The sequence below is a fragment of the Pezoporus flaviventris genome, unplaced genomic scaffold (assembly GCF_033815535.1).
Source record: "Pezoporus flaviventris isolate CSIRO_AGI_PZ_B2104156 unplaced genomic scaffold, CSIRO_AGI_Pfla_v1 ptg000257l, whole genome shotgun sequence".
In the NCBI taxonomy this organism is placed as follows: domain Eukaryota; kingdom Metazoa; phylum Chordata; class Aves; order Psittaciformes; family Psittacidae; genus Pezoporus; species Pezoporus flaviventris.
In genome coordinates, this window is record NW_026892804.1 from 7,679 (window position 1) to 71,950 (window position 64,272).

The window sequence follows — 64,272 nt, forward strand, 5'->3', positions numbered from 1 at the left end:
CGCTGGGACAAGGGGATGCTGGTGTGGGGATGTGGGGTGCTGGGGACCCTGGGGCAGGGGGATGCTGGAGCAGAGGGCTGCTGGGACATGAGGATACCGGAACGGGGGGATGCTGGGCCATGAGGCTATGGGCCGGGGGGACGCCGGGGCAGGGGGCTATGGGACACGTGGCTGTGGGGCGCAGGGTGATGCGGGGCAGGGGCCGTGGGGCGCAGGGGTCCCAGCCGGTGCCGGTGTGGCAGCGATCCAGCCTGGACTCGGCCATCGCCGAGGCTGAGGAACGCGGGGAGCTGGCCCTCAAGGATGCCAGGGCCAAGCTGGAGGAGCTGGAGGCAGCCCTGCAGAAGGCCAAGCAGGACATGGCCCGGCAGCTCCGTGAGTACCAGGAGCTCATGAACGTCAAACTGGCCCTGGACATCGAGATCGCGACCTACAGGAAGCTGCTGGAGGGAGAGGAGAGCAGGTGAGGCCCCAGGGACCCACATCCTGCATCCCACGAGCATCCTGCGTCCCATGGGCATCCCATGTGCCAGGGGCATCCCCCATTGCACACCCTGCATCCCACATCCCAGGGGCATCCGCATCCCACACCCTGCATCCTGTGGGTATCCCACATCCCATGGGTATCCCGTGGGCATCCCATGTCCCATTGGCATCCACATCGTGTGGGCATCCCACATCCCGCATCTTATGGGCATCCCATGGGCGGCCTCTATCCTACATCCCATGAGCATCCTGTGGGCGTCCCATTTCCCGTTGGTATCCGCATCCCATGGCCATCGCTCTTCCCACACCCTGCATCCTGTGGGCATCCCATGGGCATCCCCAGTCCCCATCCCACACCCTGCATCCTGCAGGCATCCCATGTCCCATGGTGTCCCACATCCCACATCCTGCACTCTGCACTCCTCATCCCTTGGGTATCCCATGGGCATCCTGTGTTCTGTGGGCATCCCACATCCAGTGGGCATCCCACATCCCATGGGCATCCCATATCCCGTGGGCATCCCATGTCCCATGGGCGTCCCACATCCCACATCCCACACCCTGCATCCTGTGGGCATCCCATGTCCATCACATGCAGGTGTTATATCCCCCCCGTCACACAAGGGTGTCATGTCCCATCCCACATGTGTCCCATGTCCCCCCCATGTATCCCATATCCCCCCCATGTATCCCATCCCCCCCATGTATCCCATATCCCCCCGCCATATAACCCATAACCCCCCCATGTATCCCATATCCCCCCCCATGTATCCCATCCCCCCCCATGTATCCCATATCCCCCCGCCATACATCCCATAACCCCATGTACCCCATGTCCCCCCCATGTATCCCATATCCCCCCGCCATGTATCCCATATCCTCCCCATGTATCCCATATCGCCCCCCCCATATATCCCATAACCCCCCCATGTACCCCATGTCCCCCCCCATGTACCCCATATCCCCCCCATATATCCCATATCCCCCCCATATATCCCATAACCCCCCCATGTACCCCATGTCCACAGGTTGGAGGTGGGGGTGCAGAACCTCAGCATCCACACCAAGCCCTCGGGATACCCAGGTAAGGTCCATGTCCTGGTGCCCGCCCCCCCCAGTGTCCCTGGTGCCACCCCCCCCCATGTCCTGGTGCCCCCCCCCCCAAATGTCCTGGTGCCCCCCCCCCCCCAATGTCCTGGTGCCCCCCCCATGTCCCCCCCCTTGCTCACGGGGTCCCTCTCCCCCCAGGCAGCCTCGGGGGGGGCTTTGGGGTCTCCTCAGGGGGGGGCCCGTGCTTGTCCCTGCCTCTGCCCCCCCCCTCGCCCGCGGAGCCGGCGCCCCCCCCCCGCGCCCGCGCCATCGTCATCAAGAAGATCGAGACCCGCGACGGGAAACTGGTGTCCGAGAGCGCGGACGTGCTCAGTGCATGAGGACCCCCCATGGACCCCCCCATAGACCCCTATGGACCCCCCATGGACCCCCCATGGACCCCCCCATAGACCCCTATGGAGCCCCCCATGGACCCCCCCATAGACCCCTATGGAGCCCCCCATAGACCCCTATGGAGCCCCCCATGGACCCCCCCATAGACCCCTATGGACCCCCCATGGACCCCCCATGGACCCCCCCATAGACCCCTATGGAGCCCCCCATGGACCCCCCCATAGACCCCTATGGAGCCCCCCATAGACCCCTATGGAGCCCCCCATGGACCCCCCCATAGACCCCTATGGACCCCCCATGGACCCCCCCATAGACCCCTATGGAGCCCCCATGGACCCCCCCATAGACCCCTATGGAGCCCCCCATGGACCCCCCCATAGACCCCCCTATGGAGCCCCCCATAGACCCCTATGGAGCCCCCCATGGACCCCTATGGACCCCCCATGGACCCCCCCATAGACCCCTATGGACCCCCCATGGACCCCCCCATAGACCCCTATGGACCCCCCATGGACCCCCCCATAGACCCCTATGGAGCCCCCCATAGACCCCTATGGACCCCCCATGGACCCCCCCATAGACCCCCCCATGGACCCCTATGGACCCCCATGGACCCCCCCGTAGTCCCCTATTGGACCCCCATGGACCCCCCATAGACCCCCCCATAGACCCCTATGGAGCCCACCATGGACCCCTATGGACCCCCATGGACCCCCCATAGACCCCTATTGGACCCCCATGGACCCCCCCATGGGCCCCCCATAGACCCCCCTCCATGGACCCCAATGGATCCCCCCATGGACCCCCCATGGACCCCCCCCATGGACCCCTATGGTTCCCCTTATAGACCCCTATGGACCCTCCCCATGGACCCCTATGGACCCTCCCCATGGACCCCTATGCACCCCTATGGAAACCCTCATAGAACCCTAAGGACCCCCCATGGATCCTTATGGCCCCCCCCCAAGGACCCTCCCCATAGACCCCCTCATGGACCCCCTCATGGACCCCTATGGACCACCCCATGGACACCCCAATGGACCCCCATAGACCCCTATGGACACCCATGGATCCCTATGGACCCCCCATGGACCCCCATGGACCTCCCCTGGAGTCCCCCCTTGGACACCATGGACCACCCCATAGACCCCCATGAACTGCCCTGGGAACCCCCATGGACCCCTCTATGGACACCCCATGGACCCCCATGGACACCACGTAGACACCTCCAGAACCTCCCATGGACCCCCCCCACATCCGTCCTGCCCCCCCCGGTGTCCCCATGGGAGCTGTGGGGTGGGAACTGGGGGCCTTGAGTGCTGCAATAAAGCCTTGGAGATGAAGAGGGAGCTGGTTTGGTGCTGGGACGCTGCTGCGGGCTGGGTCTGTCTTGGGGTGCTGGGGGCCCTATTGGGGTGCTGGGGGCCCTATTGGGGTGCTGGGGGCCCTATTGGGGTGCTGGGGGCCCTATTGGGGTGCTGGGGGCCCTATTGGGGTGCTGGGGTCCATCCATGGTGCTGGGGTCGCTATGGGGGTGTGAGGATCCATCCAGAGGTAGCTGGGTCTCTCCTGGGGTGCCAAGACCAATCCTGAGGATCCATCCTAGGGTGCAGGAGCCCCCTTGGGGACCAAGGACCACTTGGATGCTAGGATCCACCCCCAGGGTGCCAGGGACCATTTTGGGGTGCCAGGCTCCATCTGGAGGTACCAAGTCCCCTCCTGATGTCCCACACGCCAGGATTCCCACCTGGCTGCCAGGACCCATCCTGGAGTGCTGGGGTCTCTCTTGAGGTGCCAGGACCCATCTTGCATCCATCCTGGATCCATCCTGTATCCATCATCCATCCATCCATCCATCCATCCATCCATCATCCATCCATCCATCATCCATCCATCCATCCATCCATCCATCCATCCATCCATCCATCATCCATCCATCCATCCATCCATCCATCCATCCATCCACCATCCATCCATCCATCATCCATCCATCCATCATCCATCCATCCATCCATCCATCCATCATCCATCCATCCATCCATCATCCATCCATCATCCATCCATCCATCCATCATCCATCCATCCATTCATCCATCCATCATCCATCCATCCATCCATCCATCCATCCATCCATCCATCATCCATCCATCCATCCATCCATCCATCCATCCATCCATCCATCCATCCATCCATCCATCCATCCATCCATCCATCCATCATCCATCCATCCATCCATCCATCCATCCATCCATCATCCATCCATCCATCCATCCATCCATCCATCCATCCATCCATCCATCCATCCATCCATCCATCCATCCATCCATCCATCCATCCATCCATCATCCATCCATCCATCCATCATCCATCCATCCATCATCCATCCATCCATCCATCCATCCATCCATCCATCCATCCATCCATCCATCATCCATCCATCCATCCATCCTTCCATCCATCATCCATCCATCATCCATCCATCCATCCATCATCATCCATCCATCCATCAATCCATCCATCCATCCATCATCCATCCATCCATCCATCCATCCATCCATCCATCCATCCATCCATCCATCCATCCATCCATCCATCCATCATCCATCCTCCATCCATCCATCATCCATCCATCCCTCCATCCGTCATCCATCCATCCATCCATCATCCATCCATCCATCATCCATCCATCATCCATCCATCATCCATCCATCCATCCATCATCCATCCATCCATCAATCATCCATCCATCCATCATCCATCCATCCATCCATCCATCCATCCATCCATCCATCCATCCATCATCCATCCATCCATCCATCATCCATCCATCCATTCATCCATCCATCCATGCACCCATACGTCCTCCATCCATCATCCATTCAGCCCCCCCAAACCCCAAATCCCCCCACCCCATCCATGGGAGCAGGATCCAACCTCTCTGCTGACGGCCATGCATAACCCAGGGCAAAGTCCCTGTTGGTTTTATCCCTCTTCCCAAATGGGATCCGCTCCATGGAGCCCCCCATGGGGAACACCCCAGGGACCCCCCATCGACCTTCCCCAACAGGAATCCCTCCTTGTCCCCACCAAGGGGGTGGAAAATCCCACTGAACACTCCCTCCATACAGCATTCCCAAGGCTGGATCCCAATGGAGGGGCTGGGACCCCCAAGTTGGGCGGCTTCACCCCTCCCTGTGCCTCTGGATGATAGGGGTACCAAGGGGGGTCCCCTCCTCTTGGAGGGAGTTGGGGTCTCTGTGGCCCCACTTTTAACACACAGCCCCATGGACGGGACGCTCCCACAGCGTTCCCAGAATATGGAACTAAAAGGTTCCCACAGTTTTCCTCCCTGGGCTCAACCCTCATACGAGACACCAGAGAATCTCCTGGGGCCGAGCCTCAGGCTCTGGGTGGAGGAGGGATGGGTGGGAATGCAGACTGTATCCCCAAGGGAATCTGGGCTTGGGGGGACGCTGATGGGTCCAGCCCATAGACACCCCATAGACACCCCAAAGGCATCCCATAGACACCCAGAGACACCCCAGAGACACCCATAGACACCCCATAGACACCCCAAAGGCATCCCATAGACACCCAGAGACACCCCAGAGGCACCCATAGACACCCCATAGACATCCTGCAGGCACCTCATAGACACCCCATACACATCACACAGACATCACATGCACACCCCACAGACACCCCATACACATCCCATAGACACCCCATAGACACCCCATAGACACCCCATACACATCCCATAGACACCCCATACACATCCCATAGACACCCCACAGACACCCCATAGACGCCCCATGGCAGGGTGGGACAGGTCCTTGTAGCCCAGGATGCATCCTTGCACCTTGGGATGGATGGATGGATGGATCCAGGATGGACACTGGCACCCCAAGAGAGGTGCTGGCACCCGGGAACAGAATCTGGCACCCAGGGATGGACGGATGGGTGATGGACGATGGATGGATGGATGGATGGATGATGGATGGATGGATGGATGGATGGATGGATGGATGATGGATGGATGGATGGATGATGGATGATGGATGGATGGATGGATGGATGGATGGATGGATGATGGATGGATGGATGGATGGATGGATGGATGGATGGATGGATGGATGGATGGATGGATGATGGATGGATGGATGGATGGATGGATGGATGATGGATGGATGGATGGATGGATGGATGGATGGATGGATGATGGATGGATGGATGGATGGATGATGGATGGATGGATGATGGATGGGTGATGATGGATGATGAATGGATGGATGATGGATGGATGGATGGATGGATGATGGATGGATGGATGATGGATGGATGGATGGGTGATGGATGATGGATGATGGATGGATGGATGGATGATGGATGATGGATGGATGGATGGATGGATGATGGATGATGGATGATGGATGGATGGGTGATGGATGGATGGATGGATGGATGGATGGATGATGGATGGATGGATGGATGGATGGATGGATGATGGATGATGGATGATGGATGGGTGATGGATGGATGGATGGATGGATGGATGATGGATGGATGGATGGATGGATGATGGATGATGGATGATGGATGGATGGATGGGTGATGGATGATGGATGATGGATGATGGATGGATGGATGATGGATGATGGATGGATGGATGGATGATGGATGGATGGATGGATGGATGGATGATGGATGATGGATGATGGATGGATGGGTGGATGGATGGATGGATGGATGGATGGATGGATGGATGGATGGATGGATGATGGATGATGGATGGATGGATGGTTGGATGATGATGGATGGATGGATGGATGATGATGGATGATGGGGATGGATGGATGATGGATGATGGATGGATGGATGGATGATGGATGGATGATGGATGATGGATGGATGATGATGGATGATGATGGATGGATGATGATGGATGGATGATGGATGATGGATGGATGATGGATGATGGATGGATGATGGATGATGGATGGATGATGATGGATGATGATGGATGGATGGATGATGGATGGATGGATGGATGATGGATGGATGATGGATGATGGATGGATGATGGATGATGTGATGGATGATGATGGATGGATGATGATGGATGGATGATGGATGATGGATGATGGATGATGGATGATGGATGATGGATGATGGACACCCCCCCGCTCTCCCCATAGCGATGTGTTTGGGCTCCTGCCTTTCCCCCTCGGTTCCAGCCGCTCCAACACTTCCCGACCCACTTCCCGTCTCCATTCCGGTGCGGGGGCGCCCTCTGCCTTCCGCTGCCATTACCGCCCGTTAACGCGCTCCGCGATGGGGGGCCCTGTCCCCGGCCCCATTCCCAGCCTTGCGCCCCCTTTTCTCCCCCCCCCCCACCTCCATTTCCAAGCCCCCCCCCCTTCTTCCCCGGGTTCGGTTTTGGGGGGTCCCTTTGCTCCCCCCCTCCCGGGTTTTGGGGCTCTCGGGCCGCTGGGGGGCAGCAGAGGAGCAGGAATGGGAGCGGCGATGGGGGGGTGTGGGGGTATTGGGGTTCCCGGCCCCCCCAATGGGAACTGAGGCAGAGGGGGTGCTGGGGGGGTCTGAGCCCCCCAGTGAGGCAGAAGGGGGGGGAGCACGGTTGGGGGGGGGAGCTGAGCACAGGGAGGTTTTATGGGGGTTGGAGGGCCCCCCCACTTTAATGCATCCCCCCCATTGGGTGCTGTTCCGCGTACCCCCAGCAGAGGGCACCCCCAAACCCGCGCACCCATGGGTCCTGGCCTATTGGGGGGGCACCCATGGGTTCGCTGTCGCCTTCCCCATAGGGACCCGGGGTGGGGGGGGATCAGGGCCCCCCCCTCCCAAGCGATGGGACCTGAAGCCCCATTTCAACTTCTGTGAGACCCCTCCACATCCAGCACCATGAGGGGCTCCTGCCCCACAACCCCTCCCATTGCTCCCCGCAGCCCCCCAAGTTTCGGGGACCCCTTTATAGTGAATGGGGGGGCGGAATCCCAAAAATCGAGGGTTTTGGTAGGGGGTTTTAAGGGGGTCCCTGCCCCATAGGGGGCTGTTATGGGGGTCCCTGCCCTATAGGGGGTTGTTAAGGGGTCCCTCCCCCATAGGGGTTGTTATGGGGGTCCCTGACCCATAGGGGGCTGTTATGGGGGTCCCTGCCCTATAGGGGGCTGTTATGGGGGTCCCTGCCCCATAGGGGTTGTTAAGGGGGTCCCTGCCCCATAGGGGGCTGTTATGGGGGTCCCTGCCCTATAGGGGGCTGTTATGGGGGTCCTGCCCCATAGGGGTTGTTATGGGGGTCCCTGCCCCATAGGGGTTGTTATGGGGGTCCCTGCCCTATAGGGGGCTGTTATGGGGGTCCTGCCCCATAGGGGTTGTTATGGGGGTCCCTGCCCCATAGGGGTTGTTATGGGGGTCCCTGCCCTATAGGGGGCTGTTATGGGGGTCCTGCCCCATAGGGGTTGTTATGGGGTTCCCTGCCCCATAGGGGGTTGTTAAGGGGGTCACTGCCCTATAGGGGTTGTTATGGGGGTCCCTGCCCTATAGGGGTTGTTATGGGGGTCCTGCCCCATAGGGGTTGTTATGGGGGTCCCTGCCCCATAGGGGTTGTTATGGGGGTCCTGCCCCATAGGGGGTTGTTATGGGGGTCCTGCCCTATAGGGGTTATTATGGGGGTCCCTGCCCCATAGGGGTTGTTATGGGGGTCCCTGCCCTATAGGGGTTGTTATGGGGTCCCTGCCCCATAGGGGTGTTATGGGGGTCCTGCCCTATAGGGGGTTGTTATGGGGGTCCCTGCCCCATAGGGGTTGTTATGGGGGTCCCTGCCCTATAGGGGTTGTTATGGGGGTCCCTGCCCCATAGGGGTTGTTATGGGGGTCCCTGCCCTATAGGGGTTGTTATGGGGGTCCCTGCCCTATAGGGGGTTGTTATGGGGGTCCCTGCCCCATAGGGGTTGTTATGGGGGTCCTGCCCTATAGGGGGTTGTTATGGGGGTCCCTGCCCTATAGGGGTTGTTATGGGGGTCCCTGCCCCATAGGGGTTGTTATGGGGGTCCTGCCCCATAGGGGGTTGTTATGGGGGTCCTGCCCTATAGGGGGTTATTATGGGGGTCCCTGCCCCATAGGGGTTGTTATGGGGGTCCCTGCCCTATAGGGGTTGTTATGGGGGTCCCTGCCCCATAGGGGTTGTTATGGGGGTCCCTGCCCTATAGGGGTTGTTATGGGGGTCCCTGCCCTATAGGGGGGTTGTTATGGGGGTCCCTGCCCCATAGGGGTTGTTATGGGGTCCCTGCCCCATAGGGGTTGTTATGGGGGTCCCTGCCCTATAGGGGTTGTTATGGGGGTCCCTGCCCTATAGGGGTTGTTATGGGGGTCCCTGCCCTATAGGGGTTGTTATGGGGGTCCTGCCCTATAGGGGGTTGTTATGGGGGTCCCTGCCCTATAGGGGTTGTTATGGGGGTCCCTGCCCCATAGGGGTTGTTATGGGGGTCCTGCCCCATAGGGGTTGTCATGGGGGTCCCTGCCCCATAGGGGTTGTTATGGGGGTCCCTGCCCCATAGGGGTTGTTATGGGGGGCCCTGCCCCATAGGGGTTGTCATGGGGGTCCCTGCCCCATAGGGGTTGTTATGGGGGTCCCTGCCCTATACGGGGTTGTTATGGGGGTCCCTGCCCTATAGGGGTTGTTATGGGGGTCCTGCCCTATAGGGGTTGTCATGGGGGTCCCTGCCCCATAGGGGTTGTTATGGGGGTCCCCTGCCCCATAGCGGGGTTGGCCCCACCCGGGGCGGGTCCCGCAGGCCCGGACCTGCCCCGTCCAACGCCCGTCATTAGCGGCGGGGCCGGAGCCGCCCCAAGCGCAGCGCTCGGAGTTTCACATCACACCCAGCGCGGGGGGGAGGGGCCGAAACCCAACCCCCCCCCGACCCCCCCCACCCCCCCGGGAGCGCCCCCAAACCCCAGCCCCCCCCCGGGACCCCCCCGGACCCTGTCTGCAGTGAAGAACCCGCACCGAGGGCATCGGATGGGGGGGGGGCCATGGGTGATTGGGAGCCCCCAAGGGGGGTGCTGGGGGTCCTTCCCCTGCTGGTGGGCACCGGGTGGGTGACCCCGATGGGGAGGGGTTGGGGGGGGTCTATGGGGCGGGGTGGGGCTGGGTCAGCTCCTGGCGCGTCGGTGCCCTATAGAGGGTGCTGTGCAGTTATGGAGGCCGGGGAGCATGGGGTGGAGGGATGGAGCAGCAAGGGATGGATGGATGGATGATGGATGGATGATGGATGGATGATGGATGGATGATGGATGGATGGACGGATGTAGGGATGATGGGTGGAGGGATGATGGAGGGATGATGGATGGATGATTGATGGATGATTGATGGATGATTGATGGATGATGGATGGATGATGGATGGATGGACGGATGTAGGGATGATGGGTGGAGGGATGATGGAGGGATGATGGATGGATGATTGATGGATGATTGATGGATGATGGATGGATGATGGATGGATGGACGGATGTAGGGATGATGGGTGGAGGGATGATGGAGGGATGATGGGTGAAGGGATGATGGATGGATGATGATGGATGGATGGATGATGGATGGATGGATGGATGAATGATTGATGGATGATAATGGATGGATGATGGATGAATGATGGATGGATGATGATGGATGGATGGATGATGGGTGGATGGATGATGGATGGATGGATGGATGGATGGATGGAGAAATGGATGGATGATGGATGGATGGATGGATGGATGGATGATGGATGGATGGATGGATGGATGGCTGATGGATGGATGATGGATGGATGGATGGATGGATGGATGATGGATGGATGGATGATGGGTGGATGGATGATGGATGGATGGATGGATGGATGGATGGATGATGGCTGATGGATGGATGATGAATGGGTGAATGGGTGGGCAGATGGATGGATGGATGATGATGGATGGATGATAGATGGAAAAAGAGACAAATACTGCCTGCAGAAACTTGAGTGAGCTTCTTACCCAGCACCCAAAGTCTTCCTCCTCCATGTCACCCTGATCCATGTCTGGATGTCCTGTGTTACCCTGATCCAAGTCTGGATGTCCCATGTCACCCTGATCCAGGTCTGGATGTCCCATGTTACCCTGATCCATGTCTGGATGTCCTGTGTCACCCTGATCCATGTCTGGATGTCCCGTGTTACCCTGATCCATGTCTGGATGTCCCGTGTCACCCTGATCCAGGTCTGGATGTCCCATGTTACCCTGATCCAGGTCTGGATGTCCTGTGTCACCCTGTTCCAAGTCTGGATGTCCCATGTTACCCTGATCCATGTCTGGATGTCCCGTGTCACCCTGATCCATGTCTGGATGTCCCATGTTACCCTGATCCATGTCTGGATGTCCCATGTTACCCTGATCCATGTCTGGATGTCCCGTGTCACCCTGATCCATGTCTGGATGTCCCATGTTACCCTGATCCATGTCTGGATGTCCCATGTTACCCTGATCCATGTCTGGATGTCCCGTGTCACCCTGATCCATGTCTGGATGTCCCATGTTACCCTGATCCATGTCTGGATGTCCCATGTTACCCTGATCCATGTCTGGATGTCCCGTGTCACCCAGATCCCTGTTCCCTGCTGCTCCCTCTGGCTCTCATTGGGCTGTGGCAGCCGTGGGAGCCGCCCGGCTCCTGCCGCTCCCGCTTTGATCCCGCCGGGATCCTCCCCGTTCCCTTTGCTCCACAGTTCCCAGCCCTGCAATTCCCTGCCCAGGAATTCCCAGCATCTCCGTACCTTGTTCTCTACTTGGGCACGGGCCCAGCATATCCCAGTGGTCCCCATCCCACGGGCACAGGGATTGCCGGGGCCAATGGACATCCCGGACCCGCATTCCCTCTTCCCAGCCCTCCTTGTCCCATCCAAGAGCTCTCAGACTCCTTCCTCTCCTTCTTTGCCTGTGGGACCCCAACCCTGACCCTAACCCTGAACCTAACCCTAACCCTGACCCTAACCCTAACCCTAACCCTAACCCTAACCCTAACCCTAACCCTGACCCTAACCCGAACCCTAACCCTAACCCTAACCCTGGCCCTAACCCTGACCCTAACCCTAACCCTAACCCTGGCCCTGACCCTAACCCGAACCCTAACCCTAACCCTAACCCTAACCCTGAACCTAACCCTGGCCCTAACCCTGACCCTAACCCTAACCCTAACCCTGGCCCTGACCCTAACCCGAACCCTAACCCTAACCCTAACCCTAACCCTGAACCTAACCCTGACCCCAACCCTGACCCTAACCCTGAACCTAACCCTAACCCTGACCCTAACCCTCGCCCCGACCCTAACCCTGGCCCTGACCCTAACCCTAACCCTGACCCTAACCCTGACCCTAACCCTAACCCTAACCCTGAACCTAACCCTGACCCTAACCCTGACCCTAACCCTGAACCTAACCCTAACCCTAACCCTAACCCTAACCCTAACCCTGAACCTAACCCTGACCCCAACCCTGACCCTAACCCTGAACCTAACCCTAACCCTGACCCTAACCCTAACCCTAACCCTAACCCTAACCCTAACCCTAACCCTAACCCTAACCCTAACCCTGACCCTAACCCTGACCCTAACCCTAACCCTAACCCTAACCCTGACCCTAACCCTAACCCTAACCCTAACCCTAACCCTAAACCTAACCCTGACCCTAACCCTGACCCTAACCCTAACCCTAACCCTGACCCTAACCCTGGCCCTGACCCTAACCCTAACCCTGACCCTAACCCTAACCCTAACCCTAACCCTGACCCTAACCCTAACCCTAAACCTAACCCTGACCCTAACCCTGACCCTAACCCTAACCCTAACCCTGGCCCTGACCCTAACCCTGACCCTAACCCTAACCCTAACCCTAACCCTAACCCTAACCCTAACCCTGACCCTAACCCTGACCCTAAGCCTAACCCTAACCCTGACCCTAACCCTGGCCCTGACCCTAACCCTAACCCTAACCCTAACCCTAACCCTAACCCTAACCCTAACCCTAACCCTGACCCTAACCCTAACCCTAACCCTAACCCTGACCCTAACCCTCGCCCCGACCCTAACCCTGGCCCTGACCCTAACCCTAACCCTGACCCTAACCCTGACCCTAACCCTGACCCTAACCCTAACCCTGACCCTAACCCTAACCCTAACCCTAACCCTGACCCTAACCCTAACCCTAACCCTAACCCTAACCCTAACCCAGCCCATGGTGCCCACCATCAGCTTCTAAAGCTTTCCAGGCTCTGCAATACTCCCAGTTCAAACTGGCTCTGAAGGGAAGGGGCTTCTTCCCTGTGAGCCACAGTGAGAGGTGCTGAGCACCATCAGCTCCCGGTAGGATAAACCCCAGCCTCCAGGCCTGGTGGAGATGGCCACATCCTGCCATAGAATCCTGGAATGGGTTGAAGGGACCTTAAAGCCCATCTATAGGGAGAGGAGATTCCCCTTGGGATGTGCGTGGGGAGCTCCTGGGCCTGCTCGGGGCGTCCATGTCCTCAGGGATGGAGCCTGAAAGCTGGGAGTGATCCAATGGGAGATGTCGCCCGCATTCCCGAGCTGCTCTCCAAGAGGAGGACGTTGGGAAAGACCGGATCCACGTCAGGAGAGAGGAGCTGCTGGGATTCCAGCTCTCCTCATGGGGGAGGCAAGGTGGGCCCAGGTCATCCCACGGGATCTGCCTCCCATGCCCACCCCATGGCTCTGGGAGGAAGGGTGTCTCCATGGCGCGCATCCCACTCCGGGATGCTCTTCCCAAGGCTTTGCCGTGGCCGTGGCATTCCATCCCAGTGCTGATGGGTGATGGTGGCCAACACGGGATCCCCAGGGGTCATCCCCATCACCGGTGCTTTATCCCTATGCACCAAAGGGTCATCCCCATCACCGGTGCACCAAACACCATGGCGAGTGCTGGAGCACCCAAGATGCTCATCCCATGGGACAGGGTTTGGGAAGGAGATCCCGCGTCCCAGCGAGGTTTTCCCACTGCACATGGTGGGGCAGGACCCCATTGGATGCAGCAGGACCCCCTTGGGTGCAGCAGGACCCCATTGAATGCAGCAGGACCCCCTTGGGTGCAGAATAACCCCACTGGGTGCAACAGGAACCCACTGGGTGCAGAAGGACCCCATTGGATGCAGTAGGACACCATTGGGTGCAGTAGGACCCCACTGGGTGCAGCAGGACCCCATTGGATGCAGCAGGACCCCACTGGGTGAAGCAGGACCCCATTGGATGCAGCAGGACCTCACTGGGTGCAGCAGGACCCCATTGGGTGCAGCAGGACCCCATTGGATGCAGCAGGACCCCCTTGGGTGCAGCAGGACCCCATTGGATGCAGCAGGACCCACTTGGGTGCAGCAGGACCCCATTGGGTGAAGCAGGACCCCATTGGGTGAAGCAGGACCCCATTGGATGCAGCAGGACCCACTTGGGTGCAGCAGGACCCCATTGGGTGAAGCAGGACCCCATTGGGTGAAGCAGGACCCCATTGGATGCAGCAGGACCCCACTAGGTGCAGCAGGAACCCCTTGGGTGCAGCAGGACCCCCATGGATGCAGCAGGGCCCTTTGCCGGCCCCGCAGCTGATCCAGGGAGCCGGGATGGGTGCCAGGAGCCGATGGGAACTCCCGGGGCTCCGCGCTCTGCTCCGACAGGTTCCGTGGGTTCTGAGCCGGTTGCGTCAGGCTGGGCCGATGCAGCCTCCACCTCGCAGCCCAGGTGGGATCCCGCTGCTTCCACGTCCCCTCCGTGAGCCGGGAATGCCCCAGCCTTCCCAGGTGGGAATCCCTGCGAGATTCCCGCTTCCCTGCAATGGGAATGCTGCAGCTCAAGGGATGCCCCCGAGGTTCAGCAGGAGGAGAGAGGCACCAGGCCCGTATTTGTGTGTCTGCAGGAGGCAAACCCAGTGGGAATGGGGCTGGCTCCTCCAACCTCTCCCTGGAGCATCTCCAGTAGGGATAACAACGACGCTGGTTGATGGCTGCTGCAGCCTCAGCTTCTGCTTTGGGGTTTCAAGGGTGGGAGAAGGGGGAAGCTCCAGACACGTCCATCGCTAACATAGGAGTTAAAGGGAGCAATGGAGCGCTGTGCCCCTGCCAAGTGGCTCCTCCAGTGCCGGGCAGGGAGCCTGTGGCTGGACCCCCTTCAGGGATGATCCCAACAACGCCGGGAACGCTTCCAGGGACCGGGACTTGCCCTCATGGCCATGGGGCTGAGCTCCTCAGGCTGGGGATGGCCTCTGCACCCTGCTGAAGGTCCCTGCAGACCCAGAGGGCTCTGCAGTGATTTAAAACCTTCTTCAAAGCCTTTCCAAGCCCTTTTTTTAAGGGGCACAAACCTGATTTTAGAGCCCAGCCAAGGGCCAACGCTTCCCGGTTGTGCCCCAACCCCGATCAGCGCGATTGGGAAACCACCTTTTGGGTCGGGATTGGGTGAACCAAGGCCCTGCCATGAGCTCAGCCCAAAGGGACCTGCCGGAACAAGGGTCTCCTCCAGGCTGGGACGTGTCGAGGTGCTTTGTCACTGCTCAAGGAAGGCCGGTGATGGGTTGACAGCTCCGTTGTGGGAGCGTGGCTCGGAGGCTCCAACACCAACAAGAGCGTTGTTTTCTTAGCTCTCGAGGGAGTGTTTTGAGGCAGGTCACGGTGGTGGCAAAGGGAGGAGGGAACCCTTCCGAGCCCTAGAACAATGGCTGGAATTAGAGCCCAAGGACACGTCTCCACTCCCCTGACACGCGGCCAACTCCCGCAGCGCATAAAAAGGGGGGGATCGGGCGCTGCACCCGCAGAACTCGCCTCCGTTCGCCTCCCACCCTGTGCTCTTGGCTCCACACGGGTTGGCCCTCGGGGAACCCTCGCCATGTCTCGCCAGTCCTGTGGCCTGGGCAAAGGGTTCAGCTCCAGCTCCGCTTGCTTCGGAGGCAGGAGCAAGGTCACGTTCAGCTCCGCATCCCGAGGAGGATGCCGGGGGCCCGGCAACGCCGGTGGCTTCAGCAGCAGGAGCCTCTTCGCCTTAGGGGGCAATAGGAGCGCCTCTGTCGGAGGGTTTGGGGGTGTCTGCAGAGGGTTCGGGGCTGGTGGCCAAGGAGGCTTTGGTTATGGTTATGGGGCTGGGCCAGTGTTTGGCGGTGGGGCTGGAGGAGGCTTCGGCGGTGGCTTGGGTGGCTTTGGTGGAGGCTTTGGTGGTGGCTTTGGTGGCGGGTTCGACAGTGGGATGGGGGGCCAAGGCTTCCCCGCCTGCCCGCCGGGAGGCATCAGGGAGGTGACCATCAACCAGAGCCTGCTGGCCCCGCTCAACCTCGAGATCGACCCCGAGATCCAGAAGGTGCGGACGCAGGAGCGGGAGGAGATCAAGCAGCTCAACAACAAATTCGCTTCCTTCATCGACAAGGTGAGAGCGGGGGGCCCACCATGGGGATGCGCCCCTCCAACCGCACCAGGAACGGCCAGGCCTTGCTCCAAACACCCCAAAGACCCCCTGCAGGCAGAGCTGGGGGCTGGAGAAGCGGCTTTCCCAAGATATGGAGGACCCCAGGGATAGGATCCTTGGTGCTAAGCGCTGGGACCACACAGAGCATCCTCAGAGGAGTCTTTGCTGATGGACTCTGTCCATCGTGGGCTGAAGGACTTTGAGGGTTTTGACCTGTTTTGAAGGAGAAGATGCCGAAAGGATGAAGTTCATCGTGTTTAGACACCATGAGATAGGGGAGGGGAGGTGACCCACCTTCAACCTCAGGCTGGAGCTGTGGTCCTACCTTTGTGGGGGGCAGCGTGGAGCTTAGGGGGAATAGAATCATAGCTTGGTTTGGGTTGGAAAGGACCTTAGGATTATCTAGCTTATGGCCATGGGCAGGGACAGCCCCCACTGGGTCAGGCTCATTAAATGGGACAAAAATATGGAAAACATGGGGAAGAAAAGGTGATAAAAAGATGCTTTTGGGAACAGCCTGACCCCTTTTCCACCCCGCAATCGTTTAGGTCCGGTTCCTCGAGCAGCAGAACCGGGTCCTGGACACCAAGTGGAAGCTCCTGCAGGAGCAGGGCAGCCCAGGAACAGGGAGCAAGAACCTCGACCCCTACTTTGAGACCTACATCAATGGGTTGAGGAGGCAGCTGGACACCCTGTCCAGCGAGAAGAGCCAGCTGGAGCTAGAGCTGAAGAGCTTCCAGGACATGGTGGAAGACTACAAGACCAAGTGCGTCCCCAGGGGTCACGGTTGGGCTGTTTGGTGGGGGTGAGGTAGAGTTAAAACCTGCCTTGAAACAGTCAGAATCAGGAGAATTGGCAACTTCTCCCTGGTTTCAATGGTTGGAAGGCATCAAAGGGCCCGGGGAGCCTTCACCAACCCGGTTTTGACGATGGGTGGAGGTTTCTCCAGGTATTTCTCAATGTCTGTTGTTGCTTTGTGCTCGAGCAGAGTCCTCTGCTCTTTGTCCTCCCCACTGCAGAATCCACACTATTATGGTTTAATGAATTAATGAGATCAGTTGCTAAATCCGGCTGTAATTTCCTCCCGGATTTCCTCAGGGATTCCTTCCCATAATATCCCTCATGGTTGGAAGCTTAGGGCTTTCCTTGGGAGGATGCTGCTGGGTTCAAAGACAGACGAAGATGATTTTCCTGCTTTTATTTCTGTACTGGGAAAGCAAGAACAAAGCCTGGAGAGATGCACCCACCGAAGGGGTTACAGAGCAGGGTGGGGAAGCAGGTCTGGGACCCACCCGGATCAAGCAGATCCTTCCCTCTATTGAGGTTCTAGGTTGACCTTTGCCTGTTTTGGAGCATCTCCACCACTCAACACCCTGCAGCAATGACCTGCCCCAAGGAGCAGTTGGGAATGGCCCGTGCTGAGGACTCGAAGGTCCTTGGGTCTTGTGGAAGGAGCTGCAGTGACTCAGTTTGGGCAGGGGTAGGGCATTGGAGGTGGCGGGAGCTGGGAGGAAGGTGAAGGCCATCAATCTCTTCGTGGCAGCTCTATTCCTGCTGCGCTCCTTAGACTGAGGCCAAGAGCATCCGGGTGCCAGCAGCAGGCAGGGCCAAAGCACCCGAGATCCTATCTCCTTCCTCCCAACCAACAGGTACGAGGAGGAAATAAACAAGAGGACAGCGGCCGAGAACGACTTTGTGGTCCTCAAAAAGGTAAAGTCCTTTAGTTCTGCACACCCAGACACAGCCTGGGCCACGGGGTGTCTTGCTTCCCCCAGGACCATGAGACGTGGGTGCCATAGGGCTCCCTTTGTGCCTCGGGCAGGTTTTCACTTCCCATCTCTGCTGCAGGACGTGGACACAGTCTACATGACCAAGGTGGAGCTCCAGGCGAAGCTGGATTCTCTGGCAGACGAGATCAACTTCTTGAAGTACCTCTACGACGTGGTACGTGGTGCAGAGGCACTGGAGGGGGATGCTCCACGAGTGGAGCAGGGTTGTGGCACCGTAAGGGATTGATGGGCTGAAGCCAGGTCTGGTGTGAACGGCAGGAGCTGTCTGAGATGCAGAAGACCGTTTCCGACACCTCCGTGGTTCTCACCATGGACAACAACCGAAACCTGGACCTGGACAGCATCATCGCGGAGGTCAAAGCGCAGTACGAGGAGATCGCCAACAGGAGCCGAATGGAGGCCGAGTCCTGGTACCAGAGCAAGGTGAATGAGCCACACGTTGCTTGTGATCCCCACGTGCCAGGAGGTGGTCACTCAGACCATGGGGGTTTGATGGTGCTGCTCTGGCCAGCCTGGGGCTCACGTGGGAGACCTCATGGTGGACCTCATGTGCTCTTCTTGATGTCCCCACCAGTACGAAGAGCTTCAGGCCACCGCAGGCAAACACGGGGACAGCCTGAAGGACTCCAAGGCCGAGATCTCCGAGCTCAACCGCGTCATCCAGAGGATCCGCTCCGAGATCGAGAGCGTGAAGAAACAGGTCAGGGTTGCACTGGGTTGAGTGGGTGTGAGTGCCTGGTCCTGCCCTGCAGAGCTGCCCTGAAAGCAAACAGGCTGAAAGAGTCATCGCAAGCAGGGAGGAACCTGCTGAGCCTGTGCCCAGCTGAGCACAAGGCATCTGGGCATTCATCTCCAACCAGTTCCCAGGCTCCTCACGTCCTCACATCCGTGTTCCTGCCCCTCTCACCCTCACATCCATGTTCTGCCCCTCTCTCACATCCATGTCCTGCCCCTCTCACCCTCACATCCATGTTCTGCCCCTCTCTCACATCCATGTCCTGCCCCTCTCACCCTCACATCCATGTTCTGCCCCTCTCATCCTCACATCCATGTCCTGCCCCTCTCACCCTCACATCCATGTTCCTGCTCCTCTCATCCTCACATCCATGTCCTGCCCCTCTCATCCTCACATCCATGTTCTGCCCCTCTCTCACATCCATGTCCTGCCCCTCTCTCACATCCATGTTCTGCCCCTCTCTCACATCCATGTCCTGCCCCTCTCACCCTCACATCCATGTTCTGCCTCTCTCATGCTCACATCCATGTTCCTGCTCCTCTCACCCTCACATTCATGTTCTGCCCCTCTCATCCTCACATCCATGTTCCTGCTCCTCTCATCCTCACATCCATGTCCTGCCCCTCTCACCCTCACATCCATGTTCCTGCTCCTCTCATCCTCACATCCATGTCCTGCCCCTCTCATCCTCACATCCATGTTCTGCCCCTCTCTCACATCCATGTCCTGCCCCTCTCTCACATCCATGTTCTGCCCCTCTCTCACATCCATGTCCTGCCCCTCTCACCCTCACATCCATGTTCTGCCTCTCTCATGCTCACATCCATGTTCCTGCTCCTCTCACCCTCACATTCATGTCCTGCCCCTCTCATCCTCACATCCATGTTCTGCCCCTCTCATCCTCACATCCATGTTCTGCCCCTCTCATCCTCACATCCGTGTTCCTGCCCCTCTCACCCTCACATCCATGTTCCTGCCCCTCTCATCCTCACATCCACGTCCCTGCCCCTCTCTCACATCCACATCTCTCCCTGCAGTGTGAGTCCCTGCAGAGCTCCATCGCTGATGCTGAGCAGCGCGGCGAGGTGGCCCTCAAGGATGCCAGGACCAAGATGACCGACCTGGAGACAGCTCTGCAGAAGGCCAAGTCAGACCTGGCCCGGCAGCTCCGGGATTACCAGGAGCTCATGAACGTCAAACTGGCCCTGGATGTGGAGATTGCGACCTACAGGAAGCTGCTGGAGGGAGAAGAGTGCAGGTGAGTGGGGACGAAGCCAGGGCTCGGCTGTATCCTACTGAGCCAATGGGAAGAGCGCGGCACATCCCATCTCCTGCAGGAAACCATCAGCCGTGGGCAGATGGACCGAGCCTGGCTCCACGGAGCTGGACTGAAGCTGATGCTCCATCTCTTTTCCTTGCAGGATGTCTGGGGAGTGCCAGAGCAACGTGAGCATCTGTAAGTAGCATTCCCATGGGAGCGCAATGGGCTGGGATCGATGCTCCAAACCCTCATGGTGGCATCAGAGGTAACCTCGTGCCTTCTGCTCCTCTCCGCAGCCGTGGTGGGAGGCGGCAGCAGCTCCATGGGAGGTGGATTCGGCAGCAGCGGGATGTGCCTTGGAGGAGGAGGAGGAATGGGATTCGGTGCTGGAAGCGGGAGAGGCGGCTGCAACGTCGGCTTCGGGGGAGGATTCGGTGCTGGGGGGGGATTCGGATGCGGAGGGGGGGCAGGATTCTGCTCTATGGGAGGAGGAGCTAACTCGGTGGTGGTGGGGTCTGGGACCACCATCCTGAAGAAGAGCACCAGCTCCACGTCCGTCAGCCGGAGGTTCTAGGAAAGCAGCTTCCCCCAAACCCCCGTCCCCAGCACCCAGAGGAGAAAGGAAGCAAATTGCACGATGACCATCACCCCTTCCCCTCATGGCCAAGGTGGTGGCCACCTCCTTCACTGCACACCACAGCACCGGGCTGCACGGGGCAGTGGGATGCATCCAGCTGATGACCAGGGGCTTGGGGGGCTTGGGAGCATCTCATTGCTCCCCTCGAGGCACCGCGAAGCTGCTGCTCATGGGGTGCTGAGGAGCAGAACCTGTTCACCAGCCCCATTGGGGTAAGGCTGTGAAGCATCAGGAGGCACCAAGCAGCGATGGGTGGAGGGACCGGCCCGTGCACTGCTTGGACTTGACTCGTGTCAAGGTCTTGCCCTGGATCCAGACATGGTGCAATGGGAACCGGCGCTGCTCATCACCCAGGGCTCGAGCTCCGAAACGGCTTCCTCATGGGGACTGCTCCCACCTGAACGCTCGGGGTTGGCTTTTCCTCAGCAAGATTCCAGCTCTTTCCCCCCGTGTTCCTCAGGAGCTGGGTTTTGAGCAGGGTTTTGCCTTCTCTCTGTGCTCATGGGAACCATCGTGCTTGTTTGTTTAAGCCTTTCTCCTCTGGCATGAGGCCCACCCCAATAAACACCAGAGGCAGTCACCCTGTGTGGTTTTCTCTCTGACCAAGGAGTTTCGTGTTGCAACAAGACTCCTCTTCTGCTCAGCCCTGACAGTGAAACCTGCCTTTCTCTTGCCCTTTGAGGTGTGCATTTAAAGGAGCCGAAGCGAGCGTGTAACCCCAGAGCCATGGGCGGGAGGGTGAAGGGGGTCTCACAGGGGTGAAGGGCGTTGGGGTGGCTGGAGAAGAGAAGGGGTGCATGGAGACCTCAGAGCAGCTTCCAGTGTCTGAAGGGGGCTACAAGGATGCTGGAGAGGGACCTGCATCAGAGGCTGGAGCGATGGGACAAGGGGTGATGGGTTCAGACTGGAACAGGGGGAGTTCAGGTTGGAGATAAGGGAGAAGTTCTTCCCTGTGAGGGTGCTGGGACACTGGGATGGGTTCAATGGAGAAGGTTTGGATGCCCCATCCCATCAAGGCCGGGTTGGACACAGCAGCTTGGAGCAAGCTGCTCCAGTGGAAGGGGTCCCTGCCCATGGGAACTGGGCGAGCTTTGAGGTCCTTTCCAACCCAAACCATTCCATAGTTCTTTGATTCTATGTCCTGGTTGAACCCGGATGCTCGTCTCCATCCTTCTGCTGGGTCTCCTGCAGGACAGAGGCTGTTGCCCTCAGAGCAGACTTTGGGACTCACCTGATGTCAGGAGATCATTCCCTTCCCCTTTCCCTCCTTAAGCCTTATTCTGGTTCATTCTGGCCACCTCAGTGTATTCCCAAGCCAGTTTATCCCAGCCTCCAAGCACACCATTGACTTCCCTATCCTACAAGGCGGTCCCATGTAGGTGCCCACGGAGCTTGCACAGCCTGAAGTGCTTTTGGAGCATCCTATAAGGGACGGTGTGCGAGAGGGAAGGATGATCCTCACCTCCCCAGCTAATTCCAAGCTAATTCCTCAGTGTCCATGATGCTGGAGCCAGCCCTGCAGCTTTTGCTGCTGTTTGGACAGGCCGCTGATCCGCGGGTTGCTTTTAAAGCATCTCCAAAGGCAACTGGGACCATGGGAAGAGCAAGACCTCAACTCCCCCCTGCTTCTGCACAAGCATAGACTATAGGTGACGATCTGCACATTTAGAGCCCCAAAACCTCTTGGTGTGGTTTGACCTCTTGCTCAGGAGACCTTGAGTCACATCCCTGGTCAACCGCAGACTCGCTCCGCGATCCGGGGTGACTCACTCCATTTATCCCAAGCTCCGTTCCCTGCCGGTAAGCGCTGGAGACTGCGGAATGTCACAACGCTGCCAGCAAAGGCGAGTCCCTACTTGGATGGGGTTTGGGCAATGGTTGAGTGTTCCAGCGGGTTGGAAAGGGACCTGAGATGGCGTTGACTGAAGAGACTGCTCCTTCCCGCAGAGCCACCCCATTGCTGCTGCCGCTGCGTAAACTCACCTCCAGCCAAGGGCTCCTGAGAGCAGGGCAGGGAGATGAGGAGAGCTCAAAGGCTTCTGGATGGCTGCAAACGAATCCAGGCACCGAGCCCCTCTTTGCTTCCTGGTCCTATGGCTGCAGCAGCAACGCGGGGGAATTCTGCTGGGCCGGATGGGAATGGGCCAGGATTCTGCCTTGTGTTGGAAGGGGGAAATGTGACCTGAAATAGGGTTGGTTTCGTCTGCTCATGTTTTAAAGGCTTCTTCTGAAGCACTTGGATGGCAAGTAGCTTATGGGAAGTGTGGGAATAAATGCTTGGCTTTGCTCTTCCCCCCCCATATTCTCCCTTCCATGGTTCAAGTTCAGTGCACGCTGATCAACATTAAGGCTGCTGAAAGGAGCCTTTTCCACCTCGTTTTCAAGGCCTGAGCAGCTTTTCCTGTGTTCCTGCCTGCTTATTTGCGTAGAACCATGGACTGGGCTGAGTTGAAGGGACCTTAGAGCTCCTCCAGCTCCAATGCAGCTCCAGGGACCCCTTCCACTGGAGCAGGGTGCTCCAAGCCCCTGTGTCCAACCTGGCCTTGAGCACTGCCAGGGATGGGGCAGCCACAGCTTCTCTGGGCACCCTGTGCCAGCGCCTCAGCACCCTCACAGGGAAGAGCTTCTGCCTTAGAGCTCATCTCAGTCTCCCCTTGGGCAGGTTGAAGCCATTCCCCTTGGCCTGTCCCTGCAGGCTCTTGTCCCAGGCCCCTCTCCAGGTTTCCTGCAGCCCCTTTTCCATAGACTCACAGAACAATTTGGGTTGCAAAAGCCCTTTAAAGATCAATTTGCTTCACTGGGGCTCTGGGTACAGCGACGCCGTGTGAGAATCCTGCAGCCTAAAGCTGCCTCTTGCGTTTGCACCGGGTGATGCTGTCGATAGCCAAATCCCACTTTGATTTCCCAAACTTGGCTGCTGTGGCCGTGACTCAACGAACACGAACACGTTATCTCACCACGCGGGGCTCCGGCGTCGCGATGGCTTCACCCTGCTCCTCCCAACCAGGGCCATGGAACCGTCCTCATCAGCTCTTCCCACCCCCGGGGAAGAGAAAACCAACAAAAAACACCCCAGAAAGTTAAAACTCATCAAAAAAAAAAACAAAAAAACACCTCAGAAAAGTTAAAAAACACTTAAAAACCTCTAGAAAAGTTAAAAAACATCAAAACCCCCCTAAAAAACACAACTTCATGCTTGCTAACACCGAAGGCAGCAAGAATTGTCCAATGCGTGTGTCTACATCCACGGTTGTACCTACAGCAGCTACAACCCCACAGCACCCTCCTGCACCCTGAGGTCTTGCCAGTGATTTGCCTCTCCTCTGGATGGGAGAGGAGCTGGATGGACGCTGTTGGCTTTCACCCCAAGGGGGGACCAGGCGTTTGTTGGGTGCTGTTTGAGGCTGTGCTTCAGAACCTCCCAGGCTGGGCAGGCAACTGTAGCATTTAGGGGTCTTGTTGGACACCAACGAGCTCTATGGGACCTCCTCAGCCACCATGGTCATTGTCCATGTGTGTATTTATTGTCTACAACCCACGATGTGCAACCACCAAGCCCCTGCCCACCCCATCCCTTCGGTCCCACATTGACATCTTATTATATATAGATGTATTTATCCCTATTTATCCCCCTGATGTGCTTCCCTGTGTGCTCATGGACCCACACTGGTGCTGAGGAAGGTGGTGGCATGAGCAGGGGTATGGGGGCAGTTGCTTCCCAATGGAGATGCCGGTTTATCTGCACGTCCCGGGTCCCTCAGCACTGCTGCAGTTGGGTGTCTGGGTGGTATTTTTAGAGGTATTTAAACATCAGAAGATACCAGAGTTGCTGGTGTGGATTTTCAAGCTGTGTTTAATTGCTGGTGTCGGGAACTCCTGGGAATGTTGCTAGAGAGCTGCCAGCGCAGTTGGGTGCCTCAACAGTCATAAAGATCATGGAACCATGGAATGCTTTGGGTTGAAGGGATCTTAAAGCTCATCCAGCTCCAACCTGGACCCCTTCCACTGGAGCAGGGTGCTCCAAACCCCTGTGTCCCACGTGGCCTTGAGCACTGCAAGGGATGGGGCAGCCACAGCTTCTCTGGGCACCCTGTGCCAGCGCCTCAGCACCCTCACAGGGAAGAGCTTCTGCCCCAGAGCTCATCTCAGTCTCCCCTCTGGCAGGTTCAAGCCATTCCCCTTGGCCTGTCCCTACAGGCCCTTGTCCAAAGCCCCTCTGCAGGTTCCCCGCAGCCCCTTGAGGCCCTGGAAGCCTGTCAGAAGGCCTTTAAAAGGCTGAAAACTCATAAATGAAAGGAATTCCTCAGTTTTGAAGCAGGACACAAAGTGCCCTTTGACAAACAGCCTTTCCCAGCCACGCGGGTGAGCGCAGGAGGGCTCAGAGGCTTGGTTCAGTTCAGCTCAGGAGCTATCCCAGGACGGCAGCAAACCTGGAGCGCTCTAAGCTCCTAAAGCCTGGTGCCTGCTTTTGATTGTGCTCACAAAGGGAAACCTGCCCCTGCTCCTCAGGGCTCAGCACAGACACGTGTGTGTTTGCCAAGGAGGCATCTGCATATCACCCCCAAAGACAGCCAGGAGCCCCAAAGCACCCGTGTCCTCCAGTGCAAGGGCTTGCGCCCTCCGTTCTCCTCATCTCCATGGGTCTACAGACGGGTTGAGCTCTCCTCCACCCTCTGCCTACATAATCGCATGCAAATAGCTAAAGGCTTCCTTCTGGCTTTGGCATGCCTCCTCCTCAGTGTCTGCTCTCAGAGCCGTGTGTCCGTCCGCACTTCCCACTGGAGCAGCGGGATTGCCCGTGTCTTCTCTGGCTCTTCTCGTGGCATTGCAGCCTTTGGAAAGTCCTGAAGGGATTTGTCACGGTGCTGGGAATGGCTTGGCAGGAGGACTCCGGGACTCTCAATGAGAGTTTGGTCCGAGAGTGAATGAATTCCCAGTGCCAACCACTGCTCCCAGTGCTAACCATTGCTCCCAGTGCCGGCCACTGCTCCCAGGGCCAGCCATTGCTCCCAGTGCAAACCATTCCTCCCAGTGCCAACCATTGCTCCCAGTGCTAACCATTGCTCCCAGTGCTAACCATTGCTCCCAGTGCAAACCATTCCTCCCAGTGCCAGCCATTGCTCCCAGTGCCAACCATTGCTCCCAGTGCCAGCCACTGCTCCCAGTGCTAACCATTGCTCCCAGTGCAAACCATTCCTCCCAGTGCCAACCATTGCTCCCAGTGCAAACCATTCCTCCCAGTGCCAACCATTGCTCCCAGTGCTAACCATTGCTCCCAGTGCAAACCATTCCTCCCAGTGCCAACCATTGCTCCCAGTGCCAGCCACTGCTCCCAGTGCCAGCCACTGCTCCCAGTGCCAGCCACTGCTCCCAGTGCCAGCCACTGCTCCCAGTGCCAGCCATTGCTCCCAGTGCCTCCTTTCTGGTCAGGTTTTATTTATCGGGAAGACACGGAGCCTCATCAAAATGCAATTTGCTAAACCCCGGCTCTGGATTGAGAAACTGCTTCTCCAAGCCAAAGGCAATTTTCCATGTAAAGAGAAGACGAAGGGTGTGACACAGGCGTGTTTTGGGAGTTGTGAAAGCCAGGCTCCAACTTGGCATGGAGCTGCAGCGTGCGATGCCATGGGGCTTTGGAGGGAGAGATAAACACCAGCAGAGAGACAACCACAATGGATGAAAGGTGAAGCGAGACGACCGGTGTGCCGTATGGAGACTGTTATGGCAGCACGGGAGCGGGGGGCTCGTTAGTCATGGAGAGCTCCCATCCAGGTTCTATCTCCTCTAATTTTGCCCTGCACTACAGGGCGTGTTTCTGGGTAGGGTCAATGTTGGGCAAATTGAAGATGGAAATCTGTAAACCACGCCACGCTGATGAAGACAGGACCTGTCTCCTCCTTCACGCCCATGCAAACCCAGCCCACCTCCAGGAGCAGATAAAAGAGAGCACCCACTGCCCTCCAGCCAGAGGGACCTACTTCCCTTCTCCTTGCACTCACCGCCTTGCAGCGCGACTCCATTCGTCTTCCCATCTTCTTGGTTTTGACTCCGCTCGGAAGAACCGGCCATGTCTCGGCAGTCTGTCTGCAGAAGCTTTGGAGGAGGGAGCAGAAGGGGCTACAGCTCTTGCTCTGCCATCGGTGGTGGCTTTGGAGGAGGTGGCGGCAGAAGCAGGAGCAGCTACAGCTCATTCTCTATGTCCAGGGGATACGGAGGTGGTGGCCGTTGTGGAGGGTTTAGCAGCAGGAGCCTCCACAACATAGGTGGCAGTGGAAGGATCTCCATGGGTGGATGCTACGGTGGTGGAGGATACGGAGGCAGAATGGGTGGCTTCGGTGGAGGCTACGGAGGAAGTCTAGGCAGCTTTGGTGGAGGCATGGGTGGCTTTGGAGGAATGTGTGGTGGCGGAGGAATGGGTGGCTATGGCGGAGGAATGGGTGGTTATGGTGGAGGAATGGGCGGTGGAGGAATGGGTGGCTTTGGTGGCCCAGGCTTCGGCATGCCAGGCTTTGGTGGCCCCGGTAGAGGTGGCCCTGGGATCCAGCCGGTGCAGGTTGACTCAAGCCTCCTGCAGCCGGTCCATGTTGAGATCGATCCCCAAATCCAGCAAGTGAAAAACCAGGAGAAGGAGCAGATCAAGACTCTTAACAATCAGTTTGCCTCCTTCATTGACAAGGTGAGAGGGTGGGATCGCGCCCAATGAAGGACCAAGGCTGGGAGGATCCCTGAATCCTGCAGAACTGAATCCCAGCGGGCTGAGGGGCTTGAGCAGAGGCTTTTTATGAAGTTCTGCTGGGGAAGAGATGAGAATCTCTGGATCTCTCTTCCATAGGAGATCAAAGCTGTGTCTCCAGGGCTTTAATCTAGCCTGTTGCACCAGGCTCCACTAATAGGCTGCTCTCGCAAGCAGGCTCAACGCCTCCAAACATCTGCAGGTTTCAGGCACAACTTCTCCCTCCTGCAACATTCTCTTTCCAAACACCCTCCCATGGAAGCCTCCAGTGATACCACTCTTCCCCTCCTTGTTTTCAAATAACCAGGCTTTCCTATCTAGACTTGAACCCCAATGTTTCGACCCAGCTCCTTTGACTTGCACATGACTTGGGAATTCCCTCCTTTCCCCAATGTTTAGGCAATAATAGACATTCAGAGTACAAACTAGTCCATGTTGTCCCATCATCACGTGAAGGAGAATCATTTTACGTGGTGAAAGAGGTGCCTCAGCCACTGCTCCCCATGTGATGGTGGATACTGAATGTCTTTGGCTTTCAGGTCCGCTTCCTGGAGCAACAGAACAAGGTCCTGGCCACCAAATGGGAGCTGCTCCAGCAGCAAGGACCATCAGGGCCGAGGAAGAACCTCGACACCATCTTCGAAAACTACATCCAGAACCTGAGGAGGCAGCTGGATTCCATCCTGGCACAGAGGGGGCAGCTCGAGTCGGAGCTGCAGAACATGCAGCAGTACGTGGAGGAGTACAAGACCAAGTAAGTGCCGGGGCAGAGAGCAGCTCAAGCAGCTTGGCAGCCCCTTCTCTTCACCCAGATCCTCCTTACGGCTCTTGTGGGCACGGTGCCTTCGGTCTGTTCTGTTGTTTCTTCCTGTGCCTTGTTTAGCGTGGCCTCGGGCAGGAGAATTCAGGAAACTCAACTTGTGTTTTTACTCTCCGTAGGTATGAGGAAGAGATCAACCGGCGCACCAGTGCCGAGAACGAGTTTGTGGTGCTTAAGAAGGTGAATCACACACTACAAAGGGATGGTTTGGACATGGGGCTTCATGGTGCTTGGATGGGCTCCATCCCGAGCCTGTGGAGCTGCAGGATCCGTGGGCTGATGTTTGAAGTCTTTGTTTTTAATTTGCATGGCTGAGTAACACCATCGCAGCTCTCACCCGCAGCACAGGCTGTAATTTCCATGATCCCAAAGGATTTCCAAGAGGAAATGAAACTATTGTCTGTGATCTTTCCTTTAGGATGTGGACAGTGCCTACATGACTAAAGTAGAGTTGGAAGCCAAGGTGGGAGCTCTGACAGATGAAATCAACTTCCTGAGGTGCATGTATGAGGAGGTAAGAGCTTCCCCTACCCATGAGCTGGCTGCAGGTGCAGTGTGGTGGCCAAAGACACTGGGGTGGGACTGGGTGTCCATTGGATTTGGTCTGCAGAGGCTGCTTGGAGCTGCTGCTCCTCTGTGCCCTCCTCAGATGCTCAGGCTGACTGCTGTCTTGGTTGTAGGAGCTGGCTCAGATGCAGACCATCAGCCGGGACCTGTCTGTGGTGGTGTCCATGGACAACAGCCGGCACCTGGACCTGGACAGCATCATCGAGGAGGTCAGACGCCAGTATGAACAGATCGCCCAGAGCAGCAGAGCTGAAGCTGAGGCTTGGTACCAAAGCCAGGTGAGATGGGAGCAGGTCGGGAGCCTGGGTTACGGTGAGGGCTGGCAGGTCATTGATGACAATGGGAGACATCTCCTCAAGCTCATGGTGCTGGAGCTCGTGCAAGGAAGCCTCAAGAGGAACCGTGTTGCTCTTGAGGGATGTGACTCACTGTTTTCAGCTGGTTTCAGCCCCACTTTGGTGCACGGTACAAGCCTCTCAATAAAGATGGCCAAAAATGTACCTTAACTAGAAAACGTGTGCCCAAAGCAGCTCTTTGTAAGCCAAGGGTGCTTCTTAGTGTCACTAAGATCTACTTCATAGTTCAAACCCCAGAACTGAGTCTCAGAAGCATCTTCTACATCAATCTGGGCATCCATGACCAATGTGATAGGTCCTTGTGGCAGCACAAGAGCTATGGAACTGCTGGCAAACCTCGCGTAGGCATCATTTGTGTGTCACTGATGGGTTGCTTTGTCTCTGTGCCACCAGTACGAGCAGTTGCAGAGCACTGCTGGAAGGCACGGGGACAGCCTCCGCAACACCAAGATTGAGATCCAGGAGCTGACCAGGAACGTGCAGAGGCTGCGGGCGGAGATTGAGAGCGTCAAGAAGCAGGTAGGGGCTCCTCAGCATCATAGCGGGTGCTGGCAGCGGGTTGGACCACAAATGACCATGTGTGGGGTAGAAACGGCTTCTTCAAGCACCCCTTGTTCTCTTCATGTAGATGTTCCCTGTCTTTGTATTCCCTTGATTTCTCCACTTGGGTTTGAGGGTTGATCACAACCAACTGAGAAAGTGCCTGTTTCCTTCCTCAGAACCAGCATCTTCAGGCAGCAATTGCTGAGGCCGAAGAGCGGGGTGAGATGGCCCTGAAGGACGCCAGGATAAAACTGGAGGAGCTGGAATCTGCTCTGCAGAAGGACAAGGAGGAGCTGGCTCGCTTGCTGAAGGAGTACCAGGAGCTGCTCAACATCAAGATCGCGCTGGACGTTGAGATTGCCATGTACAGGAAGCTGCTGGAGGGAGAGGAGAACAGGTAAACCCATGGCCTCTGAGGGATGTTAGGGCAGTGCCTAGGACCTGTAGTTAGGGTCCATGCTGGACACCTTGAGCTTTGACGCTAACGGTGTCATCTCAAACCAGCTCTTTGGGTGAGACTGGGTAGATGGGGCAATGGCATTGGTTGATATTTTGGGTGCTCAGGACCAACCGTAGCCATATCCTGCTCACTGCGTGGGGCGAAGCTGCCACTTCATCTCTGTTACACGAACCTCAAATCCGGAAGAACCTCGTTATAAAGAGGAAGTTTCCAACCATTCACTGCGGTGGCACCAACGTTGCTGCTAAGGATGAAACAGCAAAATGGTTCGGAGGTGAAAAGAGAGTTCTCACTTTAACAGTGCCTCTTCTACCTCTTTCCCTCCCAGGCTGTGCAACGACGGCATGTCCAACGTCAATGTCTGTAAGTACCTGCCCTGCTTTCCTTCTGGCGATGGAGCCTGCCCATGGACAACGTGTGTGTAACCCCTGCTTCTCTTGCAGCTGTGATAGGCAGGACCACCATCACCGGCGGCAGAGGAGGAATGGGAAGCGGCTTCGGAGGAGGAATGGGAATGGGAGGAGGGATGGGAATGGGAATGGGAGGCGGAGCCGGAGGTAGCTTCGGCGGCGGCAGCTGCGGCATGGGAGGAGGGATGCTCGTGGGCGGCGGCGGCTTCTCCTCCGGCAGCGGGAGGATGTGCGGCTCCGGCGGGGGCAGCTTCAGCTCCGGGGGGGGCTCGTCCTCCGTGCGGAGATGTGTCACCACCACCTCGGTCAAGTCGTCAGGAGTGAGGTTCTGAGCCCCGCGCCGCGCCGGCAAAGGAAAGCGGCGTCTCCCCCGCTCCCCCGGCAGCAGCCCAGCCTCCCCGCAGCCAGCCCCGGGCTCCGGCAGCCACACGGACTGGGTCCCTCGCCTGTGCCACCGCCATCCGGCTCCTCCGGCCGGGCCGGGCCCTGCGGGGAGCCCCGTGATGGAGCCACCCCCGGGCAAAGGAAGGTCCCCGCTGGGCACCCGGCCCGGAGGAGCGGGGGCTCTGCCCGTGCAAGCGTGTATAAAGCTCCTCTGTGCTCCTCTTCCTCCACGGCCGTGGCCCCCCGGGTGCTTCTGCATGTGCTGCATCCACCGCTTCCATTCACCAGCCTTTGGGACAAGCTGTGGCTTGCATTCCCCTTGTCCTTGCTGACCCGGTCACAGCGCTCGCACACACGTGGACTTTTCCTCAGGAGAACAAAGCTTGTTCCCGATGCCTTGTGACATGGAGCGAGATGTGCTGTCCCCACCTCCCTTCCTCTCCTGTCTGCGGTCAGCCCTCCTTCCCAATAAATTGCATAGAACATTCATGATGCCTTCGTGTTGTTGCATTGGAAGCCTCTTCTAGGCAAGGTGGTGGTTGATGTTGGGGAGGGTTGGGCTGATGTGTTGTGACTGTGCATTGAGGGAAGGGAATGGGTGTGGGAATGGAGCCGGGCAGGTGGCCAAGCATGGGTGTCTCTGGACTCTTGCTGGTCATTGTAGTGCCCATACCTGGAATGACGGTTTCTGGGTGCTCAGCTCACACTGTGTGTGGCAATTCAGCCGAGGCAGGAGCTGATGTCCTGGAATTCATTGTCCCAACCCACCCAATTGAGCACCCTCGTGACATCCCTTCTGATCGTCTCCAGGAGGGTTAGGGATGCATGTTATGGGAAGGAGATGGTCATGGTCATCACCGCTGGTGAACAAGGGGCTGTGGTTGTTGCACAGCTCTGGTTCCATAGGCTTGGGAACCACGACCTCACCCTCCCCTTCACTGAGCAGCAGTAGGGGAATGAAGAGCTCCACAGACATGACTCACCCAACAGCAAGAGCTCACGTTCCCATCAGCTCCCTCAACGGCCCATTCATCCCCCAGTGTCTCTTCTTTACAAGTGGGAGGGATCTGGTGTAGCTCGAGGAGGGGGAACGGGAGAGGAGAGCCGGTGTGTTTGATCTGCACTGGGCTCCTGCTCCTCCACCACAAGGAGAGATCAAAGAGGCAGAAACCACTTTCAATGATGCTTCAGGAGTCCCACAACCACCCGCTGGGAGCTGCTGGTCCAGAGGAGGCCACAAGGATGCTCATGGGCTGGAGCACCTCAATATGAAGCCAGGCTGAGAACATTGGGGCTGGAGCAGAGAAGCTGCGTGGAGACCTCAGAGCAGCTTCCAGTGTCTGAAGGGGGCTACAGGGATGCTGGAGAGGGACCTGCATCAGGGACTGGAGCGATGGGACAAGGGGTGATGGGTTCAGACTGGAACAGGGGAAGTTCAGGTTGGAGATAAGGGAGAAGCTCTTCCCTGTGAGGGTGCTGAGGCGCTGGCACAGGGTGCCCAGAGAAGCTGTGGCTGCCCCATCCCTGGCAGTGTTCAAGGCCAGGTTGGACACAGGGGCTTGGAGCACCCTGCTGCAGTGGAAGGGGTCCCTGCCCGTGGCAGGGGTTGGATCTGGATGAGCTTTAAGGTCCCTCCAACTCAAACCATTCCATGGTTCTATGATTCTACAAATATGCTCCTTCTCTGGAACACACTGTGGCAGGTATTGCTGTGAGAAATCATTGCAACACCTTTGACTCCGCTGCCTGCAGCTCTTGGCTGTGTGAGAGCCGAAGCTGCAGCCTGGCTTGGGCTCCCTCCACGCCTTCTGCAGTGCTCACACTTTGTCTGTGTTGATGATTTTACTCTGTACAACCCCTTGTGTAAGAGATGTGAAGGCACGGCCGGAGCCCGGCTGGGTGTTCAGTCTACTGGAGGAGGCAGAAGTGACTCCAGGTTTGGTGTAATCTCCCCATCGTGTCTGAAGACGTCAGAGTGACTCAATCTGGGCGTCTTATCTGTACGTGCTCGCTGTGGTCAGCAGCCAGGCATTTGGCTGACTTAACAGATCTTCCCCCTCGTGGTGGAGCCTCCGTGTGGGATGTTCCAACCAAGCCATGCTGCCTGCTGAGAAAGGCAGCTGCCGTGTGTGTGGCAATCTGGAGGGAGGCCATGGGAAGAGATGACCTGGTTTATTGTGAGCAAAAATGGAGCTACCCTGCACCCCACACCTCCCCGGGAGTGCTCGTCATGAGCAAGTGCACTGGGCGGCAGAAGGGTCTGGAGAACTTGACTCTGTGTCTTGGGGAGAACAACCGGGATGTAAGACCCTCTTCATTCCATAGAATCATAGAACCATGGAATGGGTTGGGTTGGAAGGGACCTTAAAGCTTCTCCAGCTCCAACCCCTGCCACGGACAGGGACCCCTTCCACTGGAGCAGGGTGCTCCAAGCCCCTGTGTCCAACCTGGCCTTGAGCACTGCCAGGGATGGGGCAGCCACAGCTTCTCTGGGCACCCTGTTCTAATTCCAGCTGCTTTAGGAAGGGAAGGTTCCCCATTTCCCCCCCTGTAGAAATCACTGCCCATGCTCCAGCTGCAGCCACACATCTGGATAACCCTTGGCTTATGTCCCCCTCAAGAGTAGGTTCACCCTTGGCCAACCATGATTTGAGTCCCCCTCAAGGGTCACATTCTCCCCTACTCCACCCCAGTGCTGTGCATGAGCTGTGGTGTTCATCAGCCTTGGTCTCAGTGAAAGCCAACGGCATTCGGTCCTGGTTCCTCTTGTGGCTTTTGGAAGTGATTCTCTGGGCTGGGGTTGAAAGGCTCTGAAGTGTCTGAGGCTGCCGGGTGGCCCCTCGTGGTGGTTGCAAACGGTGTTTAGGTGCACAAAGTCTCATGTGTGACTGTGAACATTCTGTATGGACGCACGTATTCATCCGTCTGTCCACAGGTCTTTGGAATTAACTTATGTATGTCATTTATAACCTGCCAGAGGGGAGACTGAGCTGAGCTCTTAGGCAGAAGCTCTTCCCTGTGAGGGTGCTGAGGCGCTGGCACAGGGTGCCCAGAGAAGCTGTGGCTGCCCCATCCCTGGCAGTGTTCAAGGCCAGGTTGGACACAGGGGCCTGGAGCACCCTGCTCCAGTGGAAGGGGTCCCTGGAGCTGGGTTGGAGCTAAAGGAGCTTTAAGGTCCCTTCCAACCCAAACCAAGCCGTGCTTTCATGATTCTAAATCCATGTTCAGTGCTGTTTTAAGTCTTTGGAAGGGCTCTAGTGTCTATTTTCCCTGTCCCTTTTTATTATGTGTTCTGGGTATTATCTAGAGAAAACCTCTACATATATCTGATTGACAGTATCCATAGAGGTAAGACCTTGTAGGTGCCTTTTAAGTAGCATTTACAGATCCCAGTTTCCTTTTAACCAGCACCTATAATCTCAGTTCTTCCAAACATGCCCATCACTGTCAGCTTTTATTTGCTCTCATAATCTGGAACCTTATGAGCAATTACTTAAAATACCAATTACATGCAATCAGAAGGCGGGATTCTTTATTTTAGAGGCATCCCACAAACCCGTTTCTACAACACATTCCTTCCCCAGCTCCATATTTGCAATCGAGAGGCTATACTGTGCCTTAGAAGTTGTAACAGCTCCGTTTCTCACCAGGTCTTCCCACTTCTGCTGTCTCATCTTTGGAGATAAACCAGGTAAAGAAGAGGTCGCAACACTGATCCGAGCTGCAGGATCCCCTCACCACCTCCAAGTGCTCATCATCAAGTGCTCACCATCATCACTCCACTTCTAAAGGACTTGTCTGTCTGTCCCCAGTCACTGAAGCATCTGCCCAATGTCCCTCTGCTCCTGCACAGGTCATCATGCCCTGTCACTTAGAAGAGCTTAGAGAAGGAACACGATGATCCAAGCTGTTGTGCTCACTCTGCCCCAGCATCATCCAAGGAGGTCCCGGTGAGTTGTCACAGACCTGAGGAGATCCCCTTGGAGGGAATTTAATCCCTGGGTTGAAGACACTCCCATTCTGAGTGCGACCAAGGCGATGTTTTCCCTCTGCAGCAGGAGAATCTGCTGAGTCTCTTCAAAATTCAGTGTCATGAGTTCCCATTCACGATTGGGAAACGTCTAAAATGCCAAAGGCAACTTGACATATAAAAAGGGGATTTAGGGTGTGTGTGAGGAATTGTGAAAGCTAATATTATAGCAGGGATGTCATCAAAACTGCTGCTTTCCATGGAGCTTTGATTGGGAAGATCTGTATCTGCAATGATTGGGAGCTACTAATAAAGGCTGGAAGGCCAAGAAGGGGCTGCAGAGAAGCGCATTATTGTACAAGGTGATTGTCGAGATGTTATAAAGATACGGGAGTCCACTTAGTCACTGCGACCGGTTCCAATGTTCTTGTTCTTTTATTCCCTTCTCTATTGCAGGGTGTGTTTCTAGGCAGGCCCAAATATGGCAAAGCTCAACTGGGAATCTGTCAACAGCCCCGTGCTGATGAACATAATAAATCGGGTTCCACCTTCACGCCCATGCGGCCCCAGCCCACCTCCAGGAGCGGATAAAAGGGAATGCTTGGAGCTTTGGAGCCAGAGAAGACTGGGCACACTTCTCTCTGTGCTCATCCCGCAGCAGCACAGCTCCATTGGATCTTGGGCTCCTCTTGGGTTTGACTCCGCTCGGAAGAACCGGCCATGTCTCGGCAGTCTGTCTGCAGAAGCTTTGGAGGCGGGAGTAGAAGGGGCTACAGCTCTTGCTCTGCCATCGGTGGTGGCTTTGGAGGAGGTGGCGGCAGAAGCAGGATCAGCTACAGCTCATACTCCTCATCCAGGGGAGGTGGAGGAGGCGGACAATGTGGAGGGTATAGCAGCAGGAGCCTCCATAACATGGGTGGCAGCAGAAGAATTGCTGTGGGTGGATGCTACGGTGGTGGAGGATACGGAGGCAGAATGGGTGGCTTCGGTGGACCCTGCGGAGGAGGAATGGGTGGCTTTGGTGGAGGCATGGGTGGCTTTGGTGGAGGAATGGGTGGTGGAGGAATGGGTGGTGGAGGAATGGGTGGCTTTGGTGGTGGAGGCATGGGTGGCTTTGGTGGAGGAATGGGCGGTGGAGGAATGGGTGGCTTTGGTGGCCCTGGCTTTCCTGGAGGCATCCAGCCGGTGCAGGTTGACTCAAGCCTCCTGCGGCCGGTCCATGTTGAGATCGATCCCCAAATCCAGCAAGTGAAAAACCAGGAGAAGGAGCAGATCAAGACTCTTAACAATCAGTTTGCATCCTTCATTGACAAGGTGAGAGTGCAGGACCGGGCTTGGTCAGAGGTGGGAATTCTGAGTGACTTCAGGTGTGGAAATGGATCTTCTGTTTCTTCCCAACAAGGGCTTGTTGGAGTTTGCCTTAGCAGCAAGGTGTTAGTAACGTCTTACTAAGGAGTAGGGAACAATGGGCAAGGTTTGCACATTCACAGAGGATGAAAGGGCGCATCTGTAGGGCATTGTGTGATTCTCTTGCCTTGTCATCTCTTCAGCCTAATTTCTAGTGATTCAGGGTAAAGTCATCCTCGTACATTCAGTTGTCCAAAGAGCTCTCACTATTGGGCTTCTCCTTCCGATGAAGCTTTCTCTGCAGGGATCTGATTCTACGACCTTCAGAGTCCCAAGCACCTTTCCAACGCTCCTGGACTGTTTTCATTCCAAAAAGGAGCCAAAGAAATGCAAAATTCCCTGTAAATGAATAGTTAGATCAAAGATGTACTGGTTTTCTTGACAACGCAGAGATGACAGCGACGTCCAAATGGATGCTGTGGGAAATAGGGATGCTTCCATTCGCAACAACTTTTTGTCCCAGAGTTCAGAATGACTCAGAGTTTAATAGCGTTTGTCATGGCCTTAGGAGCTGAATGTGTAAATAAGGCATAATTGGGGGTTTGGGAAGTGATTCCCTCGGCCTCCAGCATCAGCAGGACGTTTGAGTTGTGTCGTGGTCCTCACACATCCCTTGGTGGGCTTTCAGGTCCGCTTCCTGGAGCAACAGAACAAGGTCCTGGCCACCAAATGGGAGCTGCTCCAGCAGCAAGGACCATCAGGGCCGAGGAAGAACCTCGACAGCATCTTTGAAAACTACATCCAGAACCTGAGGAGGAGGCTGGATTCCATCCTGGGACAGAGGGGGCAGCTCGAGTCGGAGCTGCAGAACATGCGGCAATACGTGGAGGAGTACAAGACCAAGTAAGTGCCCTGGCAGGCTCAGGAAGCAGCTCAAGCAGCCTGGAGAGCAGAGCTTGGGCATTCCCACAGGCTTCCCATTGCTGAGGAGCTCTGGAGAAATGGGGCTGAGGGAAGGGGGGTTCTGTGGTTGACCCATGAACAAGTCCAAGAGATTCATCTGGCCCCGTCCCCTTCTACAGGTATGAAGAAGAAATCAATAGGCGTACTGCTGCTGAGAATGAGTTTGTGGTGCTCAAGAAGGTGAGTAACAGGGGCAACAGGACAGGAGGCTGCAAAGATGTCGGAAGGGGGAAGCAAGAAGATAGGCAGCTCCCAACAGGAGCATTGGTGTCAACAGCTCTTCTGGGTGGGATGAAGCTGATGTTAACCTGTGTGGTCTTTCCTTTAGGATGTGGACAATGCCTACATGACTAAAGTAGAGTTGGAAGCCAAGGTGGGAGCTCTGACAGATGAAATCAACTTCCTGAGATACATGTTTGAGGAGGTAAGAGCTCTCTCCCTCCCTGGGCTGGCTGGAGATGCAATAAGGTGTGTGGTGGCCAAAGGCACTGAGGTAGGACCACGTGTCCATGGGGATTTGGTCTTGAGAGTCACTTGGGCTGCCTGTCTTGGTTGTAGGAGCTGGCTCAGATGCAGACCATCAGCCGGGACCTGTCCGTGGTGGTGTCCATGGACAACAGCAGGAACCTGGACCTGGACAGCATCATCGAGGAGGTCAGACGCCAGTATGAACAGATCGCCCAGAGCAGCAGAGCTGAAGCCGAGGCTTGGTACCAGAGCAGGGTGAGTTGTGATGTAGTAAAGGCTCCTGGAACTGTTTCTGCTGTTGGATGCAGAGCAGAGGAACCAGCTGAGTTCTTGGTGTCACCGATGGGTTGTTTTGTGCCATCAGTATGAAGAGCTGCAGAACACTGCTGGAAGGCACGGGGACAGCCTCCGCAACACCAAGATTGAGATCCAGGAGCTGACCAGGAACGTGCAGAGGCTGCGGGCTGAGATTGAGAACGTCAAGAAGCAGGTAGGGGCTCCTCAGCATCATCGCGGTGAGCCAGGGAGGAACGTGTGAGGGAAACACAGTCATTGGAATTCAGTTCCTTTGGAGCAGATTGATGGTCCCTGCCTGTTTCCATCCCGTTTGTGCCCTGAGGCTTCTCCAGTGGAGGCTGTGCAGCAGGGCACTGAGAAAACGCTCCTTTCTTTGCTTAATCAGAACCAGCAGCTTCAGGCAGCAATTGCTGAGGCCGAGGAGCGGGGTGAGATGGCCCTGAAGGATGCCAGGAGGAAACTGGAAGAGCTGGAAGCTGCCCTGAGCAAAGACAAGGAGGAGCTGGCTCGCTTGTTGAAGGAGTACCAGGAGCTGCTCAACATCAAGATTGCCCTGGACGTTGAGATTGCCATGTACAGGAAGCTGCTGGAGGGAGAGGAGAACAGGTACCTCTCCCTTGTGTCTATTTGACTAAACCCTTGGCTGTGTTAAAACCTTTATCTGAAGGTGAATTCCGTACCGCTGGTGCTCTAATCCTTACTCTGAAGCATCTTTTACGTATTGCTCATGGGAATGCTTAGTTCAGACTCGCTCATTTGCTTTGAAGAATAACTGGGAATTTTAGACAAGTCGGGAATACCGACCTGGTGGAAAGTGGGAAATCCTCAGCTAAAGAGACGTGCATTTCCCTGTGGAATAACTGCTCCTGTTCTCCCTCACAGGCTGTGCAACGATGGCATGTCCAACGTCAACGTCTGTAAGTATCTGCCTCTGCTTCCTTGACCAGGACTAGCAGCCCGTGTCCTTTGGAGGTAGGATGGACGTGTGTGTAACCTGCGCTTGCTTCTCTTGCAGCGGTGGTAGGCAGGACCACCATCACCGGCGGCAGAGGAGGAATGGGAGGCGGCTTCGGAGGAGGCAGCGGCATGGGAGGAGGCTTCGGCGGCGGCAGCTGTGGCACGGGAGGAGGAATGGGAATGGGAGGAGGGATGGGAATGGGAGGAGGGATGGGAATGGGAGGCGGCAGCTGCGGCATGGGAGGAGGGATGCTCGTGGGCGGCGGCGGCTTCTCCTCCGGCAGCGGGAGGATGTGCGGCTCCGGCGGGGGCAGCTTCAGCTCCGGGGGGGGCTCGTCCTCCGTGCGGAGATGTGTCACCACCACCTCGGTCAAGTCGTCAGGAGTGAGGTTCTGAGCCCCGCGCCGCGCCGGCAAAGGAAAGCGGCGTCTCCCCCGCTCCCCCGGCAGCAGCCCAGCCTCCCCGCAGCCAGCCCCGGGCTCCGGCAGCCACACGGACTGGGTCCCTCGCCTGTGCCACCGCCATCCGGCTCCTCCGGCCGGGCCGGGCCCTGCGGGGAGCCCCGTGATGGAGCCACCCCCGGGCAAAGGAAGGTCCCCGCTGGGCACCCGGCCCGGAGGAGCGGGGGCTCTGCCCGTGCAAGCGTGTATAAAGCTCCTCTGTGCTCCTCTTCCTCCACGGCCGTGGCCCCCCGGGTGCTTCTGCATGTGCTGCATCCACCGCTTCCATTCACCAGCCTTTGGGTCGGCGTGGGGCAAGCTGTGGCTTGCATTCCCCTCGCCCTTGCTCTCCACGACACCCGGTCACACGTGGACTTTTCCTCAGGAGAACAAAGCTTGTTCCCGATGCCTTGTGACATGGAGCGAGATGTGCTGTCCCCACCTCCCTTCCTCTCCTGTCTGGTCAACCCTACTTCCTCGGGATGTTGCCATTCCCAATAAATCGCAGAGAACATTCGCTATGCTTTTGTGTCGTTGCATTGGGAAGGTTGGGGTTGTTCTGCTCAACGTGTTGTGGCTGTGCTTTGAGGGAAGGGAATGGCTGTGGGAATGGTGCCACGCAAGTGTCTAAGCATGAGTGATGCCTCTTGACTCTGGTCAGTCATTGCAGCGCCTGGGAGCACAAGTCCTTACCTGGAGTGGTGGGTTCTGGGTGCTCAAGTCACACCGTGTCATTAAATGTGAGCAGGCTGGGGCAATGGGAGCCCAAACTGGAGGAATTTACGAGGCTGCTAATGGTTTGGGCAGGTCCAGACAGAGCCCCATCCTTGGCATCCCATATATTCATTTCCACAGTGGATGTCCCCGTCTGTAGTGTCTGGAAACCTCCATCACTGAGGGATCCAGCACCCACTGGAGCGATGAGCCAATATTTAGGGATCAGCCTTTATCCAGACTAATCCCCTCAAGGCCCTCTTCCCCATGTCGTGTGTTACCAGGGTGATGTGTTCAAACCCTGCTGCTGCTCTGGGAAAGGGACTTGATCCATCTCCCTCTTGGATTCCAGACTTTTAGCACAGGAAGAACCAGTGCTTGATCACCACCACAAAGTTATGCGACCTGTGCAGGAATGCAGCCAGTGCAGGGTGGCAAAACCAATAGAAACCCAAACATGTTGATTGATGGTGGAGATCAGCAGCAGGGTGGGAACAGGAATCAGATCAATAACACACTGTTGTCAGCTCATCTGAGTTTCCTGCCTCCGAGTGGACTTCGTTTTGCAGTAGGGGAAGGTGGCAATGGAAGGAGTCTTGTGGTCAGTGGTGGTGGGGCAGGTTTGGAGCTGCCTGGGAGCAGGGCTAGGAGCATTGGCCAAGCACCTACCACTGGTGGACAAGGGGCTGTGGTTGTTGCACAGCTCCTGGCACCCAGTGCTTGGGAACCACGACCTCACCCTCCCATTCACTGACCAGCAGTTGGGGCTGTTCAGCCTGGAGAAGAGAAGCTGCGTGGAGACCTCAGAGCAGCTTCCAGTGTCTGAAGGGGGCTATAGGGATGCTGGGGAGGGACTCTTCATTAGGGACTGCAGTGACAGGACAAGGGGTAACGGGTTCAAACTGAAACAGGGGAAGTTTAGATTGGATCTAAGGAGGAAATTCTTTGCTGTGAGGGTGCTGAGGCACTGGAATGGGTTGCCCAGGGAGGTTGGGAATGCTCCATCCCTGGCAGTGTTCAAGGCCAGGTTGGACACAGCCCTGGGTGGCCTGGTTTAGTGTGAGGTGTCCCTGCCCATGGTAGGGGGTTGGAACTGGATGATCTTAAGGTCCTTTCCAACCCTAGCTATTCTATGATTCTATGAATGAAGAGCTCTACAGACATGACTCACCCAACAGTGTGGGCTCACGTTCCCATCAGCTCCCTCAACGGCCCATTCATCCCCCAGTGTCTCTTCTTTACAAGTGGGAGGGATCTGGTGTAGCTCGAGGAGGGGGAACGGGAGAGGAGAGCCGGTGTGTTTGATCTGCACTGGGCTCCTGCTCCTCCACCACAAGGAGAGATCAGAGGCAGAAACCACTTTCAATGATGCTTCAGGAGTCCCACAACCACCCGCTGGGAGCTGCCGGTGGCCCCACAGAAGGTCAGGAAGCTGCAGACCCAGCAGAGGTGCAAGCAAGGCAGTGGGGAACGGCGTGAGGCCTCTTGGAAGAGGCACCTCTCCTCCCTTGGAAGCCCATCACCAGTGGCTGGAGCTGGGAACGTGCCTGGGTTTGGCCGAAACAGAAGACGATGCCTCTGAGAAGCTGGGGCTGAGCCAGGAGGCACTTTAGGGTTTGGCTTGGGGCAAGAGTCACCTATTTTTGTTCTTAAGTTTAAGACTCTGTTTCTTCTCTGCTTTATAATCTGAAACACGGCGTTGTAGGTATTGTTGTGAGGAGTCATTGCGACACCCTCGTCTCTGCTGCCTGCAGCTCTTGGCTGTGTGAGAGCCGAAGCTGCAGCCTGGCTCGGGCTCCCTTCAGCTTTCTGCAGTGCTCACACTTTGCATGGTGGGGATGATTGTGCTGTGCACAGCTCCTTGCGAAAGAGATCTGAAGGCACGGCCGGAGCCCGGGCCGTCTGTCGAGTTTTACCTGGAGGAGGCAGAAGTGACTCCAGGTTTGGTGTAATCTCCCCATCGTGTCTGAAGACGTCAGAGTGACTCAATCTGGGCGTCTTATCTGTACGTGCTCGCTGTGGTCAGCAGCCAGGCATTTGGCTGACTTAACAGATCTTCCCCCTCGTGGTGGAGCCTCCGTGTGGGATGTTCCAACCAAGCCATGCTGCCTGCTGAGAAAGGCAGCTGCCGTGTGTGTGGCAATCTGGAGGGAGGCCATGGGAAGAGATGACCTGGTTTATTGTGAGCAAAAATGGAGCTACCCTGCTCCCCACACCTCCCCGGGAGTGCTCGTCATGAGCAAGTGCACTGGGCGGCAGAAGGGTCTGGAGAACTTGACTCTGTGTCTTGGGGAGAACAACCGGGTTGTAAGACCCTCTTCATTCCATAGAATCATAGAACCATGGAATGGGTTGGGTTGGAAGGGACCTTAAAGGTCCTCCAGCTCCAACCTCTGCCACGGACAGGGACCCCTTCCACTGGAGCAGGGTGCTCCAAGCCCCTGTGTCCAGCCTGGCCTTGAACACTGCCAGAGATGGGGCAGCCACAGCTTCTCTGGGCACCCTGTTCTAATTCCAGCTGCTTTAGGAAGGGAAGGTTCCCCATTTCCCCACTGTAGAAATCACTGCCCATGCTCCAGCTGCAGCCACACATCCGGATAACTCTTGGCTTATGTTCCCCTTATGTGTACTTTCACCCTTGGCCAACTGTGAGTTGAGTCCCTCTCAAGGGTAGGTTCACCCTTGGCCAACCATGATTTGAGTCCCCCTCAAGGGTCACATTCTCCCCTACTCCACCCCAGTGCTGTGCATGAGCTGTGGTGTTCATCAGCCTTGGTCTCAGTGAAAGCCAACGGCATTCGGTCCTGGTTCCTCTTGTGGCTTTTGGAAGTGATTCTCTGGGCTGGGGTTGAAAGGCTCTGAAGTGTCTGAGGCTTCCAGGTGGCCTCTCGGGATACTTGCAAGCAGCAAGTTTAGGTGCACGAAGTCTTATGTGTGATGGTTAAAATTCATACTCAGATGAGTGTTGTGCGTTGGAAGGCCAACAGGCAGTATAAGAGTGGGGAGCTGAAACGGGTGGAAGGCTTTAAAATCTCTTTCCTTTGACTTTTGTTGATGATTTACGGAATGAAGCACTAGGAATATATTGGGGTTTTTTGTTAAGTTTCACGAGTGCCTCTATCATGTCTGTTTGATTAATGAGACCCAGAAGAGTTCTGCAAGATGCCCTGCAGGTAAACCTCCCACTTCAGAGCCACAGAACTTGTGCTTGAGATTCAACATTGTTCTTCTCCAGTTTGAAGCCACCGCTGTTGTCTTAACCCCCCAGGTTTCTGAAGTGAATTTGGGCACCACCCTTCCAACCCCACCCAAATTTGCTGTGGTCGAAGCTGGGGGCAATGATGCCATTCCTCCCAAAGCAATAATAAACAGCAATACCTGAACTGTTACTACTTAGGAAAGAGGAGCTCTGCTCTTAAGAAGAGAACTCAGTTATTGCTTAGGAAAGTGTTGAGTTCTACGTCACGGTTGCCCCTTATTTCTAACTGATCAATATGATGAGCTCAGCTGCACCATTTGCCTACCAAATCAAGTAAAAAGACATCATTTTAAGAAGCCGCTGTCACCTTTGCCTGCAGTTCTCTGCTATTTGTCTCCAGTCATCATCACCACGTGTAGCGCCCGAAGTGTCCTTTCCGTCCTTCGCAGGTTCAGCAATCCCTGTGGCCATCAGAAACGCACAAGGAAGGAGCTTGGACATCCTGGTTCTCCTGCTCATTCCACTCTGGTGCTCCGAGTCTCGGTACTTGGGTAGCTCAGACTCTGGGAGACACATTTTGCAGGAACGTGCCCTGGAAGCAGGCACTCCCATCCCAAGTGATGCTCTTAGGAAAGGAACCAAGCACCTCCTTTCTGGATAAAAGAGAAATGCTGACCGTTGTTAAATGTTAATGTGTGGTGGTTTTGCTCGGCACAGGGAAACTGCCTCTTGGAAAGCCATCGGCAATTTTCCACTTAAGCAGGAGATTTGGGGTGTGCTTGGGGGAGTTGTGAAAGCCTCATCCCGGTTGTTTTGCACCAAAAAGCTGGTCTGACACGAGGCGTCAGGGCAAAAGATGCAGCTCCAGACAAACTGCAAAATCATTAAGAACAGGGAGAAAGGTGGGAGGAGGGAAGAACATGACTACATCCCTGTAAAACAGAGTTTTCCTGATGCCATAAAGATATAAGAGTCCACTTACTCACTGAGACCTGTTCCAATGCTCTTGCTCTTTTATTCTCTTCTGCATTGCAAAGCGTATTTCTGGGTGGAGTCAACAATTTGGCAAAAATCTGTTAACCGCACCAAGCTGATGAAGACAGTAAATTTGTTTCCTCTTCACGCCCTTGCAGACCCAGCCCACCTCCAGGAACAGATAAAAGGGAATGCCTGGAGCTGTGGAGCCAGAGAAGACTGTGCACACTTCTCTCCGCGCTCATCCCGCAGCAGCACAGCTCCCTTGGTCCTTCTGCTCTCCTCGACTCCGCTTGGAAGAACCGGCCATGTCTCGGCAGTCAACCTGCAGAAGCTTCGGAGGCGGAAGCAAAAGGGGATTCAGCTCTTGCTCTGCCATCGGTGGTGGCTTTGGAGGATGTGGGGGCAGAAGCAGGATCAGCTATAGCTCGTTCTCCACATCCAGGGGATTTGGAGGCAATGGACGTTGTGCAGGTTTTAGCAGCAGGAGCCTCCATAACATGGGTGGCAACGGAAGGATTTCCATGGGTGGCTCTTTTGGCGGTGGATATGGATGTAGAATTGGTGGCTTTGGTGGAGGCTTTGGAGGAGGATTTGGCGGCATTGGAGGAGGTATCATTGGTGGAGGAATAGGTGGCTTTGGTGGTCCTGTGAGAGGTGGTCCTGGGTTCCCTGGAGGCATCCAACCGGTGCAGGTTGACCCAACCCTCCTGCGGCCGGTCCATGTTGATATTGACCCTCAGATCCAACAAGTGAAGTGCCAGGAGAAGGAGCAGATCAAGACTCTTAACAATCAGTTTGCCTCTTTCATTGACAAGGTGAGAGGCTGGAACTGTATTTGCTTGGGGATGGGGACTCTGAGGAGCTTTCCTGTGCTGTGGAGAGGGGAATCCTGTCCTTCACAGCTCCGTGTGGGCAGCTCTGGAAGGCTGGTGGTGCTTGCACTGAGTCCTGAGGCAATGTAATAACCTTCCATCCACAGAGAAACCAAAGGACTTTCTCTGGGTTTGGTTGATCCGACCTCTTGCTTTGCTTTTCTCTTGTGTTCTTTGAGGCCAAAGTGGTCGTGATACACTCAGTTATCCTTTAAGTTCATGCTTTTCAAGGGTTTGTTCTTCTTGAGGGACTTGGAATGTCAGGAAGGGCTTTGAGTTCATTCCTGGCTGTTCTTTACTTCGGTTCAAGTACAGTTGAGTACTCTTTATTGTTCCTGCACTGGGAGAACGTTGGTTGAGAACATGCTTCAGAGTTGTTTCAATGCATGACATGAATACTGAATTCCTCTCGTATCTGCTAAGAGGAATGTTTTCCACTATTGAGATCCTGATGTGGGATTTCTTTCACTGGAAGGTAAAAGTGATGATCTGATGCTTCCGGAAATGAATTCCAGATCAGAATTTGCAATTGGAAATGACAAAACTGTAATACTGGAATGTGATGTTCCCATAGAGAACCAAAGTAGAGCAGAAATGAAGGAGAAAAGAAGAGAAATTCAAGGATAGTTGAAAAAAACAGGAAGAAAAGAGGAATCTTCCTCTTGGAAAGTGGCTTTTAACCAGCCATAGTCATAGTGGGAATCTGGGAAGTGATTCCCTTGGTCTCCCACATCAGCAAGAGGAAGTTTGAGTTGTGTGATGTCCCCCATATGAATCTCACACATCCCTTGGTGGGCTTTCAGGTCCGCTTCCTGGAGCAACAGAACAAGGTCCTAGCCACCAAATGGGAGCTGCTCCAGCAGCAAGGGCCAATGGGCCCAAGGAAGAACCTTGATGTCATCTTTGAAAACTACATCCAGAACCTGAGGAGGAGGCTGGAGTCTCTTCTGGGACAGAGGGGGCAGCTCGAGGCGGAGCTGCAGAGCATGCGGCAATACGTGGAGGAGTACAAGACCAAGTAAGTGCCCTGGCAGGCTCAGGAAGCAGCTCAAGCAGCCTGGAGAGCAGAGCTTGGGCATTCCCACAGGCTTCCCATTGCTGAGGAGCTCTGGAGAAATGGGGCTGAGGGAAGGGGGGTTCTGTGGTTGACTGATGACTGCAAGAGACTTATAGCCTGGTTTGGGCTGGAAGGGACCTTAAAGCTCATCCAGTTTCAAGCCTCTGCCACGGGCAGGGGCTCCTTCCACTAGAGCAGGTTGCTCATGTGGTCTTGTCCTCTTCAATAGGTATGAAGAAGAAATCAATAGGCGTACTGCTGCTGAGAATGAGTTCGTGGTGCTCAAGAAGGTGAGTAACAGAGGCATAGTAGAGGAGGCTGCAAAGATGTTGTAAAGGGGAAGCAACAGGATGGTGCGGGGGTGGGAGGAAGCTGATGTCTGTATCTGTGATCTTTCCTTTAGGATGTGGACTGTGCCTACATGACTAAAGTAGAGTTGGAAGCCAAGGTGGGAGCTCTGACAGATGAAATCAGCTTCTTGAGGTGCATCTATGAGGAGGTAAGAGCTTCCCCTACCCATGAGCTGGCTGCAGGTGCAGTGTGGTGGCCAAAGACACTGGGGTGGGACTGGGTGTCCATTGGATTTGGTCTGCAGAGGCTGCTTGGAGCTGCTGCTCCTCTGTGCCCTCCTCAGATGCTCAGGCTGACTGCTGTCTTGGTTGTAGGAGCTGGCTCAGATGCAGACCATCAGCCGGGACCTGTCTGTGGTGGTGTCCATGGACAACAACCGGCACCTGGACCTGGACAGCATCATCGAGGAGGTCAGACGCCAGTACGAACAGATCGCCCAGAACAGCAGAGCTGAAGCCGAGGCTTGGTACCAGAGCAGGGTGAGTTGCGATGTAGTAAAGGCTCCTGGAACTGTTTCTGCTGTTGGATGCAGAGCAGAGGAACCAGCTGAGTTCTTGGTGTCACCGATGGGTTGTTTTGTGCCATCAGTATGAAGAGCTGCAGAACACTGCTGGAAGGCACGGGGACAGCCTCCGCAACACCAAGATTGAGATCCAGGAGCTGACCAGGAACGTGCAGAGGCTGCGGGCTGAGATTGAGAACGTCAAGAAGCAGGTAGGGGCTCCTCAGCGTCATCGTGGTGAGCCAGGGAGGAACGTGTGAGGGAAACACAGTCATTGGAATCCAGTTCCTTTGGAGCAGTGTCCTGGGTTCAGCAGTAGCAGTCATGTTTTTTCCTTTGTGTTAGCTGGTGCAGTGCTGTGTTTTGACTTCTAGTTTTGAGAACAGCGTTGGTGAGGCCGATGTTTTCGGTTGTTGCTGAGTGATGTTTACCCTGACCAAGGACTCTGTGAGGCTCATGCTCTGCCAGGGAGGAGGGGAGGCTGTGAGGAAGCAGAGACGGGGCGCCTGACCCGGGCTAGCCGGGGAGGTATTCCATACCACAGCACGTCATGCCCGGGGTGAGGGGTAACTGGGAGTTACCCGGAAGGACAGGAGCTTCCGGGTGGAACTCGTTTTCTTGGCCGGTGGTATCGTATTCTCTTCCCTTGTTATTTTCCCTTACCATTGTTTTAGCTGATAGTAGCGGTGGTGATTTGTTGCTGGACTGTTCTTGTCTCAACCCGTAGGAGTTGCACTCTCTCGATCCTCCTCCCCGTTCCTCCGGGAGCGGGGAAGGGGAGAGCCCCGGTGCAGGGAGGGGGGGGAGACGAACACGGACCTTGATTGTTGTCAGCTTGGCACCACTCACCGGGAGTGAGTGAACAAGTTACCTGACTGGGTTTAAACCACGACAAGCAGATTGATGGTTCCTGCCTGTTTCCATCCCATTTGTGCCCTGAGGGCACTGAGAAACTGCTCTTCTTTCTCTCAGAACCATCAGCTGCAGTCAGCAATTGCTGAGGCCGAGGAGCGGGGTGAGATGGCCCTGAAGGATGCCAGGAGGAAACTGGAAGAGCTGGAATGTGCCCTGAGCAAAGACAAGGAGGAGCTGGCTCGCTTGTTGAAGGAGTACCAGGAGCTGCTCAACATCAAGATTGCCTTGGACGTTGAGATTGCCATGTACAGGAAGCTGCTGGAGGGAGAGGAGAACAGGTAAGAGCTCCTGTCCTGTTGGCCTGGCTGAGGTATTCCCTGGGACAGGCTGAGCCCTTTTAATCTTGGAATCTTCCAGTTCTTCCTCAAGTTTTTCAGCCTAAAATAGCAAGGAGGTCCCCACAGGAAATGTTCCTCAGTGGTTTTGGTTCTGTTAAATGCAACAGGAGATAAGATGAGCACTTGGAGGTTGTATGGAGCTGAACTGCTGTCTGTTAGATCAGGTTTACAACTTGTGCTCCTTTCCCTACACAGGCTCTGTTTCGATAACCCATCCAACGTCAATGTCTGTAAGTATCTGCCCATCTTCCCTTCTGCAGAATGGCTTTTACCTGGGTTTCATGAGGGGTCACTTGATGTTCACCCACCCTGTCCTTGTCTTGCAGCTGTGGTAGGCAAAGGCTCCGTGGTCGGAGGCAGACCCTGCGGCTTTGGCCCCAGCAACGGCTTGGGAGGAGGAGTGTGCGTGGTCGGAGCACCCAACATCATCGGAGGCAACTGTGGCTTGGGAGGAGCGATCCTCACCAGCGGCTTCTCCTCTGGAAGCGGGAGGATTTGCAACCCTGGAGGTGGCAACTTCATGCCCGGGGCTGGATCCTCCTCGGTGCGGAGATGCGTCACCACCACGACAGTCAAATCCTCGGGTGTAAAATACTGAGCCCTGCCCTCAGCCCCACCAAGGAGAGCAGCGCCGTCCCCTCCCTCCAGCCCGCAGCACAGCCCCTGCCACCCTCACCGGTGCCCAGCAACGAAATGAACTGTTCCCCCTATAGCTCAGAAGTCACCCTGCCCAAGGAGGGGGGGTCTGCAGTGGAACCCAGCTCCTCTTGGAGCCCCACCAGCTCCAGGGGTGGAAGATCTCCCCTGTGCGTTCCAGCGCCCGTCTGAGCATCCCTCGCTGCGCTTCTTGCTGCTGCCCCCCCGGCTGCTGCTGTGGCTGAGGAGGAGCGTGTCGAAAAGGGCTCTTTCCTGTCACTTTTCAAGGTCTCTTTTTCAATGGCCGCGTGTCCCCTGCGCCTCCGCGTGTCCTGCATGTCACCCACATGCTTGTTTCAGCTCTATCAGGCACTCATGTAAGCAGAAGAAACGTGATAATGTCTCATAGTCAGAGTTGGGAGTGAGAAACAGGTCTCTGAGACGTCCACCTCCCCTTGGTGGAGTAATTTGGCAGCTTTAATGTTTTATAGATCCCTTTCCCTCTTCTTCACACCTGACGTATGCATGGCCTTATTGCAGCCCTTCTGTTGCGTGAACCCTGCTGCATGGCTGCTTCCTACCAGCACCCCTCTCCTCCGAGTTCTTCATTACCAATAAACTGCAGACAGATGAAAAGATCTCTTTGTGTTGTCTCATCACTTAATGGTCCCCAGGGGAGGGAAAACACCCTTTGCTCTTCACCATAAGGAATGGCAACGGTGTCTTCACCATAAGGAATGGCAATGGTGCCTTCACCATAAGGAATGGCAACGGTGCCTTCACTATAAGGAATGGTAATGGTGTCTTCACCATACGGAATGGCAATGGCGCCCTGTCCCATGGTTCAAATCACTGAGCACCAAGAACTGCCCAGCTGAGGGGAGGAGGAGGAAGATGGTTCTTCTCCCTCCTCCTGCTCCTCCACAGTAGCCTCTCCATCTCTCTGTGGGGTGGGAGAGCCATGGCTCTGAGGAGTGTGGCACAGGAAGGGGCCATGAGATGTCAACCTGGTGGCCATGAGTTGAGGGGTTATTGGGCTCATTCCACACAGAGCAGGATGAAGTGTCCAGCCCTCAGCTGATGGGTGCCACATGAGTAAGGCAGACAGGGCCACCAGTGAGGACACTCCAGTATCTGAAGGGAGCTACAAGGATGCTGGAGAAGGACCTGTATCAGGGACTGGAGCGATGGGACAAGGGGTGATGGGTTCATACTGGAACAGGGGAAGTTCAGGTTGGAGATAAGGCAGAAGCTCTTCCCTGTGAGGGTGCTGAGGCGCTGGCACAGGGTGCCCAGAGAAGCTGTGGCTGCCCCATCGCTGGCAGTGTTCAAGGCCAGGTTGGACACAGGGGCTTGGAGCAAGCTGCTGCAGTGGAAGGGGTCCCTGTCCGTGGCAGGGGGTTGGGACTGGATGAGCTTAAGGTCCCTTCCAACCCAAATCATTCCATGATTCTATGATATTGTGGTTGGGACGTGGCAATGAATGAGAGAAGTTTGCTCATGATGGTTTGTATGTGATGGTTTGTATGTAATGGTTTGAAAATGGTGGTCTGAACGTGATGGTTTGAACATGGTCGGAACATGGTACTTGTGGCAGCTGGATTGGGGCAGTCTGAACATGGCTGTTGGGATGGAGTGGTTTCAACATGGCCATTAGGATCTGACAGCTGGACTGGTATTGGTTTGAACGGGGCTGTTGGGATGGAGTGGTTTGAACATTGCAGTTGGGATGTGGTGGTTTCAACATGGACATTGGGATGTGGTGGTCGGACTGGAGTGGTTTGAACATGGCCATTGGGATGTTGTGGTTGGACTGGGGTGGTTTGAACATGGCCATTGGGATGTTGTGGTTGGATTGGGGTGCTTTGAACATGGCCATTGGGATGTTGTGGTTGGACTGGGGTGGTTTGAACATGGCCATTGGGATGCGGTGGTTGGACTGGGGTGGTTTGAACATGGCCATTGGGATGTGGTGGTTGGATTGGGGTGCTTTGAACATGGCCATTGGGATGCGGTGGTTGGACTGGGGTGGTTTGAACACGGCCATTGGGATGTGATGGTTTAAATGTGGCTTTTGGGATGTGGTGGTTTGAACATAGGCATTGGGATGTGGCAGTTTGAACATGGCTGTTGGGATGTGCTGGTTAGACTGGGGTGGTTTAGACATGACCATTGGGATGTGGCCATTGGGATGTGGCCATTGGGATGTGGCAGCTGAACTAGGACTGGTTTGAACATGGCTGTTGGGATGTGGCAGCTGGATGGTGGCAGTTTGAATGTGGCCACCGGGATGTGATGGTTGGAGGACACCAACCAGAGGTCTGCAGTGGGAAGAGTGGTTGTCCTCCAGCCTTGGCTGGCACAAGGGCAAGCAGCACCATCTACCTGACGAGCCGGGCTCCTACATGGACACCAGCACCTGAAGACGCTGCGTGGACACAAATTACTCACGAAGAAAAGCAGCGTGAAAGCATGAGACAACCTGGAACCTGCTATTACAGCTCCAGGTTAGTCATTAGACCTCATAAATAACACCCCATTGCAACCAGATTAATTTGATTAATGCTTGGCTGGGCTCTCCTGCAGCGGTGGGAGGAGCGAGAGCCAGGCTGGTGGGTGAATCAACCCCGGCTGCACTGAGCCCTGCATGTTGTCCTGGTCAGATGGAGGTATGGAAGTGGGGAAGATCCATCTCGCAGAGGCCTGCCCATCGAAGTGAAATGAGGGAGAAATGATGGTTCTTGTTTGAGCTGTTGCCCCATCCCGGGCAGTGATGAAGGCCAGGTTGGACAGGGCTTAGAGCAAATGGGTCTAGTGGAAGGTCTGTGGCAGGGGGTTGGAACTGGGTGAGCTTTAAGGTTCCTTCCAACCCAAACCAGTCTGGGATTCTATGGTTCCAATGTTACTTTCATGCTGATCTTCTTTTCCTCCACATTCTTTCAGGTGACTCCCTCATCTGCTGTTTACAACAGGCTGCGATGTGCCTCATGCTCTTGCTTGCCTAAACAATGACACTTCTGATTCTCAAGTTTATGGGTTGGGATGGGAGAGACCAAGGAGGCATCTCCTCCTTCCTCATCCCAGCAAGGACTCCAAGGACAGACCAAGGTGGTGCAAAGCCCTAGTGCATCCTTGGGGAGTTCCTTGGGAGGATGGCAGAGAGATGGAAGATCTCCAGGTGCCGAACCCCAGGAGGCCACGGATGCAGGCTGCACCCTGCAGGAAACCACAGGCTTTTAAGAGTTCCCTGAGTTTGTCCTGGAGTTTTTCCAGGCTCTAACACGGAGTTTATCTTTCCCATCTGCTATGCTCATGAAAAAGGCAGTAACATTAATTGCCCAAGTGCCTCACGCTCGGATGGATGATCACAGCAGCCCATGAAGGCTGCCCTTCATCTGCTCCACGTGGCACTGGGGTGGCTGCTTGCTCCTGTGGACCAGTAGATCCATATTTGCAGCAAGGGGCCTGTTTTGCTTCGAATGAGTGAATTTCCTTGTGAAACAGCCTCAGTGTGACCAAGTGATGACACTTCCTCAGTGTTTCTAGGTAAAGCTGTTGCCATTTTGGACATAAAGGATAAAAAAATACTTAATTATTGTGGGATTTTTTGGTTTGTAAGTCCTGTTTTTCTACAGGAAAAGGCACAATCTGTGGAGATACAAAACCTGCCCCAGGAGCCCCCCTGGGCTCGGGTTGGGTGCTCTGGGAACCTGCCTGTGTCCTCACATCAGTTTTGCCTTGCTGAGATTGGAGTTCACAGTGAGGTGGCAAATGGTTCTACCACTGAGCCTCTATCACTGAGTCTGAGTAATGTGGGGTTCCGAGGTGCAGGCTGGGGTGGTGGATCTGCCCAGCCACCAAGTGTGGGTCTAGTGCAAGACCCACATGCCCTATGGCTTGGAGGGCAGTTGGGTCCCTCTGATGGGACACTCTTAGTTCCATCAAGTCTTGTTGAGGTGGAACACAAAGAAGATCTCAAAAGCAAAACTGGGTGAACACTGCAGAGCCCTTTGGGAGCCAAAGAGGGCCTTGGCCATGCACTGGAGGAATAGCAGGACTCATTGAGTGTGAGGGTAGCCCTGGACGTTGAGGCTGCATGTGCAGGATGCTGCTGGGAGCAGGGGAGAGCAGGTAGGTGTCTATCCCATAACCTGAGTGTGAATGGTGCAATATTCCTTTCATTAGAACACAGAAAGCAACATAATAGGTGCGATATTTTACGAGCTTATTGGGGAATGAATCCAGGTGGCATTCTATTGGCTGTAATTAGAGCTGTAATGGGGTTTTAATTGTTACTAATCATGTTTATTTACGGGAGGGCCTCCGGAGATTGCTTCCCTTTAGCTGATCACTGTGCAAATATGGAGGAGACTCACCCACTCTGCAGCTGTGTTGGGCAGCTGGTGAGTAGGGAACGTTTGCTTTTACCAGTGGTAAGGCTCTGCTGAGAGGATAAAACGTTGTCTCCCAAGAGGTCATCTGCATCCTGGACACTGCTCTTTACATGGCACACATCTCCTGAGCAGCCGGAGCCTTCGTGGTCCTGAAGGATACGTTCAGGGCAATGGAACTGAGGTGCAGAGAGGTTATAGGAGGCTAAATGTGGAAATCAGCATCCTTCAGTCCCTTATTTACACTTCAAACAGCAACAGCAACACCCCCAGCTCATTCGTCTCCAACTTGACTTGACTAAGTTCAAAGCTCACAAGAAAACCCGCTGACCTCAAGAGAGAGACTGAAATCAGCATCTCCTGGGAGCAGCCACAACCACAACCATCTGGGCTTGGAAGGAGCTTTAAAACTCAACAGTCAGAGACCTAAGAGCTTTAAGCAAACACATCGACAACCATGCCTAAAGCTACCAAAGAAACTCAGCAAAGGAGCAGAACAGAGCTCCTCCATGTGCTTTGCAAGCCGTGCTGCTGTTCTGGATGCTGAAGTCCTTCCTTTCTTGCCTCTTCGCATCCTGGATGCTCTTCCCTTGGATTCATCATGAGCAGAACTGGTTCTGCTGTCCTTCTCCATTGTGACTCTTGCTGGTTGGCTTCCTGGGAGCCAAAGAAGTCTGTGTCCGAGAGCATCATTTAGATCATCTTTACATCACCTAGGGCTGGAATTTGGGCCCTTCATCCCAGCTGATATTCACCTCAGCCTTGATTGTGAGGAATGTGCCAAGTCAAGGGCCTTTCACCCCAGCCTTCTCCTTCTTTGGTGCCAGCCCTGCTCCTCTGTGAGTGCTCAAACCCCACGCTGCTCCCATGTTAGGTGTCTCTGTACAGAACATCTGCTCCCACATGGAGGTACCCTGGATGGATGGGAGCACTGGGGATGGGTGCACCTCCAGCTCCCTCCCGGCCACGTTTCAACCAAGGCTTTCTCAGCTAAAGCTGGGACAGGTAGAGCAGGATTTGCACCAACCACATCGTGTCTGGTGCTGACAGCAAACCTTCCTCCTCTTCTTCCTCCCACCCACTCCAGCTGGGGCTTCTCTGCCCTTCATCTTGCTCCCAACCTCACGAGTTATACCCTAAGAGTGGGCTGGAATACCTTTAGGTTTACACTCATGGCCCCACAATCCACATTTCCTGACCAGCTCTGTTGCTGGGGACCATCAGGCCGGGATGAAAGTCGACGTGACATGGAAATATCCACTTTAACCAGAACTATGGGTAGAAGCAATCTCCCTCTCCTGTAGCCTGGGGACCAGGGCTTGATGCAGCCCTGATGAAGATCAGGCAGACATGGCCACAAAGTGCCACTGGAGGGGTTGCAGCCTAGCCCAGAGACACTGCCCCATTGTCACCCACAACCTGCTGCTGTCCTCAATGACAAATCGACTTCCCCTTAAATTATCCATGAGGCTGAGATGGGGATTTCAGGTCACGCATTAAAACAGCACCTGAAGGAAGGACCTTCCTCAGGGCAGTCACAGCCCCATGAGAGCTGAAAGGAAAAGTGCTGGGTTGTGTTGGCCAATGACCGGGTCCGTGGCAGGTCTGCCTGAGCTGCAGCTCCTCTGCCTTGCCTCATCTTTACAGGGCTTGAGATGGGGCCAGAATCAACCGAAACAGGAGCTGGTGCTTGCCTCAAGCTCGGACAGACCCCTCCTGATCCTGGGGGTGCTCAGACCTCAGCCTCCCTCCCTCCTCCCACACAAAACCCCTCTTGGAAAGCCCTGGAATAAGATCTCTCTCTTCCTATTGTGCCTCCAGAGGTGTTTGAAACCTGCTGGAGCAGAGGCTGGGCTGGCAGCCAGGAGCCAAGCCCTTCGGCTGCCTCGCAGGGCTTTCGTTTCACCTCTCCAACCAAGCCCAGCTCCCTGGGACTTGCAAAGAGGAAACACTGATCCTCCCTGAGAGTCCTTTCTGTGCCACTGCCTTGTCTGGACTGAAGCAGCAGAACAAGGGCAAGGGGAGCTCTGGTACTGCCTTACCTGCCTGCTTGAGACCTGCTTCACCATAGAACCATAGAATAGTTAGGGTTGGAAAGGACCTTAAGATCATCCAGTTCCAACCCCCTGCCATGGGCAGGGACGCCTCACACTAAACCAGGTCACCCAAGGCTTCATCCAACCTGGTCTTGAACACTGCCAGGGATGGAGCATTCCCAACCTCCCTGGGCAACCCATTCCAGTGCCTCAGCACCCTCACAGCAAAGAATTTCCTCCTTAGATCCAATCTAAACTTCCCCTGTTTCAGTTTGAACCCGTTACCCCTTGTCCTGTCACTGCAGTCCCTAATGAAGAGTCCCTCCCCAGCATCCCTACAGCCCCCTTCAGACACTGAAAGCTGCTCTGAGGTCTCCACGCAGCTTCTCTTCTCCAGGCTGAACAGCCCCAACTTCCTCAGCCTGTCTTCATACAGGAGGTGCTCCAGTCCCTGATCATCCTCGTGGCCTCCTCTGGACTTGTTCCAACAGTTCCATGTCCTTTTTATGTTGAGGACCCCAGAACTGCACACAATGCTCCAGGTGAGGTCTCACGAGAGCAGAGTAAAGGGGCAGGATCACCTCCTTCGACCTGCTGGTCACGCTCCTTTTGATGCAGCCCAGGATATGGTTGGTTTCTGGGCTGCAAGCGCACACTGAAGCCGGCTCATGTTCATTTTCTCATCACCCAACACCCCCAAGGCCTTCTCCTTGGGCTGCTCTGAATCTCTTCTCTGCCCAACCTGTAGCTGTGCCTGGGATTGCTCCCACCCAGGTGCAGGACCTTGCCCTTGGCATGGTTAAACCTCATGAGGTTGGCATCAGCCCACCTCACAAGCATGTTGAGGTCCCTCTGGATGGCATTCCTTCCCTCCAGGGTACCAACCGAACCACACAGCTTGGGGTCATCAGCAAACTTGCTGAAGCTGTGGCTGCCCCATCCCTGGCAGTGTCCAAGGCCAGGTTGGACACAGGGGCTTGGAGCACCCTGCTCTAGTGGAAGGGGTCCCTGCCCGTGGCAGGGGTTGGATCTGGATGAGCTTTAAGGTCCCTTCCAACCCAAACCATTCCATGACCTCATGCTTGGCTCCGGTGCTGCGCTGGCCGGGGTTACTCACACCAGGCCACCAAAACGCTGGTAAATACAAGGGGATGCTTCATGCTCAAGGCATCCTTTGGTCATGCCAAGGGCTCTGTGGCTGTTCTCACACCCAGGTGTCCTGCAGACGGAAGCTCCAGATGGGTTTAAAGCCCAAACACCACTAGAGGGCTCAGGAAAGGTTTTAGATGCACAAAGATTGATGTTAATTACTTGTTAATGCGAGGTGTTTGCAGCTGATCTCCCTGCAAGGTACCTGCCTGCGCTCCAAAGGGCATTTGGTGACAGGGTGTGAGTGGCTTTGCCTGCACAGCTCCCAGCAGAGATCACTGAGGTCCCCAGTGACAATAAATAACTGTATTTGAAACTTCTGTGTCCTGTTGGCTGCTGCTGGCATAGGAAGGACTAAAAGCAGCATCTGATCATGGAATCATGGAATGGGTTGGGTTGGAAGGGACCTCAAAGCTCATGCAGTTCCAACCCCTGCCACGGGTGGACCCCTTCCACTAGAGCAGGGTGCTCCAAGCCCCTGTGTCCAACCTGGCCTTGCACACTGCCAGGGATGGGGCATCCAAACCTTCTCCACTGAGCCTATCCCAGTGTCCCAGCACCCTCACAAGGAAGAACTTCCTTATCTCCAACCCGAACTTCCCCTGTTCCAGTCTGAAGCCATCACCCCTTGTCCCATCGCTCCAGCCCCTGATGCAGGTCCCTCTCCAGCATCCTTGTAGCCCCCTTCGGACACTGGCAGCTGCTCTGAAGGAAGCCTACAACCTTCTGAGCCATAGGGCTCTTTATGGCTCGCATGGCTCTTCCCGGCAGTGCCAGTCATTCCAGCAAGCAAACCTGCTGCTGTGACTGGCACCTCTGCCTTGGTGAGCCAAGTGCAGCTGCAGGCCAGGGTGGAAGTGGCTGATGGATGAGATAATCCCGGAGATGATAAAGGTTCAGTTCCAGCCCTCCTGGGCCAAGCAGCAGCACTGATCATTTCCTGCTAACCTGGGCAGGAGATGCGGCGCTGGGTGCCAACAGAGCTGGGTGCTCAGCAGGTTACTTTTCTTCCCCAAAGCTCACGTTGAATGTGGACCTGGGAGCGTTTCCTTGCTCAAGGACAATGCCGGTGAGTGGCAGCCCATCACGATTCCTCTAAGCTGTCGGGATTGCCCATGTTCACCAGTAGAAATGCCTCATGCCTGTACCATAAGGTGGGCCACAGCACCCAGAGGTTGTGAGGGATCAAACCAGCCTTAAGAGATTCTGTGACACTCTCCCACCTAAGGCAAACCCGACCAAATGTTGCTCTGTGAAGCCTGACCTGAACCCCACACCCTCCTATTGCGTGTGGCGATAGCAAACCCCATATTGTGCAGCCACATGGGGCAGCCTCTGAGTGAGCTGTGTGGGGCTGTTCAGGCTGGAGCAGAGAAGCTGCGTGGAGACCTCAGAGCAGCTTCCAGTGTCTGAAGGGGGCTACAAGGATGCTGGGGAGGGACCTGCATCAGGGACTGGAGCGATGGGACAAGGGGTGATGGGTTCAGACTGGAACAGGGGGAGTTCAGGTTGGAGATAAGGGAGAAGCTCTTCCCTGGGAGGGTGCTGAGGCGCTGGCACAGGGTGCCCAGTGAAGCTGTGGCTGCCCCATCCCTGGCAGTGTTCAAGGCCAGGTTGGACACAGGGGCTTGGAGCAAGCTGCTCTAGTGGAAGGGGTCCCTGCCCGTGGCAGGGGTTGGATCTGGATGAGCTTTAAGGTCCCTTCCAACCCAAACCATTCCATGATTCCATGATTCTATTTCCACCCCCAACTCTCCCCTGAGGTGTAACCCAGTGCATTAACGTATACCCTGGCCCATCAGCCAGGCATCCAAACACCACATCCCACCCAGGGAGCTCTTCCATATCTTATTGATGCTGCAGCCTGAACCCCAGCCCGGCCGGTGCTGTGCATGGTGCAGGGAGTGCTGGTGGGAGGCAATGGCACGCTGCACCCCCTCCGGGCACGTTGCACCACCAGCTCAAAGCTGCATGTCAGCAAGTTGTGCCCAACCTACCATGCAAAACCTGCTGGCCAAGACCCAACCGTGCTCCGTGGCAGAACCCCTCTAATGGAAGAGTCCTCTTGGTTGAGAAACGCCACCCTTAAACCCATTGCTGGGTGGTAAGGTTGGGTTGAAAGAAAACTTTGATTCACTTCTCCATTATGTGGGGAAAGAAAGATACCTCCCAGGATGGGTTCTCCAGAGGGGGAGGTCTTTCTTCATCAGGTTTGTGAAGAACCCAACCGACCAGATTTGCTGAAATGCCTTCAAAGTTGGGCATCCCCTGACTCATGGACTCATGATGGGAAAGCCCTTTGAGCTCATCCAGTCCAACCATCCCCAGCACTGCCAAGGCCACCACTAACCCATGGCACTGAGGGTCTCATCTCCACGGGGTGTGAGCACTTGCAGGGACGGTGCCTGCAGCCCTGTCCTGGGCAGCCTGTTCCAATGCCTGAGCACCCTCTGGGGCAGGAATTGTTCCTCAGCTCCATCTAAACCTGCCCTGGTGCAGCTTGAGGCCGTTTCCTCTTGTCCCATCCCTTGGTCCTTGGGAGCAGAGCCTGGCTCCATCCTCCTGTCAGTGAGCGATCAGGTCCCCCCTGAGCCTTCTCTTCTCCATCTGAACCCCTCCAGGTCCCTCAGCTGTTCCCCATCACCCTTGTGCTCCAGGCCCTGCACCAGCCCCATTGCCCTTCTCTGGCCCTGCTCCAGCACCTCAATGTCTCTCTTGCAGTGAGGACCCCTTGCTGGGCAGGTCTGGTCTGAGAACAGTCCAAGTTCTGGTGCCTTCTGTGTTGCTTTACCTTTTCTCTGCTTGCTTTGTTGTCCCGTGGATGCTGTTATTCCTGCTGCAGAGCTAATGACAGCAATCGAGCTTCCAATGGCTCAAAAGAGTGATTTACTCAATTGATCACCAAATCTGACCTTGATTGGGCTAATTATCGGCTCCAAGTCAATTGGGAGGCCAGCCCAGGTGATATGCCAGCGTGATGGGGTGTGGTGGATGACACTGAGGAGGCAGCGCTGGACCCACTTTTGCAGGTAATCACCTTGTTTACCAGATCCCGAGCATCTGCCGGGATGATTTCCAGCTGTTTCAGCTTCCCGTACGAAGGGATGTCATTAAAATTGCTCTCAGTAATTAAAGGCATCTTTGGTGTTTGCCAAACCCCTCTGGTGTCCTCTACCTCTGCTCTCTGGCCAAGGGAAGCAGTCCCCATGATCCAGAACCCATAGAGAGGATCGGGTGAGCGCTGATTGCGGTGTCAGCTACTGAAGTTCCAACGACTCCCTTTACTTATTCCCTCTGTACATCAAGAAGCTGCCTCATGTTTTTCCTCCCTTTTTACCATGGATGCAGCGTACATTGACTGTTTTCCAGCTGGGAAGCAGCTGCACATTGAAAACCAGCCACGTTTTCTCATGACGCCTTTCCAATCCCAACTATTCCATCAGCCTGTGACACCTGGTGCACGTAACCTGGAGCTCAACCCCGTTTCCTCCTCATCCTCATTTCTCTCCTTGTTTTCTCAGCAGGCCCTATTTCTTCTCCACCTAAAACCCCTTTGGAGATTCCATCTCTGCCTCTCTGCAGCCCCACACGCCCCAGCTCGAGGGCATCAGCTGCAGCTTTGCTGCGTGTGGAGGAACTGGGACTTGCTCAGCCTTGAAGAGATCTCAGGGATACCAGAGTGTGACAGAGGTGTTAGGTTAAGACGACAAAGGGAAGAAAAGCAATAGACTTCTGCTTCATCCACTCACTGCGGTGGTTAAGAATGACAGCAACAGAAAAATGACTTCATTATTTTCACACACTGCATTAAATTGGTACTTTCACATTCTTGCCAGGGAAATAAGAGACTGACAGGTACCATAATTATGATTAGTACTTTCTGAGTAGATAATTTAATGCTCTAGGTGGCTACAAGTAAGTTGTGCTCCTGTTTACCTTCCTGTTAACCCAGAATAATTAGCCATTTGTTAAAATAGCCATTAGTCATTTGTTAACGGGATGGCAAAGTCAAGTGATGTTTTGTTTTCTATTAGAAGAATCCTTGCTGGTCCAGACCTGAGACTACAATCAAGCCTTAACACAGCTCACCCCTCTCCCCATTCCAAGTGTTTCCAGCAGGCAAAGCACAGGTGGGGAGTGACCTACCCCTAGAAGTAGGGACCTGCCCCACAGAAGGTTGAATTCATCCTGCCTGTGCCTGGCTTCCTGTGGAGCCAGGCTGAGAGAGCTGGGCTGGGGCAGCCTGGAGAAGAGAAGGCTCCTGAAGGGGAGACCTGAGAGCAGCTCCAGTGCCTCAAGGGGCTGCAGGAAAGCTGGAGAGGGGCTTGGGACAAGGGATGGAGGGACAGGCCAAGGGGAATGGCTTGAACCTGCCAGAGGGGAGACTGAGATGAGCTCTGGGGCAGAAGCTCTTCCCTGTGAGGGTGCTGAGGCGCTGGCACAGGGTGCCCAGAGAAGCTGTGGCTGCCCCATCCCTGGCAGTGCTCAAGGCCAGGTTGGACACAGGGGCTTGGAGCACCCTGCTCCAGTGGAAGGGGTCCCTGGAGCTGGATTGGAACTGGATGAGCTTTAAGGTCCCTTCCAACCCAAACCATTCCATCATTCCATGATCCTACCCCAGACCTCCCCTAATTACAGATTCCTTGTCATGAATGCTCAGTGTTTTACTACAAAGAGTTGACAACTCATGTAACTCTCAACATGCCCTCATAGGGCTTCATTTCTGTGCTCTAATTGCAACCTTGAGTCTCCCCCAGATGTAGGTGAGGGAAGCTCCATCTGATCTCTGTGTACCACAGATCACACCCATGGGATCGTGTTCCAGCTTCCAAGTGTCTCTGTAATAAGTACAATGTGCTCTTGCAGACAAGGTGCTCTCCAGGCTGGGGAACCTCAGAGTTAAAGGAGCAGAACCTGTGGCTGCCTTCACTGGCCACAGACAAAGGCTGCTGTTAGTCGCTGGGATGGAAGGTGGGAGAAAATGAAAGTCTGTGGGATGAAAGGCATTTTTATTAGTGCTCTGGGTGATCCCAATCCCATTTTCTAAGTGACTTAGGGCCCTCCTTACGCGGGTGTTTAGGCAACCAGTGATCAAGAGCTGCCATTTCAATCCTGTGTGTGCTACTACAGTCAAGTCTATCTCCTTGCTCTGGACAACTATTAAACTGAAGTACTGCCTTTATTATGTGCTACTATACTACACTGCTCTGTGTCCACTGTGTGCAGTAGTTGTTTAAGAGTAATAAGTGCGTTACAGCACTTATTTATCCGCTGATCTGATTAAAATGGTCCTGCAGGAATCTGGAGGCATTTCCTCGAGCATCAGCCTAAGCACTAGGATTTGTGATTCCCACGTGTGACATGGGTTGACAGACAGATGTGGGTTGTGTTCTGGCTTCAGTTGTGCTCCAGAACAGCTCGGGCCTGTTTGTGAATCGTCTTTGTGGTTTGAAAACGTTCATTCTTGGCACATTCTCTGTGACATGGGTCTGATGGAGGATGATTAACTCATGTTACCCTCACCACCCAACAGGCAGGAGCTGAGCGAGCTCCAGGTTCCCTTATGGTCCATAGAGAGAAATGAGGCATCCCAAAGGGCACACTTATATCACCTCTCTCAGAGGCTTGTCCAGATGGGAGGAACATCATCACCTGCCTCATGGACTGTCCTGGATGGGTGGAATAACACGTGGATGTTCTGTGCTGGCTCCATAGGCTGCACAGGGAGCCCAGGCAGTCAAATCTACATGACTAAGTTGGGGTGCTTTTTAGATTCATACTAAAAACCCACATCAACAAAAAGCCAGGTTGACCATGTGGGTGTTTGAGCAGCCCCTGAATTGCTCCATGAACTGGTATATTCCATGATGACCCATCTCCATGACAAGAATGTCGGTTCTTTTAGTACTCACACTCGTTATAAAGTGTATACAATTAATCTTGCTCCTATGAGGCATTTCTGGGGGAAAAGACAGATCAAGCTCAGTGTATGAATTTGTTAGAGAATGACAAATGTTTGATACAGGGGAAAAGCCCCCAAATAGCAGTGAGGTAGACAAGAAGGGCATTAAGGACATTTGGAGCATAAGAAGGATGTTGGGATTCATAGAATCATAGAATCATGGAATGGTTTGGGTTGGAAAGCACCTGAAGCTCATCCAGTTCCAACCCCCTGCCATGGGCAGGGACACCTCACGCTAAACCAGGTCACCCAAGGCCTCGTCCAACCTGGCCTTGAACACCACCAGGGATGGAGCATTCCCAACCTCCCTGGGCAACCCATTCCAGTGCCTCAGCACCCTCACAGCAAAGAATTTCTTCCTTAGATCCAATCTAAACTTCCCCTGTTTCAGTTTGAACCCGTTACCCCTTGTCCTGTCACTGCAGTCCCTAATGAAGAGTCCCTCCCCAGCATCCCTATAGGCCCCCTTCAGATACTGGAAGCTGCTCTGAGGTCTCCATGCAGCTTCTCTTCTCCAGGCTGAACAGCCCCAACTTCCTCAGCCTGTCTCCATACAGGAGGTGCTCCAGTCCCTGCTTATCCTTGTGGCCTCCTCTGGACTTGTTCCAACAGTTCCATGTCCTTTTTATGCTGAGGACACCAGAACTGCACACAATGCTGCAGGTGAGGTCTCATGATTCCATGACTTTTATTTTGTATATTTTTATTTTTCATTCTATGTTGGGGACTGTTTCGCTGTTTCATTTAAAGGGTCAGGGCAGAAGATCCCCAGGCACATCCAGGAGCAATGCCAGCTCATTGCAGGGAAGAGGAAGGTACCACAGGAAGCTCCCCCTGCATCCACAGGATGTGTGAACATCTCGCTGGGTGCATCGCTGTTTCTGGAGCCAGCTCAGCAGGTTCAGGTGTGGCTCTTGTTGTGCCAGGGTTGAGCTGGTGCCAGCGACCATCACAACAGCAGCCTACACGTCGTGCTCTGGATTAGGTGGCACGTGGGGTGGGATGGCTGCTCTTCTCACGCAGGGTTTGCAGGCTCCTTCTCAAGCTCCTTCACACCACAGTGCAGTGGTCCTGCATGAGCTGCCACCTGGTTTGCTTCATGCAGGGAGCTGATGTATGTATGTAGGGCAGTGATTTTGGATAGACGTCTATCTAACCTTGTTCCACATGGAACTAGTTTGTTTGATCTGTGGGTGTTCCCTCCCGTAGGTCATAACACTTCCTTCCAAGATCCGTGTGGATGATCTGAAGCATTGCCCTGACTCAGCACGCATTGGAATGAGCCTCTCAAATTGGGAAGAAGAAGGATGAAGATGAATTGCCCCCAAAGCAGTTATATACAAACTCAACCCAGAGGTGACCAGCAGCGACCCTTGGGAAACTCTTGTGCTGGGGAGTTGATAAGGCAAGGAAAAGGGATGATTTAGCTCAGACATCAAGGACAATCATGGCTCACGTCCACCAAGTCTCACCTCCTCCTGACATGGAGTCATATATTGTCCTCCTAATCTTTACCTGAGCCTAATAATGGCCCCAAGGCCACACAGGAGATTGAGTCTCAGTGTTGTTCAGACACAGTTTGTCCTGCACAGAACATTGCAGAGAGTGGATGCAGCTCTTG

The 64,272-nt window shown here is 55.3% G+C and overlaps 5 protein-coding genes across 5 annotated transcripts in view; all 5 read left to right on the forward strand.

The window, feature by feature from the left end:
• LOC133263225 (keratin, type II cytoskeletal 8-like) overlaps positions 1–1,970 on the forward strand; it is a 7,341-nt gene extending 5,371 nt beyond the window's left edge. Inside the window, exons 5-7 of the mRNA XM_061442938.1 lie at positions 243–463; positions 1,515–1,570; positions 1,735–1,970. Coding sequence (XP_061298922.1) covers positions 243–463; positions 1,515–1,570; positions 1,735–1,916 — 459 coding nt within the window. The 3' untranslated portion in view covers positions 1,917–1,970. The remainder of the gene's footprint in view (positions 1–242; positions 464–1,514; positions 1,571–1,734) is intronic.
• Positions 1,971–15,797: 13,827 nt separating this feature from the next.
• LOC133263228 (keratin, type II cytoskeletal 4-like) lies at positions 15,798–20,833 on the forward strand. Its single transcript, XM_061442942.1, has 9 exons — positions 15,798–16,373; positions 16,961–17,178; positions 18,062–18,122; positions 18,261–18,356; positions 18,461–18,625; positions 18,777–18,902; positions 19,976–20,196; positions 20,360–20,394; positions 20,496–20,833. The coding sequence occupies exons 1-9, from the start codon at positions 15,843–15,845 to the stop codon at positions 20,771–20,773; spliced, it is 1,731 nt and encodes a 576-aa protein (XP_061298926.1). The 5' UTR covers positions 15,798–15,842; the 3' UTR covers positions 20,774–20,833.
• Positions 20,834–26,903: 6,070 nt separating this feature from the next.
• On the forward strand, positions 26,904–31,255 carry LOC133263229 (keratin, type II cytoskeletal 6C-like). The gene is made up of 9 exons (XM_061442943.1): positions 26,904–27,512; positions 28,109–28,323; positions 28,509–28,569; positions 28,808–28,903; positions 29,070–29,234; positions 29,706–29,831; positions 30,032–30,252; positions 30,644–30,678; positions 30,759–31,255. The coding sequence occupies exons 1-9, from the start codon at positions 26,904–26,906 to the stop codon at positions 31,055–31,057; spliced, it is 1,827 nt and encodes a 608-aa protein (XP_061298927.1). The 3' UTR covers positions 31,058–31,255.
• Positions 31,256–34,727: 3,472 nt separating this feature from the next.
• On the forward strand, positions 34,728–39,705 carry LOC133263239 (keratin, type II cytoskeletal 5-like). Its single transcript, XM_061442952.1, has 9 exons — positions 34,728–36,393; positions 37,115–37,329; positions 37,509–37,569; positions 37,718–37,813; positions 37,948–38,112; positions 38,222–38,347; positions 38,540–38,760; positions 39,037–39,071; positions 39,170–39,705. Exons 1-9 carry the CDS (start codon positions 35,800–35,802, stop codon positions 39,505–39,507), a joined length of 1,851 nt encoding a protein of 616 aa, XP_061298936.1. The 5' UTR covers positions 34,728–35,799; the 3' UTR covers positions 39,508–39,705.
• A 4,029-nt stretch (positions 39,706–43,734) lies between these two features.
• On the forward strand, positions 43,735–49,783 carry LOC133263237 (keratin, type II cytoskeletal 6A-like). The gene is made up of 9 exons (XM_061442951.1): positions 43,735–45,257; positions 46,118–46,332; positions 46,601–46,661; positions 46,775–46,870; positions 47,037–47,201; positions 47,311–47,436; positions 48,197–48,417; positions 48,673–48,707; positions 48,804–49,783. Exons 1-9 carry the CDS (start codon positions 44,631–44,633, stop codon positions 49,073–49,075), a joined length of 1,818 nt encoding a protein of 605 aa, XP_061298935.1. The 5' UTR covers positions 43,735–44,630; the 3' UTR covers positions 49,076–49,783.
• The last annotated feature ends 14,489 nt before the right edge of the window (positions 49,784–64,272 follow it).

Bases quoted from the DNA above. Each gene is read 5' to 3' on its own strand.
- LOC133263229 (XM_061442943.1), top strand. From the start codon at position 26,904: ATGTCTCGGCAGTCTGTCTGCAGAAGCTTTGGAGGAGGGAGCAGAAGG. The intron at 28,570-28,807 runs GTGAATCACACA...TCTTTCCTTTAG, and splicing joins AGTTTGTGGTGCTTAAGAAG to GATGTGGACAGTGCCTACAT. The intron at 29,235-29,705 runs GTGAGATGGGAG...CTGTGCCACCAG, and splicing joins AGGCTTGGTACCAAAGCCAG to TACGAGCAGTTGCAGAGCAC.
- LOC133263228 (XM_061442942.1), top strand. From the start codon at position 15,843: ATGTCTCGCCAGTCCTGTGGCCTGGGCAAAGGGTTCAGCTCCAGCTCC. The intron at 18,626-18,776 runs GTGAATGAGCCA...TGTCCCCACCAG, and splicing joins AGTCCTGGTACCAGAGCAAG to TACGAAGAGCTTCAGGCCAC. The intron at 20,395-20,495 runs GTAAGTAGCATT...TCCTCTCCGCAG, and splicing joins CCAGAGCAACGTGAGCATCT to CCGTGGTGGGAGGCGGCAGC.
- LOC133263239 (XM_061442952.1), top strand. From the start codon at position 35,800: ATGTCTCGGCAGTCTGTCTGCAGAAGCTTTGGAGGCGGGAGTAGAAGG. The intron at 36,394-37,114 runs GTGAGAGTGCAG...GTGGGCTTTCAG, and splicing joins TTGCATCCTTCATTGACAAG to GTCCGCTTCCTGGAGCAACA. The intron at 39,072-39,169 runs GTAAGTATCTGC...CTTCTCTTGCAG, and splicing joins CATGTCCAACGTCAACGTCT to CGGTGGTAGGCAGGACCACC.
- LOC133263237 (XM_061442951.1), top strand. From the start codon at position 44,631: ATGCCTGGAGCTGTGGAGCCAGAGAAGACTGTGCACACTTCTCTCCGC. The intron at 47,202-47,310 runs GTGAGTTGCGAT...TTGTGCCATCAG, and splicing joins AGGCTTGGTACCAGAGCAGG to TATGAAGAGCTGCAGAACAC. The intron at 48,708-48,803 runs GTAAGTATCTGC...CTTGTCTTGCAG, and splicing joins CCCATCCAACGTCAATGTCT to CTGTGGTAGGCAAAGGCTCC.